Below are 58655 nucleotides of genomic sequence, written 5' to 3' on the forward strand. Positions count from 1 at the left end.
TAAATCAAAATGCTTCAAATTGAATTTCGATTTAATGCTTTCGTGACTACAAGGATTCATCTTCTTTGGTTCTTTCCCAAAGAACCAAAGAAGATGCTTCAAATTGCTTTAAACTATCGTCATTGTAGTGCGTATTTAATGTGGCGCTGCACCCTCATGATGTAGGAGAACACATGTATTAAAAAGTCTAATTAATTAAGTAGAACGTGTTGTCTATATTTATTTAAAGTTGTGCATTTTGATGTGACGTCACATTTCTCACCCCCCCCCCGTCACACGTCACACGTCACAAATGTCTGACCCCCCCCCCCAGGTGTGTGACGTCATATATGGACGGCACCCTAGGCGCGACCCACGACCGGTTCAGACAATCGTCACCGGTGTTGGCCGTGAGAGGGAATCGAACTTGGGTCGCCGGGTTGTTCGTAGTGCAGCGTAGCGCTAACCGCTACACTACCACTCCCCACTTGAAATGCCCACACACACACACAGACACCGACTCGTTTTACGTCTCGTGCAAGTGAGAGTTCGCCTTTTAAGTCGACGTTAAAAACAAATTAGTACACAAATTTGTGTAAGATGGTTCGTAAGTCGGGTGTTCGTAAATCAAGGACTGACTGTTCTCTATATATGTTTTAGTCCCTTCAGCCTATTTATTGGCTTTCCAGTCGAGTATTATTCAGCATCTTCGTCACCATCAATACGAAAATGGAGCAAATGCGATTCGGTGTCCGGATATTTTTTTTTTAATCCCATTTTTGTTAATCGCATAATTTTTGTGAAACGCAAACATTCAATCAAGTTTTAATTTCACGTATATATATTTTTTTAATGTCGGTATAAAGATTTGTTTTATTTAAAGTATGGGATACATTACAACTGCACAGTCATATTTGCGAGACGTTTATACCGTACCGTAAGGCAACCACGGATCGATTAACGACGCGGAGACTTCATTTACACTTAGAGACTAAATTTACGACGCAGAGGCTTCATTTACGACGCAGAGGCTTCATTTACGGTCCAGACTTAATTTACGACGCTGAAACTTTATTTACGACGCATAGATTTCATTTACTATGCAGAGACTTCATTTACGACGCATACTCGTTTTTAAACATCTAAATTAATTTGTGTAAATTTCAGTAAGAATGTCATGTACAGTAGCAATGTACAACTTCGCACGTTTTGCAGTAAGAATGGTGAATACGTTGCTTTTCAAATAAAACCATACCTGTCAACCCCTTATCAGTGCCCTACCCTATTACAGACCAATTCAGACCTTATTGGTCACCCCGTGTCCTTATAAATCTCAACGTTCATCCTACAAAGTCCCATCACAAGGGAGAAACACAAACAAATAAACAAACACAAGCCTTATGGACCTGAAAACTCAATTTCCATGTATACAAATAGGGGTAAACCGTATGGGTTGACAGGTATTTAAAACCATATTCCTTGATGTTATTGTCCATTCATTTATTACTTGAGAGTAGTTTAGATTGTACTAATTCTAACCTATGAAGCCCACCTGACGTGAGGCTTTGTAGTTTAAAACTGAAGACTGCCAAGTCGCTGAGGGCTTCGAGGCCCCAAACATCTTCGAGTTTGTTTAAACGAAGCAGATTCGGGACTAATTCGCCCCTCTGCGTCCCATCAACAGTAGCAGGAGTGTCAGACTTGTTAAACAAACGCTGCCCAATTGGCAAATATTTACGGGCAATCGGACGTTATAGCCCTGGATCAGCAAATAAAGAAAAATGGTCCTACTCATTGCTTCTTTCAGACCCACCTCTCTCTCTCTCTGCCCCCTCTCTCTCTATTTAAGGCCTCGACACAGAGGCATTGGGTCACTGTGTGTCTATGTCGTATGTCTCTCTCTATTTTTTTTACGATCAGAGGAAACAAGAAGATGCTCGGTGTAGTCGGCACTCTGCTTCGTTCATCATTTCGGGTTTTTTTATTGCTTCGCTTTATGTAACCCCTCCCCCCCTTTTAAATGAAAGACCCAACAAAAGATTTCTCGCTCTGTTCTCCCCACCCCTTCCCTCTCTCTCTGCCCCCCTCTATGCCCCCCCCCCTCTCTCTATCCCCTCTCTTCCCACTCCATGTCGCTCTCTCTCCCACTCTCTCTCTCTCGCTCTCTCTCCCGCTCGCGCTCTCTTGCTCACTTTCTCATTTTTTATAACTACGACAAGTGCTGCATCTGCACGCAGCCCTTCCCACAGTCAAACGGCCTCCGACGGGTAGCTTAGATCTGCATGGAGAGCTCTCTACCGTCATCTGCCACCGAACACACGGCCTCCTCTGGCGCCCACTGCTCCTTGAAGGCCGGCACGGCGTGGGTCAGCCGCGCGTGGCGGAACTCCGGCCCACACACCCTGGCTCCAACCAGAGTGCGGAAGATGCCCAGGCTGCTGGCCGGACGTTTCCCCTCCAGGGCCACCTTCCTCGCCCTGTATACGGCGAGCTTGGCGTAGCCGACGAGCACGTTGACCGGCCCCTGAAGATGTTGGGCTTCATCGCCCTTCAGGTATCCAAAGATGAGGACCGTCGGGGAGAAGTGGAGGCTGAACCTGAGGAGGATGTTTCTCAGGACCTTGAACAACGTGGCGGTGAAGCGCACCAGGGAGGCATTGGTGGTGACGGTGCCGTGGGCGATGCTCCAGCTGAGGTCGCCGATGCGGTTGTACGTCGGGCTGGAGTAGGCTTGCCTCCAGCGAGGTCTCTCCGGAGAGATGCAGGGCAGGGCTCTCCTCCAGGCATGGTCCTTGTGGCTCCTCAGGGTGTCCTGTTTGTGAAACCGGACCATGTAGGAGTAGAGCACCTTGCTCTTTACATTTGCGAAGGCCACCTCCGGCAGGTCTTCCAGCCGGCACAGATTGAGATCCGCCTTCGTTTGTCGGCATTGGCGATGCAGTGGCACGACGGAGAGCTCCGGTGGAGGGGGACCGAGAGGGGCCTCGTCATCCCCAACGCCGATGGGGGGCGTTCTCCCCGCTGCCGCTGAGAAGGCCCCCTTGGCTTCGGCCAGGATCCGGGCAGCCACCCGGAGCGACTGCAGCCCCCCTGTCTTTGCGGCCATGTCTGCTGGTCCGAACCACCGGCCCCGTGTTTCAATCTCTCTGTGCGTCTCTGTGTTGTCTCTCTCTCTCTGTTTGTGTGTCTGTCTGTGTGTCTCCGTGTCTGTGTTTTGTCTCTCTCTCTCTCACATTTAGTTCTTCCTGATGACGGTTGCTTGTGTTGCAATCGAAACGTCGTATTCTATTATTTAATTTATTTTTCTTTCTACGTGGCTTTACCCAAAGAACCAAAGAGTAATTCCTGCAGTCACGAAAGCTTCAAATAAAATAATGGTCCTGTTTTAACTTGGGTTGACGTGACTTTTTTGTTCCACGATACAATACCGTACCGTATAGGAAATTTAACGATATGACAATTTTCGCGATATCGGTTTCCCATAACTTTGTGATCGTATTAAAACAAAATCTCTTGTATTATTATTCTTGTGCTTTTGCTGTACTGTACTTCCAGTCCGTATGAAGTTCGCTTAAAAGTTCATGAAATGCAGGTCACTCACCATGTAATACCTGCGTTTCTGCGTCATTATCCTTGCCGCTTAATATAATCAATCACGCTCACAATGAGCCGCATGCCGTGAGTTACACGATAACTAATTAACGTCAGTACAGTCATTAAAATAATCATGAGGGCGTATAACCATTTACGCAAAACCACATCATGCACAACGCACAATAATCGTATATTTATTGCATAGCTTAAATTTTCATCCACAATTACTCAAATGATTAGTTTACGCTGTCTATCGTGTGCGTTTGAGTCGAACTATGGCCCACATCTAACAGAGGGCCCTGGCAGATAAACATCTTGGCAGCTCACCAGCTTTGGTGAAAACGCGAAAGCCTCGCTCTGCTGATGAGACACCCAATATCGAAACCAGGTGGCAGAGTTGTGCTTGAAACCAACGCTGCTTAAATGATGCACTCCCAGATGGGTCGTGAATAACAAATACTCATGTGGAGGGACAAATATTGGAGAGTGGCATCCCACTAAACATCCAACGTTGGGACAACGTTGGGATATGATTGTAACTGTTGGCCTGACGTTGACCCAACGTCCCACAGATCACTGGGTTATTGTCTGCTAATGTATATTGTATTTGTCACCACGACGACGCCAATGACCTGCAATTTGAGGGCATTTAAAGCCCCCTGTTTTGTTCAACAGAGGGCACTGCACTCACGCTCTGTGTTTCAACCACGGATTGCCTAATGCGTGAAAATGATTCAACACTGCTCTTCTCAGTCATCCGATGTCAAACATTGGCAGGCCTCCCCAATCCTCCAGTTATACTTGTAGGAACCTCCTGGTTACACCAGCCCACCGGGGAGTAATTGTGTCCATCCGTCCGTCGTGCATCCAAAAATGGGAGGGGTGGGGGCTGGGTTGAGAGGGGAGGGTGGGGAGGGGCTGTGTGGGGAGGGAGGGGCTGGGTGGGGAGGGGCTGGGTGGGGAGGGAGGGGCTGGGTGGGGAGGGTGGTGAGGGTGGGGTTGAGTGGGCGGTGGGAGGGGTGGGGCTGGGTGGAGAGGGGCTGGTCACCCCGTGGTGCCCTTATAAAACTCAACGTTTAGCCTACTCACGCCAGCTTGTGCCCGCCCTCACAAGTCGAGCATATTTGCGGAATACACCACGCCGCCGTTGACCCTGGCCATTGACCGAGCAACCCAACGTTCCTACCAGCTCCCTCCGCAGCAGAATGTGTTTCATCAACATCAGCTGCTGTCTATCCACTGCTGGACGCAGTCTACGCCACGCTGTCATCCCCCAACGTCCCTGCGATGCCACCACAGTCCATCCCAGTTACGCGTACGATGTTGAGCCAACGTTGAGCCAACGTTGGGATGTGGTGAGATCCGTTGGCCCAACGTTGACTCAACGTTGGCTCCACCAACGTTCCACGTGTCTCTTTGTCTCCCATTATAATTCGGGGCATGCTACTTGATTTACTGAAATTGTAGGTGATGCAACTCAACAATGTTACTGCCAGACTATAATATTTAATCCAGCTAAGTGTCTATTCGTAATGATTGATGAGTTTGAACTGAACTCCCATTTGTTTTACAAATGTACAATAGTAGGGATAGTTAGTAGGCAGCGGAGTTAATTTGGCGAGACCGTGTTAAGGGACATTATAAAGCACCTAAATATTCATAATATCCAATACAGTCAGAGCCGGATTAAGGTTTTTGTAGGCCCTCGGCATTTATGTTTCGTAGGCCTTCAGTGACAACTTCATGCAGTTGGTACTGCTGCCCATATTCTTAGTTCTTTCGGTAAAGTCACGTAGAAGGGAAACAATAAAATAATAAAAATATAAAACAATAAAATTCTCACGACGTTTCGACTGCAACACAAGCAACCATCATCAGGTGTGAAAACCACAACAAGAAATTTTGAAAAAGTGGCGGGTTTTTTTCACGTTACCCTCAACAGCGATTTGACAGTTTGTTCAGATGGACGAGTCCATCTGCCCATGTTACTATTACCGCTGCCAGTTAATCTACGGTGTTTAATTTCTCTCACCTTGTGAAAAAAACCCGATTGACATTGACGTAGAGTGTATACACTGTGCCTATCCTTGCTATATAAATACATGGCGGAATTGGGCGAATTGAACGCCGCATGATTGCACTTAAGCCTGTGCTTTTACATTTCCTCTGAGGCAGTCTGAGATGGGCGAAGTTGTGCTGAGTTGTTGTTTTTTGTGCCCGAGAAACAATAACCTGCCTATTGGCGTCTGGCCAGTGTTACAACCTTAGACAAGGTCTTGTGTACGGTAATTGTTCCGTGATTTCACAATAAAAAAAGAACGGTTGCGTAATGAAGCAGCGGCCAACTAACTAAACAATAAGACTCACATCGCGTGCGGTGGGAACCTGTAATAACTTTGGTTTTAAAACAAACAACACATAGGTATAAAACAAAGGCACAGCCCTGCAATTGCTTGCTCACGCTGCTGCTAGCAAAAGGGCCTGCACTAGAGGGAGCTTATGAGAGACCCTCTAGAGATTCATCTTCTTGGTTCTTTCGGTAAAGTCACGTAGAATGGAAATAAAATAATAAAAATAAAACATAATAAAATACAATTCTCACGACGTTTCGGCCACAACACAAGTAGCCTTCTTCAGGTGAAGGAACAGAACTGTCAGGAAGACAGCACTTCAATGAACACCGCTAAGCTTGGCAGCGTCTTTTAAGCTGGGTGGGAGGAGCAGAGCGCCTTGACGAAGGAGTTTACATATCAACAGAATAATTCAGCATTGAAGTAGCTGTGTTAATGTGTTGGATTAGCAGGGTGTTAATTTCCTCTAGAGGTCATTTGTGCCTTACTCTTCCTCGAGCATGACTTCTATATTCAAGGGGTAAAACCACACTGCGCAGACTAAACCGCACACACGGGTACGGCACAGACTAAAACTCAACACATGCGTCGATAACAACACTTGTTACGACTAATCCCAAATCACTCCAGAAATGTGTTGGTCATTTTTTTACTTGACAAATTTGGGCCGTGGAACCTGGCACACGATGGCCTCCTATCGAGTGATCCTGAACGTCCACTGACGAGCAGACGGTGCTCACTTTACAGTTAATACGGGACACCCAGAGGCGGAGCCACAGGGGGGGGGGGCTGGGGGGGGAGCTCAGTCCCCCCTGAAATTTTGGGAAAGTCGGTAATCGGAATAACCGGATATCCGGCTGCTGCAAAATGCTGCAGGCTGCCACCTTGTGCTGCCCTGCAGGCTGCCACCTTGTGCTGCCCTGCAGGCTGCCACCTTGTGCTGCCCTGCAGGCTGCCACCTTGTGCTGCCCTGCAGGCTGTCACCTTGTGTGCTGCTCTGCAGGCTGATACCTCGTGTGCTGCCCTGCAGGCTGCCACCTCGTGCTGCCCTGCAGGCTGCCACCTCGTGCTGCCCTGCAGGCTGCTTGAGCGGCAGCCTTTCGAACTTATCGAACTTATTAGCCACATCAGCGGCTCCGACCTATTAATAAACTCCGCGTTCAAATCCAATAAAATGTGTTTTATACATTTATGGCGCCCATTGGAAAACATTACACTGGATGTCTCAGAATATTGAAGTCAGCCCCCCCCAAAGTAAAAATCCTGGCTCCGCCCCTGATGACACCGCAGTGATAACCGGGGTGGCCCGCCGGATTCGAACCAAAAACCTCTGCAAACAAGCGAGCAAACGCGTTCTTGCTCGGCCACTTCACTATAAAAAACATCTGCGATTTTTATTTTATCAGGTCAGGTCCACTGATCTACATATCTAATGTTTTTTTCCAGAAGTGACCTGGCCAGAAACGATAGCTCAACGAAGTGGCTTGCCGGGTGGGAAATTATTGCAGCCAAATACTCCAAAACCGGAGGACCCGGAGAAAGTTCCACGCGACCACTTGGAGAGAGACTTTCAAACTTCAAATACACAGCAGCAGGTGTCAGGGTCGCGATGAAACCCACGACCTCCTGTATACTAGGCGAGGTAGTTAACATCTCACCACGAGGAGAGAGAGAGACACACAAACTCCAAATATACAGCAGGCGTCAGGGTCGGGATCGAACCCACAACCTCCTGTAGACCAGGTGAGGTAGTTAACATCTCATCAAGGGGAGAGAGAGACACACGCAAACTTCAAATATACAGCAGGCGTCAGGGTCGGGATCGAACCCACGACCTCCTGTACACCAGGCGAGGTAGTTAACATCTCCTAGCCACCGTGATGATGATGAGAGAGCGACACAAACTCCAAATATACAGCAGCAGGCGTCAGGGTCGGGATTGAACCCACGACCTCCTGCATACCAGGCGAGGTAGTTAACATCTCATCAAGGGGAGAGAGAGAGACACGCAAACTTCAAATTTACAGCAGGTGTCAGGGTCGGGATTGAACCCACGACCTCCTGTAGACCAGGCGAGGTAGGTAACATCTCCTAGCTACCGTGATGATGATGATGAGAGAGAGACACACAAACTCCAAATATACAGCAGGTGTCAGGGTCGGGATTGAACCCACAACCTCCTGTACACCAGGCGAGGTAGTTAACATCTCCTAGCCACCGTGGTGATGATGATGAGAGAGAGACACACAAACTCCCAATATACAGCAGCAGCAGGCGTCAGGGTCGGGATTGAACCCACGACCTCCTGTAGACCGGGCGAGGTAAACTCATCACCAATACACCAGCTCACGTGGTGCCTCTGCGCCACACTGCCCACTGCTGGCGTGGCACTCACCAATACGCAAGCACAAGACGGCCCTTATAGCCACCATAAAAGCCTTGCCATGAAGTTTATCCCAGAAAAAGCCTTCTGGTAAACAATCAAGGCGCGGGGTGATGTCAAATCGCAGAATGCAGCGCACTGCATGAGGTCACTTTTTTGACACCACGAGTGTTGTGCAAGTTCGATGGCTGAGTGTCGCTATTGAGGGCATTAGTCATCAATTGTACCTGTGGGCAATAACAGCTGTCTGTCACATACAGCTGTCACATACAGCTGCCTGCCACATACAGCTGTATTTGACAGACAGCTGTATGTGACATACAGCTGTCTGTCACGTACAGCTGTCATATACAGCTGTCTGTCACATACAGCTGTCATATACAGCTGTCTGTCACATACAGCTGTTATATACAGCTGTCTGTCACATACAGCTGTCATATACAGCTGTCTGTCACATACAGCTGTTATATACAGCTGTCTGTCACGTACAGCTGTCGTATACAGCTGTCTGTCACGTACAGCTGTCATATACAGCTGTCTGTCACATACAGCTGTCATATACAGCTGTCTGTCACATACAGCTGTTATATACAGCTGTCTGTCACATACAGCTGTCATATACAGCTGTCTGTCACATACAGCTGTTATATACAGCTGTCTGTCACGTACAGCTGTCGTATACAGCTGTCTGTCACGTACAGCTGTCACATACAGCTGTCTGTCACATACAGCTGTCACATACAGCTGCCTGTCACATACAGCTGTCACATACAGCTGTCTGTCACATACAGCTGTCATATACAGCTGTCTGTCACATACAGCTGTCACATACAGCTGTCTGTCACATACAGCTGTCACATACAGCTGTCTGTCACATACAGCTGTTATATACAGCTGTCTGTCACATACAGCTGTCATATACAGCTGTCTGTCACATACAGCTGTCATATACAGCTGTCTGTCACGTACAGCTGTCATATACAGCTGTCTGTCACGTACAGCTGTCATATACAGCTGTCTGTCACATACAGCTGTCATATACAGCTGTCTGTCACACACAGCTGTCATATACAGCTGTCTGTCACATACAGCTGTCATATACAGCTGTCACATACAGCTGTCTGTCACATACAGCTGTCACATACAGCTGTCTGTCACATACAGCTGTTATATACAGCTGTCTGTCACATACAGCTGTCATATACAGCTGTCTGTCACATACAGCTGTCATATACAGCTGTCTGTCACATACAGCTGTATATGCAGCTGTCTGTCACGTACAGCTGTCATATACAGCTGTCTGTCACGTACAGCTGTCATATACAGCTGTCTGTCACATACAGCTGTCATATACAGCTGTCTGTCACATACAGCTGTCATATACAGCTGTCACATATAGCTGTCTGTCACATACAGCTGTCTGTCACATACAGCTGTCACATACAGCTGTCTGTCACATACAGCTGTCATATACAGCTGTCTGTCACATAAAGCTGTCACATACAGCTGTCTGTTACATACAGCTGTCATATACAGCTGTCTGTCACATACAGCTGTCACATACAGCTGTCTGTCACGTACAGCTGTCACATACAGTTGTCTGTCACATACAGCTGTCATATACAGCTGTCTGTCAAACCACTGTTGGATGAAGACCTCCCACATGCCATTCGAGCCGGGGGTGGGTGGATGGGTGGGGTTATATGACCATACTTCACCCTGCTGGTCAGCGCGGGGTTTGGAGGGGTGCATAGACGTGGACGCAACGGATTGTGATCAGTGTTTTGACGAGCGCAGGGACTAGCAGATGCTTCGAGCTGGGACCCCCCCCACCCCCCTTTGACAACCACCATGAGATTTGTTTTCAACAACAGTGTCTAAAGAACAACATGTAAATTTTGATTTAAAGCTTTCGTGACTGCAGTAATTCATATTCTTAGTTTTTTCGGTAAAGTCACGTTGAAGGGAAACAACAAAATAATAAAATATATATAAAACAATAAAAATTCTCACGACGTTTCGACCATAACTCCATCGGTCACCTGAAGATGACCGTTTGAGTTATGGTCGAAACGTCGTGATAATTTTTTATTGTTTTATATATATTTTATTATTTTGTTGTTTCCCTTCAACGTGACTTTACCGAAAAAACTAAGAATAACAACATGTATCTAAAACGCGGATTAAATGTATCTTTCATGAAAATTATTTCATTGAATTCAAATCAAACATTTGGGCGCCACACCCGACCGATTGCCGCACCCCCCTGAGCTGACACGTGGTCACTGATTGTCCTGAACTGATAGCGTGGTCACGTGGTCACTGATTGTTCTGATAGCGTGGTCACGTGGTCACTGATTGTTCTGAGCTGATAGCGTGGTCACGTGGCCACTGATTGTTCTGAGCTGATAGCGTGGTCACGCCGTCACTGACTGTCCTGAACTGATAGCGTGGTCACGTGGTCACTGATTGTTCTGAGCTGATAGCATGGTCACGTGGTCACTGATTGTCTGATAGCGTGGTCACGTGGTCACTGATTGTTCTGAGCTGATAGCGTGATCACGTGGTCACTGATTGTCCTGAGCTGATAGCGTGGTCACGTGGTCACTGATTGTTCTGAGCTGATAGCGTGGTCACGCCGTCACTGATTGTCCTGAACTGATAGCGTGGTCACGTGGTCACTGATTGTTCTGAACTGATAGCGTGGTCACGTGGTCACGTGGTCACTGATTGTTCTGAACTGATAGCGTGGTCACGTGGTCACTGATTGTTCTGAACTGATAGCGTGGTCACGTGGTCACTAATTGTTCTGATAGCGTGGTCACGTGGTCACTGATTGTTCTGAGCTGATAGCGTGGTCACGTGGTCACTGATTGTTCTGAGCTGATAGCGTGGTCACGTGGTCACTGATTGTTCTGATAGCGTGGTCACGTGGTCACTGATTGTTCTGAGCTGATAGCGTGGTCACGTGGTCACTGATTGTCCTGAGCTGATAGCGTGGTCACGTGGTCACTGATTGTCCTAAGCTGATAGCGTGGTCACGTGGTCACTGATTGTTCTGAGCTGATAACGTGGTCACGCCGTCACTGATTGTTCTGAACTGATAGCGTGGTCACGTGGTCACTGATTGTTCTGAGCTGATAGCGTGGTCACGCCGTCACTGATTGTTCTGAACTGATAGCGTGGTCACGTTGTCACTGATTGTCCTGAACTGATTGCGTGGTCACGTGGTCACTGATTGTTCTGAGCTGATTGCGTGGTCACGTGGTCACTGATTGTCCTGAACTGATTGCGTGGTCACGTGGTCACTGATTGTTTTGAGCTGATAGCGTGGTCACGTGGTCACTGATTGTTCTGAGCTGATAGCGTGGTCACGTGGTCACGCCGTCACTGACCATGTTAGAGAGGGAGGGGGGGGAGAGAGGGGGGGTAGAGAGAGGGGGTAGAGAGGGGGGGGTAGAGAGGGGGGGGGGGTAGAGAGGGGGGGGTTGAGAGAGGGGGGGTAAAGAGAGATAGGGGGGTAGAGAGAGGGGGGGGGGTTGAGAGAGAGGGGGGGGGGTTGAGAGAGAGGGGGGGGGGTTGAGAGAGAGGGGGGGGGGTTGAGAGAGAGGGGGGGGATAGAGAGGGGGGGTAGAGAGAGGGGGGTAGAGAGGGGGGGGGTAGAGAGAGGGGGGTAGAGAGAGGGGGGGTAGAGAGAGAGGGGGGGTAGAGAGAGAGGGGGGTAGAGAGAGAGGGGGGGTAGAGAGAGAGGGGGGGTAGAGAGAGAGGGGGGGTAGAGAGAGAGGGGGGGTAGAAAGAGGGGGGGTAGAAAGAGGGGGGGTAGAGAGAGGGGGGGGTAGAGAGAGGGGGGGTAGAGAGGGGGGGTAGAGAGGGGGGGTAGAGAGGGGGAGTGGAGAGGGGGGGTTGAGAGAGGGGGGGTAGAGGGGGGGGGGTAGAGAGAGGGGGGGTAGGGGTAAGACGGAGGAGCAGAAGGTGCTTCTCCATGTTGATGTCTGCGTCTACTGAAGAAACTAGCACAGATTGATTTTGTTGCACAATGTTGAAAATACTAAAAAAAATATTTCATTTAAACAGGAGGGGGGTGGGGAGGGGGAGGAGAGCACATAAAGCAAAGCAATGGAGAGAAAAAAACAAACAAAAACACAACCTAAATGATGAACTTAGCAAAGTGCCGACTAAACCAAGCATCTTCTTGTTTCCTCTGATCGTAACAAAAGAGAGAGAGAGAGAGGCGAGGCTCAGTGGGAGGGAAGGGAAGGACGAGAGAGAGAGGGAGAGGGAGGGAGAGGCGGGGTTCTCGCTTGCTCTGCTTAAAGCGGAGAAAGGAAGTCGAACGTTTGAATAAAAAAATAAAGATATATATATAAAATAAAGGGAGGCAGTGGCCGTCAAAGAGAGCGAGAGAGAAGGAGCGGTCGGCAGTCGGTGGTAGTGGTGGTTGTTGAGAATTATTCCCCATCCTTGACCGGGCCATTGTGTGCGTGAAGACGACATCACAACAACAACATCATCAGCATCATCATCAGCATCACAACCTTCCTGGTGTGACTCCCTAACCGCATGGGTTTGCAACTAATACACTCATAAGCACGGTAAGGTCGTTGGATTTCTCGCCTTTACACACACTGGTTGTGGTTTTTTTTGTTGTTAAACGATTGTAGGTGGGTTAATGATACGGTGCTTTTTTGCGTAGCTTCAATAGATTTGTAACTTTATTTGAGTTGTTGCAGAGTTTTGCGTGTGCGTGTGATTTATTTTGGACTCGGGGTCACGTTTGGTTTATAAGTGTGTGGTTGGACAAAGGCGAGCTTATACAAGAACCGCTATGTGTGTGTGTTGTGTGTTAGCGCAGAATACAAGTCCTGCTTTGTGTACACAACACAGTCCTTGTAGAAGACGGATCACACACGCACATATACACACACATATACAGAGACAGACACACATATATACAGACACATACACAGACACATACACAGCACACACACATACACAGACACACACAGACACACATACACACAGACACACATGTATACACACACATACAGAGACAGACACACATATATATACAGACACACATACACACACGCAGACACACAGACACATACACAGATACACAGAGACACAGACACACATATATACACACAGACACATACACAGACACACACACACATAGCTGACACACACATAGCTGACACAAAGATAAAAAAGATCCCCCGTATAGCCTTAACAGACTGTAGGGGCAAGTGCTGTTAGCGAACATACACAGACACACACACAGACACACACACAGACACACATACAGACACACATACACATACACACAGACACATACACAGACACACATACACAGACACACAGACACACACACAGACACATACACAGACAGACACATACACATAGCTGACACACACATAGCTGACACATACACAGACACACACACATAGCTGACACACACACATAACTGACACACACATAGCTGACACACACACATAGCTGACACATACACAGACACACACACATAGCTGACACACACACATAGCTGACACATACACAGACACACACACATAGCTGACACTCACACATAGCTGACACACACACATACACAGACACACACACATAGTTGACACTCACACATAGCTGACACACACACATAGCTGACACATACACAGACACACACACATAGCTGACACAGACACATACACAGACACACACATAGCTGACACATACACAGACACATACACAGACGCACACACATAGCTGACACATACACAGACACATACACAGACACACACACATAGCTGGCACATACACAGACACATACACAGACACACACACATAGCTGGCACATACACAGACACACACACATACACAGACGCACACACATAGCTGACACATACACAGACACATACACAGACACACACACAGAGCTGACACATACACAGACACACATACACAGACGCACACACATAGCTGACACAGACACATACACATAGCTGACACATACACAGACACACACACACATACACAGACACACACATAGCTGACACAATAGCCCAAGAAAGCGATCGATAAGGGAGACAAACAGCGGGACAGCAGACCGCTGGGTTTTGTCTGATGGACATCATCAGCAGCACCGCTGTTGATTAATACAACAACAATAACCCATAGCTAACACAATACTGTATATACTTAATGGTGATGTAAACCCGTGGCCGCAAGTAATAATGTCTGATGCATAGCTGATAGACACATACATAGCTGATAGACACACACATAGCTTATAGATATACATAGCTGATAAGACACACACATAGCTGATAAGACACACACATAGCTGATAAGACACACACATAGCTGATAGACACACACATAGCTGGTAGACACATACATAGCTGATAAGACACACACATAGCACGGTACAGTGGCTTGTACACATTGCATAGCTAACGCAGAATACGAAATGTGATGTAGATTCATAGCTGACAAAGCCAGGCGAGCTGTTGGTGATTTATAGACGAGAGAGAAAGACAAATGGCTGTGTTAACAGCATTGTGGCTTACGTATAATAAAATAAAACCACACGCACAGTTAAAATTATTCGTGTGGACACGAAAAGTCACAATGCTGGTAGCCACAGGGACAATCAGCTGATGTGTGTAAGCTGTAGTGTTGCTTGTTACAGTACACAACACAGATTAATGTACTACTCTGTGATGTGGAAAGCACAGATTAGGAATAATCGATTTTTTTTATATTGGCATAGCCACATAAATGTTAATACTGTGTAGGAACCTCCTGGTTACTACACCACCAGCCCACAGGGGATTATTGTGTCCGTCCGTCCGTCGTGCATCCAAAAATGGGAGGGGTGGGGCTGGGTGGGGCTGGGTGGGGAGGGTGGGGAGGGTGGGACTTGGTGGGGAGGGTGGGGCTGGGTGGGGGGTGGGAGGGGTGGGGCTGGGTGGGGAGGGGAGGGTGGAGAGGGGCTGGGTGGGGAGGTTGGGGCTGGGTGGGGGGTGGGAGGGGTGGGGCTGGGTGGGGAGGGTGGGTAGGGGCTGGATGAGGAGGGTGGGGCTGGGTGGGGAGGGTGGGGAGGGGCTGGGTGGGGGGTAGGTGGGGAGGGGCTGGTCACCCCGTGGTGCCCTTATAAAACTCAACGTTTAACCTACTCACGCCGGCTTGTGCTCGCCCTCACAGTCGGGCATATTTGCGGAATACACCACGTGGTGCCGTTGACCCTGGCCATTGCCCGAGCAAATCAACGTTCCTACCAGCTCCCTCCGCAGGAGAATGTGTTTATTCAATGCAGCTGGTATGACATAAAATGTACTGTGCATACTGCACCGTATAGTTCTGCAGGCATAGGTGATTAGACGTTGCAGTATATACTGGACATCTGTGTACAAAGAGCTTCATAGCTCATCGGATTTCCCCCGACCGTAGCTGGTACAGCTATGCACAGCATTTGATTATTATTATGGGTACGTTGCCGATCGTGTCGACATCGCCGATAGATGTTCTACATAGACGTGAATAGGAATAGAGAGACAGCTGATTTGGGATACCCACAACAGCTGATCAGGATAACCCGTTGAAGCCAGCACGTCCAGGAAACTACTGCAGCTGATGGACGCAGCTACTACGAGAAACAAAGTGTTAGACACTGATAAGCTCGTGTACTACTTCATGGCATAACATGCTACAGCTGATCACGAGATGCGACGGACAAGCAAGCGCTCGCAAACTATTTGTATACCGCTGCTGATATATAAAGAGAGGGCTAAAAGACAGTGCAATGTTGAGACACTGATACCAAGGCCGTAATTATAATACACCCCCCCCCCCCCCCCCATATTCAAATATGCTCAAAATGTCCCCTCCCCCAACATATTGCTATAAAAATATAAAAAAAAGTTATAATAATTGCTACGCTATGTAAATAAAAACAACAATTTGCTAAACCTTGGCCACAATATCTGGACTTGTCTTCATATAAATCAACGCTTAGATATCTGTTTATATGATTGTGGTTATGGTTGTACTTTACTCATCCTTAATCTCTGCCATTACATGCAATGAAACAAGAAACGGTAAAAAAGTTAAAACAGAGCAATGTAATACAATACCACTATTAGATATTATTGTTAAAAATAAAAGTCCATCCCATGTGTTAGTGAAATTTTAAATATTTTAGGCAGGAAATGAGTTTTCAAATGTAGATATTTTTCTGGGTTGGGACCTACCCAGACACCGCGGAAGATTTGTTCCCCCCCAATGTTGATTCCATGGCTACGGCCTTGACTGCTACAATGTTATTTCACAGCTGCCGAAGGAGACACGCTGTGTCTGCTGTGGACCAGAAAGACACACGGATCGATGCAAGCTTGTAGTAGATTCTCCCAGTAGAGACAAGATTGTTCATAATCAAGGTTTTTTTGGGGTTAGATCACGTTATTTATAAATGTGTCGCAAACCCTCCACCACCCGACACGGCCAATCATTAAAAAAAAAGTGTCACGTTGACAAAAGACAAAATAGTTCACTACTTTAGTAGTTCACTACTTTTTAGTGAACTACATTAGTAGTTAACTATTTGAAGAGTGAATCCACAACATTTACTATTTTTGAGTGTGACGTTATGGGGAGGAGACAAGGTTGGTATGTGGTTGGACCATCGACCCATGTTTGCTGGGTGGTATTGACAGACATCGCTGCTTCTATCAGAGGTTTTTTTGGGGGGTTAAATCGCGTAAAAATATAAATGTTGTGTCGTCAAAACCTGCCACCACCCGACACAGCCAACTAGTAAGGGTTGTCACCTAAACAGAACGTGCCAATTCGTCACTAGTGCAGCACCAGTGTATGGTGCAGTAGTGTATAGTGTAGTGTATAGTAGTGTATAGTTTAGTGTATAGTAGTGTATAGTGTAGTGTATAGTTTAGTGTATAGTGTAGTGTATAGTAGTGTATAGTGTAGTGTATGGTAGTGTATAGTAGTGTATAGTGTAGTGTATAGTTTAGTGTATAGTAGTGTATAGTAGTGTAATGTGGCGCTGCACTCTGATGTTGTAGGAGAAAACATTTATTAAAGTAGTCCCCCCCCACCCCCTCGTCACAAATGTCTGACCCCCCCCCCAGGTGCGTGACGTCATTTATGGACGGCCCCTAATGTACGTTAGAGATATAGTGGACTCGGCTTCACATTCGTTGGTTGACAGTGTTGGCGGCGGTGCACAAAGACAAAGGTCCCCCGTGTAGCCTTCACGAACGTTTGAGGCAAGTGCTGTTAGCAAGTAGCACCTAATAAGACCGGAACGGTGCACGAGGGGGCGGCTGGCCCTGCACCACGGCCGACCTCCAGCGGCGATGTTTATGCACCGTGAAGCACAAAAAAACACGTCTATGCGCTATGAGGAAGGGCCATAGCCCGAAACGTCGCATGTTACATATTTGTTTTCTTGCCAAGGCCACACACACGCGGGTGGCGAGAGACGTGGGGAGCATAGACGTGCGTGTACGCAGTACAACGATACAATTTTTGGCCTGCAGTGGCCGGTGGTTTTTGAACGGGCCGGTGCCTGCCACCGCAGCAGCAGCATTGTGCCTTTCTTCCCCCGGCGCGTGCGAATTTCCGCATCGCAGAGTCGTGTGGTCGTTCAAGTGGCAAGGAAGACGTCGCTACAACAACCGCCGCCGCCGCCTGTGTCATCTCCAGCGACATCATCATGGTTATCCGGGTCTTCATCGCGTCTTCCTCTGGCTCTATGGCAGTAAGAGACTCCCCCCCCCCGACCCCCCAGGTTGTTGATGTGCTTGTTGTGAAACTCCTCTCATCCGAATGACTATCCCGGATCCTCTTGTCCCGCGACGTTATCTGCAGATTTACTCCGCTTATCCGCGACAAACGCTTGTGGATAATGGGGCCGAATTTGCCACTGAAATCCGCTCATCCGTGCAAACATTTCCAGATAATAGGCACAGGGATAACACAATTGCTGACTGTGTACATGCCTACGAGATAATGAGTTTGCGTGCTTTTAGAGCATATATAGAGTATTCTGATGTTCTAATACAAGTCTATAACATCAGAGCTAATGTTTTACAGATAATTTGGCGAACGTGCTGAATTTAAATATTTACGCGATCTGACCCCCAAAAAAAAACCTCTTATGGATGATATTGGGTGCGAAAGCCTTTGTGTTAAACGTGCTGAATTTACTCCCCAATATGGATGTTGCTTCCATGAACTGAGCCCTTTGTCAATCCACTGCTGGATTAAGCCCCCCCCCCCCCCCCCCGCATGCCCTGTCAGTCGTGGGGGTTGCTTGACCATACTTCACCACGCTGGTCAGCGTGTGTTGGTCACGTAATAGGCCCAAGTCTGGCTTGTGTATCACTCGCCAGAAATGTCAGCTGTGGCTGGGAATCGAACTCGGGCCACCTGTTTTATAAGTGAGTGTGCCAACCCCCATGCAACCACTCATCCCCCTGTGAATGTACATTGTGGTTCTTTACGGTATTTAATCGCACGCACATTCCTGCTCTCTTCTAGTGGTATGCCGATTAGCGCACGGTTGGCTACGTACGGTGCGAAAGAAGTTCAAAATAAACACACACATACAGATATTAGCCGATTTGCAATGTCAATTCCGGCTCCCGGCTTTCAAATGCATGTTCTCATTGACAAAGCTTCAAACGTTGTATCGCGCAGTCAGTGCAACAAGTATATCCACGAATAAAACACACATACAATACAGCAGTTTAAGTTACCGTTTATAGGGCTCATTCACCAACTCTGTTTTTACACTCTTTCATTTAACTCACTCTGTCTGCTGTTGTTGTATCCTCAAATCTTGCAACTCAATTTTTACCCACTTCCCAATGTGGTATCGACTGCACACTTGGTATACTTGTGTCATACTGATGACAATACTATATTCTCTCATTAAAAAGAAAAAAAAATATTTTAAAACATGATTTTGTATATGTTATGTTTCGGCTTGGGTCTAATTGTCCACGCTCAGCTGACGTTGGCTGTAAATCACCACGGTCCCCTTACGTTGTGGCAAGCTTCGGGGCCACTTCCTGGAGTCGTGGAGTTTTTGCCATTACGAGTACGGTACATTTCATTAAAGCGTGTTTTTTTTTAAAGTATTTTTAAATATTACTTATTACATTGGTGCGATGGGCGCCACAGTTATAGACCGTTGCGCCGTTTGGCCACGTCATGCCAAGAGTCATTAACATGCAGATTCCCAGAATGAATGAATGGGTTGTAATTACTGTCCGTGGTCTACACAACCCCACCCCCACCAATTCATTAAGGCCATCAATTGCATCAACGCCATCATCGGCACCCAACAGTGAATGGCGTTGTACGCTCATGTGAGAGACGCATAGAACACCTGTGCTGTGTAGGGACTACAGCCTCTCATGGACGCATAGACTCATAGAGGTAGACTTGGCTCAAGACTTTACTCTTTTCCTCTGCCTATTACAACTGTTTCTATATATTTATTGGGGGGGGGGGGGGGGGTGACCATACTTCACCACGCTGGTCAAGGACGAAGGCAGGCCCGAGACCAGTTCAGATTTATCACTCGCTGGCCTGGAATCGAACTCAGGTGGGCAGGTTCATAGGGCAGTGCGCTGACCGCAGCGCCAACGCCACACCCATCGCTCCTTCCCCGGCACCTCCGATTAGCGCGGTTGGCGTGGTTGGCTATGTATGGTGCGAAAGAAGTTCAACATGCATGCAAACTCTGAATGTGGGTGCGTCTATGTTAGCTATAATGTGTGTGCAAATGTATTGTAACCATGTGCATACATGCATCTCTGTCACATGTCACTGTAACATCCTGTGAGAACAACGCGTGGTTTATCTGCGTGCGTTTTTCCCCTTTGTCAGGAAGATTCTGATTTTTTTTTTTTAAAAAGGGGGAACATTTAGGCACAGCTGTTTCCGTAATACATGTGCAGCTCATTGTCGGTCCACTGCTGGATGAAGGCCTGCCCATTCCATACGGGCCGTAGGGGTTATTTGACCGTACTTCGCCACGCTGGTCAGTGCAGGCCGGTTGATGGCGGGGCGTGTAGATGTAGGAGCATAGAAGTACGGTACAATGGATGTTGCTGTACTGCCCTATGCTGTCCACCACATGGCCCTGCAGCAGTGTATCAACAGCCTTCTGTGCAGGGTGGTTAGCCATCAAAGCGATATCCAGGCTTAACTCTGCTGAGCTTCTTATATCTGATATTGGTCACTTTCTGGATAATTTGTTTATGACCCAGCCATTATAATTTCTTTAATACTGTATTGTAAACAGTTATGGTTATACGCCTTGGGATTTTATTGGTACTCGAATGTGTAAATAAACAGCAGCTCTTTTTCAGTTTCGACCTGGCTGTCACAAATGTCACCGCAAGGAAGTATGGGCTTATTGCGCGGACATTATAGCAGCCAAATACTCTAACCGCACGTTGATTCTAAAAGTGGAGGGAAAAACCGGAGGACCCGGAGAGAAAAAAAATCCACACGACCACAGCAAGAGAGAGAGAGACACGCAAACTCCAAATATACAGCAGCGGGCATCAGGGTCGTGATCGAACCCACGACCTCCTGTATACCAGGCGAGGTAGTTAACATCTCTTCTGCTTCGTATGGCCGATGTTGGTGTCGAGCAACAACTGTGATTTTACTTTGAGGTGGTTGAGCCAGATGATTGCGTCAGGCGTAACGGAGCGGTCCATCGCAGCTGTGACGAGGCCTCCTTCACGTTTGTGAATTTGGGCATTGAGTCGGGAGCGGCGGCGCAGCGGTGAGCACGCCGCGCTACGGGCCCAGCGACCTGAGTTCGAGTCCCACTCACGGCCGCTAACAGCAGTGACGATTATCTGAACCGGTCCTGTACCTCCTCTAGGTCGCCTCTGCTTCAAGTGAGTACCCGGTGCGATGTGTAAATGTCACAACTTGGGGAGACAAAGGCGGCCGGGTGTGGTGCTGGCCTCCCACCGCCTCGTGTGCCGTGTCGGCCTTCGTAGGTGCTCGCTCGCAGCACTCGCCCCAACGGTCTGTTGAGGCGATACGGGGGACCGTCACCTTTGAGCCATTACGTGTTCCATGGTGTGTTTTGGGCGACCACAGTTGCACAGGGTGCATATTCGGCGCGCCTCCGCGCGCACACGGAAGGCCCTAAGACGCCCAAAGCTTCGGCAACATTTTGCGGCTAAAACAACACAAGTTTGCGCAGGCATTTGGCTGTCGAGCCAGTGAGACATCGCGTCCTTTTGTGCGGCAAAAGACGAACGTTCAAAAGTAGTTCCGCGCAGATGCCCGAGCAGAGGGAGGGAGGGAGCGAGCGAGGGAGGGAGGGAGCGAGGGAGGGAGGGAGCGAGCGAGGGAGGGAGGGAGGGAGCGAGGGAGGGAGCGAGGGAGGGAGGGAGCGAGCGAGGGAGCGAGCGCGGCAGAGAGAAGAGTGTACGTACTTGTGTTTGCTGGGAGCCATGTGTTTCTAATTTCATTGCCATGGGAATAAGAAGGCAACCGTGCATTCTCAGCATTTCGGCACAGCAACCGTGTCCCAGCCCTGCGCACACTGGCCCGCGTAAAGATTTATTCTAGATATTATTTCATTCCATAACAAGTGTTTCTAAGCGATGGCAGTTTGCACGCGCGCGAATAAAGATGTAACGGTTTGTCGATTTGAATCGATGAATCGGCCAAACATTGAAATCGACTACTGTTCTGTGGTCGATTACTCGGGGGCCCCCCTTAAAAAATGGTGGGAGCTCCCCACGCCTACCCCCCCCCTCCCCACCACGACCACCCACAAAAAGCAATTCTAAAGAAATTAGTTTGTCAATCTAGATGATGAGCATGGTTTGGCATGAGGCCGTGCAAGGAGTTAAATGGGGGGCCCCCTGTCCAAATGTGTCAGGCCACGGTGCCAGGCCCCCTCCGACCCATGTTTGGCCCGGTGCAATTCCACCGCCTGCACACTAGAGAGCTACACCCCCCACCCCCCACTGCTGTTCGGTGGTGGAATCTTGCACGAGCAGCCAGGGATGGCCAAACATTCCAATGTAGGAACTGGCCAAACATGCCATTGGCTGAAAAATGTCCGCAGACCCTTTCCTGCGTAAAACAAATCGCATTGCACTGTGGTGTGATTGTAAATCAATTATAGCGTCTTTCCATCAGTTTATTTGGGGTCAACTATACTGTACTTCTCTCAATCCACTGCTGCATGAAGGTCTTAAAATGATCATCTTATTAGCATCATTTTTCAAGCTCCTCGCCACCACTACCATCATCATCGGCCGCGATTTATCCACTGCAGTGCAGCAATCCGTCTTGACTCCCTGCTGCACGCCAGCTGACTTCATCACCCCCGTCTCTGTGGTGTGCGTCCTCGCGGGCGCCATGCGCTTCTTTGCCCGCCACTGCCGTGAGGTCTCGGATGACCGGCAGTCGTCGCTTCCAGCGACGTCTTCTGCCCAATCCCGATCCCACTTCTTGACCCTTTCCCCATTCCGAGGCATCTGCAAGTTGGAGAGGGGGTGTGTCCCGTTCGCCGCTGAATCTCGGAACGCGCGAGCGGCTCGGAGTTAATTTTATTTGGAAGGGCGCAGTAGCGCGCGCTGTTTCTAAAGAAGTTTTACTCGCTGCAGAGAACCGTAGGTGACACCACCGCACTCTACCAAACTTTGCTACACGCCCTCCCGCGTGGCCTTGTGGGAGCCTCGGTACCGATAAAGTTACTTTAGTTTTGAAATAAGGAAGCCACTTTTAAATCAAGATTGTTAACCCATTTCTTTACAACTGCTTTTTGTGCTTAGTTTGTTGTCCTTCCCCCACACCTACAATTAGCACGGTCGACTACGTACGGTGCGAAAGAAGTTCTACATACGTACGTTCCATGGCAATCGTGCTGTAGCCCACTGCCTGCACCACATGGCACTGTACCGCACCACAACAACAACAAATGTACGGAGCGGAAATAAGCAATTTCCCCCATCCCCAAGCGTTATGCAAATTTTGACGGTGGTTGGTACACACGCACAGCCAGTGACTGTGACTCACGTTGGGTGAAACAATCTCGCCCTGTCGCCTGGGCCGCCCCTTGACCTCGCTCCATCGCCTCGTCCGGGGCTGTAGTTTATCGTGGAGATTTCAGCCCCGGTGAACTTTGCAGCACGTTGATTAAAGTTGTGCCCACCTGACCTCGCTTGTGTTGAAGCCCCCAAGGCTGCCCTCAACATTTCGCAAACCGGCGTTGGCTGCGTCCAGGAAAGGGGTTTCGGGGGGGGCGCCCGAGGATTAACGTGGAAAAGACAAAAGACGCCGGTTTTAATTATCGGAGAGATTTGAGCCCAAATAATAATCATTTAAAAAAAACGTTACCGCACAAAAGAGGAAAACTGGGCACGACCTTTGCACGGCAACGAAGTGGCTCTACGCCGCTGGAAACTTTTCGCCTTTACTGGCGACGCGCTGCCGCTTGTCCAGAACGACAGTAGCTCGCGATTTTACTGCGGCGGCAGTCGCCACCGCCGCCGCTACCGCCGCCGCCGCCTTGGAGTGCGCGCGGAGCGTTCGAGTTGCTGAACGCAGCTCCCGCCTACGACGCGTCGGACGCCGCCGTGCCGAAGGAACTCGCGGCGCAGCCACGAAGTCGCGTTGGAGAGACGCACAGCGGCACGACCGCCAAGAGGCCCCCCCTTCCCCCCCGCCGCCGCGGTCGTTGCGGCCTTCCGTCGTTGGAACGCGCGGAACACGTGGCCGTTTGATTAGTTTTGGCTTATTCTTGGTTCTTTCGGTAAAGTCGCCACGTAGAAGGGAAACAATAAAATAATAAGAATATAAAACAATAAAATTCTCACGACGTTTCGACTGCAACACAAGAAGCAGTCGTCATCAGGTGTGAAAACCACTGCAAGAAACGTCGTGAGAATTTTATTGTTTTATATTTTTATTATTTTATTGTTTCTTTTCTACGTGACTTTACTGAAAGAACCAAGAATATGAATCCCTGCAGTCACAAAAGCTTTAAATCGAAATTTAGTTTTGGCTTGTCGGGTGGCCGAGGGCGGTCTTCATGACACACATTTGGCCAGATCGTTACAGGACCTGTTGGAATAAAAAAAAAAACCTATGAATCGTCATATTGGCTGCGATAACGTACGTGTTGAGTAAATGACAAACTAGTATCAATTATTACCGTTGCATTTGGAATGCATAATGTTTCGGCAGTTTCACTCGTTAAACATCTTTTTTTTGTGGCACACTGCTTCTATACATTGACTAAATGCCAGGGCATTCAATTCCTCCGAACGCCACTCCAACAAAACTTCCGATGAACTCTTTAGAGTTTTCACGCCAAGAACATCCCAGGAATCGGGTCCTGTTGGTTCCTTCCTCGAAACTCGCGTCTTTGTTCGGTCGGTACATCCCGGCGAAAGACGCGACGTGACTTTTTTCTCTGCCTTGTTTTTCACCTCTTGCTGCTCTCCGCCAGCGAGGTTTTGTCACCGAATTTTTGGCCGGTCCGAAAACGTTTTTCACGGCCCACGGCTTCGCCTCCCTTGCACCTGCCTAGCTCTGCTTTGATTGGCTGCCGCTTGAACGGACCGATCCTTGAAGTTCTACCCAGTGAGCTTTGCAGCACGTGAACGTTAATTAAAGCTATGCCCACCATACGTTACTTGATTCGAGCCTAAGAGGTGCCCGCACGTTTCGGTGCCAGCGCTCCGTGATGCTACGTGAGCCCAGCCTTGGTTTGACTGGCTTTGTTTTATGAGCGGTTTTCAAATTTAGCCTGGAACTCTAGTCCCGAGCACCCCCTATTTTCCCTTATTCACCAAACCGAGCTGCACCGGCGTGGTGAAGTATGGCCATGGGGGGGGGGATGAGATATTTGACCATACTTCACGCTTTTCAGTGTGGGTTGGGTGAAAGCACGGTTGGCTATGTACGGTGCGAAAGAATCTCAAAGTACAAACGAAGTTGGGAAGCGCCATCCAAAGCCCTAGCCAGGTTGGACAACCCTGCTTAGTTCGCCTCTAAGTTTCTGCGTGCTCTGGGTGCACGCCGGGTGACTTCGTCACTGGCATGGATGCAGTGCAGCAGTGTGGAGTTGAAGGCAACTCTGGCAGTGGTATGGCTGATGACTTGTGAACTGTGAATCACCCACCGCTGCTTAGCAGTGCTACTATGCTCCCTGCCCCGTATGGACTTGTTGAGCCTTGTGCAAACAACTCTTACGCACACACACACACACACGAGTGTGAGTGCATACACACAGAGGCCTGGCAGAGGGGGAATGTGGGGCCTCTGTACATAATGTTGGCCGAGTGGTCCCGTCTCTTATTAGCCTCGAGTTGCTACCTCTGAGATACAAAAAAGGGGTATTTTAGCGAGAAGAAGTATGTCTCCCAAACATCGCAAGGGGCGGTAACTGCATGGAAATAGGTTGCACTGAGTGCAACCTATTTCCATGTCCTGGAAAGACTTGCAGATTTTCCCAGGACCATACAATGACGACAATTCTGGGAAAACCAGGCTAGGTGGCAACCTAAAAAGTGCATGTGTGCATTTGATGGGGAGCGGTAGTGTAGCGGGTAGTTTAGCGGTTAGCGCGCTGCGCTACAAACTCGGTGGCCCGGGTTCGATTCCCGCTTACGGCCAACACCAATGACGATTATCTGAACCGTTCCTGGGCCTCCCCGAGGTCGACTCAGCCTCAAACGAGTACCTGGTGCGGTGTGTAAACATCACCACTGGGGAGACAAAGGTGGTTGGGCGTGGTGCTGGCCACCCACTCACTCGTGTACCGTGCCGGCCTTAATAGATTCTCGCTAACAGCATTTGCCACAAAACTCTGTTCAGGGCTATTCGGAGGATCTTTGATATTTGTCTTTGCATTAGGTGGAGCCAACACTGACAGCCGTCCTTCAGGCTGGCTCAAGGATGGCTGCCAGTGTAATATTATTTGCGCGGAGTTTGATGATCACACCGTGTTCAGTAACCCATCGAGAATTTGCGCGATTTAAATCTTGGATCACGTTTTTTTAGAGCAGTGGTTCTTATAACCTTTACCGCAGACCTGGTTCTCAATCGTAACAAAAAAAAAGTCTAATGTTAATAAATACATAGGGCTTGATAAAAACCAAGTTGTTACTTCGTGTGCGTCTCGATGAAAAAATCTGGCCATGCCTCGCTTGCCCCCCAGAAAGGGCATCACGCACCCCCAGATCGGGAACCACTGCTCTTGGCAACTACAGAGGGGCGGTCAGTGGAAAAGAAAAATAATAACATCCTCGCCAAGAAAATTTAACAATTTCAATTAACTGAAACTAGATTCGAAGCTTTCGTGACTGCAGGAAATACTCTTTGGCTCTTTCGGTAAAGTCACGTAGAAAATCAAATAACAATAGAATACGACGTTTCGGTTGCAACACAAGCAACCATCCTCAGGTAAGAATGAATGATAAAACACAGACACGGGAACAGTATAGGCAGACACATGCAGAGAGAGAGACGCACACAAAGACATACAGAGAGAGTCTGTGTCTCGCGCTGTGTCTTTGTGTGTGCCCCCCACCTTGGCTGCCACTCTGCACCTCCGATTAGCTCGGTTGGCTATGTACGGTGCAAAAGAGGTTCAACACACGCACGAACATACACTGTCATTAGTCGCGTTTCCCGGGTCACCTTCCTGTCGAGCCGCATGTCACTTCCCTAGCCCGCGTACTTCCCCTAACAGGCAATGCAGTACGACGTCTCTCGTGTAAGTTCTCCAATTCACATGTTCCCCTTTATGTCCCTGCACTGCACGATCGAATCGTTTATTCACAAACTCGCACGCAAGTGGGTGGGAGCAGCCGACATGCCGCGGCTGCATACGTCGTTGAAGAAATACGTGATGGGAAAAAAAAGCTATGGGGGAATGGTGGTAAGGGCTTACAACCCATTGCCAAAGGGAGGGAAGGGAAGGGGGGGGGTCACGTGGTGCTGTTCTATACAATCAAATGCAAACATCAATGGGCGTAGCCACAACGCAGACATCTGTATTAATAACAAATTAAAATAAAGCATTCGAACTATAAAGTGCCAGTCTCCTCGTAGAGACGTCTTGCGTGGTAGGGCACGGTCGTGCGGCCGCGAGCACAAGCGATAAGTTATTTTTTTTATTTTGGGGGGGGGGGATGGGGGAGCAATGGGTGTAGAATGCGGTCGTGGTTAGATAGAAGAAGTGACAATCAGTGGCTCTGCAGGTCTTCCCAAATGTTTTATTTAGTGCGCATTGCATGCATGTGAAGTGCAAATACTAAATATAGGGCCCAGGTAAAAGATGGTACTACATTGTATAATTAACCTGCCGATTAGCTCCTCCGATTAGCACGGTTGGCTACGTACGGTGCAAAAGAAGTTCAACATTACATACTCCCCGCTATGTGGAGTCTCCCATCGTCAAACGGATTAAAGTGGTCTCAAGAATGCATGCACACAGACCGCTCACATCTCGTCTGTAACAGCCGGCGTGGAGATGTACAGTATTTACGTTTTTGTTTCCAGCTCGTAAACATTCTAGGCACGGCATGCAGGTAAACACTTGATCGTTATCACCCATATATAATTTTAAAAAAATCCAGGCCGATGTTGGCATTATGCCCAAGATTGTATCATCTGTCGGTTTGGAAAAAAAGTTATCCGATGAAAATTTTTTTTATTATTATTTTGGTTTGTTTTTAAAATCCGAATTTCATTCCCATTGCGTTTTTTGCTTCACGCCGTTGGCACGAAGGGGGGGTTGTCACATCGGAGCCCTCGGCAAGTGAGCGGCCCATCGCTCTGTGCTAGAGGGCGGCCTGCAGAAGCAGACGTCGAAGAGCTGCTCCTGAGATCCTTTCAGTTGACCTCTCATCAACAAACATCAGTGGCTGCTGCACTCCCCAAACACTCCCGCTGCGGAGAGTAATCGCAGTCCGTCACGCGATAGCCACATTCGATGTTAGTAATTCTCAGCCGTGGGACGTTTTAGAAATTAAGTGACGAAACCCAATTTAACGTGAAACATTGTACCCGTGGCACCACGCCACGGGAAGAAGAGTAGAGGTGGGGGAGGGAGGGGAGATGGCTGAGAAGAGGGAACGGATGCTGGGACTGGAAGTCCCCGAGATGGACGAAGGGGGGAGGGCACGGCTCAAGATGAGTAGCAGCAGCAACGGAGAAGAAGGAGCCGTGTCGGTGCTGGAAGGGGAGGAGGTACGACCGGGCCAAGATGTCGGGTAATGATGAGGAGAGGGTGACGATGGTGGTGGTGATGATGATAGGGGAGGGAAGAGCGCGAGAAGAAGAGTGGAAGGAAGGAGCGAGAGTCGCAAGAGTGAGCTGCACGGAGAATCAGCAGCGTCTGTTTTCACAGCGGGCGGGGCGGCAGGGGGAGAGGGGAGGAGTTCAGAGTGGGAGGTGGCCACACAGAAGTCACGTGACTGATGGGAGGCTTGAGCCGGTTTAGATACATCTCCATATATATATAAAAGGCAAAGTTGTGATTGTGTGTGTCTGTTCAAAATGTTTAGTGTACTTCCCGACATGCAACAAACTTGAAATTTGCCATGTGGGTACTTTCCAGACTGTACACCATGCAAAAATTATAAAAATACACTTTTTTGGGGGGGGGTGGGGGGGGGGAGCTCAATAATGCATATGTTTTTTACACGGCAAGTGAGCTGTGACGTCAAACCTGTCATGTGACCTGCACATGTGGAAGCGTCACGCATTGTAGTGTAGTGGTTAGCGCTACGCCGCGCTACGAACCCGGCGATCCGAGTTCGATTCCCGCTCACGGCGATTATATGACGATTATTTAAACCGGTCCTGGGCCTCCCCTAGGTCGACTCAGCCTCAAACGAGTAACTGCTGTGGTGTGTGAACATCGCCACTGGGGAGACAAAGGCGGCCGGGCGTGGTGAATCCCAAGTCCTGGGCGAAGCCGGGTAGTTAAGCTAGTACAGTATATAGATGGGTCTTTTGTGTCCAGTCTTTCATTGGTGGCTGGGCTGAGACCATGACCTCGCTACCACCGAGAAGCAAATTCAATCACTGGCACCAAACGCCTGGATTCAAACCCAGGATCTCAGTGCTAGCGGCTCATTGCTCCGACCCCTAAGCCACCTTCACCAACCTCACCACCTTGCAGTCAAATTGGGGGGGGTGGGGGGGGTGGTGCACAGCCTTTTAATTCCAAGCACATGCATGATCCTCTCTGCTGGATCACAGCCTTGTTAATTCCTCGAGGGATTATTTCACCGGGGGGGGGGGGGGGCATGGAGAGAGACATTCTACAGAAAATTAAGTCTGGGTGCGAAGGTTTGCTTTTAAACCTATGCCCGGAAATTCCACGTTAGGGTGAGGTTACGTTTACTACGTTTTGACTTCAAGCTTTCGTGACTGCAGGAATTCGTATTATTTGGGTCATTCGGTAAAGTCACGTAGATAGGTTCAAAGAAAATAACAAAACAACGAGGACGTTTGGATGACGGTCGCAACGTCGTAGTTTTTTTTTGTGATTTTTCTTTGAACCTATCTAGGTCACTTTGCCGAAAGACCCAAAGAATATTTTACTATACTCTTTGGTTCTACTCGGTAAAGCCGCGTAGGTAAAAACATAAAGCAACGAAAATCACGACGTTTCGGCCACAACACAGAGGACAGTCCGGTCCCTTCACCTGATGAAGGCCACTTGTGTTGTGGCCGAAACGTCGTGATTTTTGTTGTTTTATTTTTTACCTACGTAACTTTACCGAATTAGAACCAAGGAGTATGGATCCTTGCAGTCACGAAAGCTTCAAATCTAGAATATTTTACTACGTTTGTCGAGTCAGCTGGCCAGCGTTGGTCGACTGGAAAGTGCAGTCTTCGGTGTCACTAACCCAACTATCAATAACATTTAATAATCACAGTTAAGAGAAGAAACACCATGTGTATACTACTAAAAAGAATACACGTACTTTTTTTTTTAAACTTAAAATCTCATCAACACCTCGGCATTTTGCGCTAACTCCTGGGCCATGTCGGCGAGCGAACTTCTAGATACGCGGTGTGCCCCCCGCCGTAATCTTCTTGCCATGTTTGGACTTCCCCGTTGCAGCACAGGGCCTCGAACGATGCGCTCACCGCGTCCTCTTGGCCCCTGTCGACGTGGAGGCTGCGGTGGAGTTCAGGGGAGCTGACCTCGCATGGTCACGGCCGGGCGTTGTTGGCCTTCTGCCGGCTAGTCGGGCAGAGCCCGTTGCCTTGCTTGCAGATTTTTCCAATCGAGTCATCCTATTTGAGTAGCATACCATTTTAATAATGCACAACAACAAAAAAACTCGTGGTTGAGAAAAATATTTCCATCGCCTGATTTTATTGAAAGTTCACGTTGCCACACACACCGGTACACGTTTCCTAAATGCCACCCAGCAGTATGCATTTTGCACAATCACAGTTCGTGCATCGGCAGGTAATGTTTGGTTGGGGGAAAGTGTGGGCATCCCCCACCTCTTGCCACGCTTTTAGCTTGTGTGGAAGAGTAGGCCAAGCACCCACCAAAGGGGGCTACTCTTGAGCTCCCTCTCGTAGTGGGGGCTCTTCCACAGGCGGTGGCGTGAGCAGGCCATTGCAGGAGCTGCGCATTAACCACGACACGCGGCCATATACTGTACAGTACTGGGTGAGTCAGTGTTACCCGGTGTGGACTCTGTGCTGTGAATGCTGCCCGGATCAGCTGGCCGAGTTGGCACAGCGAAGGATAGAGGGTTTGGGAGCGCACACGTGTTGTGGGTGGGTGTGTGGGTGGGCTGTCCGCGGGGAGCGGTGGCGGAGCGGTTCGCGCGGCTGCACTACGAACCCAGCAGCCCGAGGTCCAATCCCAGTGTTAGCCACAGCTCACGGCCAACACCAGCGACGATTGTCTGAACCCACTCTGGGCCTCCCGCTAGGTTGACTCAGCCTCTTAGCGGGTGCCTGGTGCGGTTGTGTAAGCATTGCCACGGGGCCACCCACCCCCTCGCCGTTCCGGCCTTCGAAGGTGCTGCTCGCTAACAGCACTTGCCCCAACGGTCTGTGAAAAGGCTATACGGGGGATCTTTGTCTTTGCGCTGTGAGTAACGACCGCAGCCATTGGTCTACGTTTGCACTCCCTGCTCACCAACGGCCTTCGCCATTGGCCTCCCAGGCCCTGTCTGCACCGTGGGCCAGCTGACAGGCAAATTGATTCGGTGATAGCGTTCCAGAAAAATAATTCTACTGCAATAATAAATGAAATTCTGTCTACGCGATTTTTTTTGTTACGGATTAAAAAAGAATGTCGACAGACAAAAAACAAACAAACGCACGTGGACGCGTTACTTTGCTGCAAAGGTAGTCACCGGATGTGTCCCAAACTGACTCGCCGTGGCAAGGGATGGCCTGCGGTGGAATGGGTTTCACTCTGGACTCTGCAACCTACAGTTCGCCACCAGTTGCATTTCTATCTGGGAAGTTACGTGGAAGAGTAGGCCAAGAACACACCTGCTGCTTGAAAGGGGCTCCAAGCAGCTGGTGTGTTCCATCCGCCAGCAGTGGCGCGCTAGCAGGCAAATTCAGGGCTGCGGCACGTTATCCTGTTTTGATTGCCGCTGCAATCTGAAGACGCGGTGCGGATGAGCGGAGACGCGCCCGCACACGGGGAGGAGTTTTCTAATGGGAATGGTCCAAAAGCCGCTGTCATTTTGCAGGGGTCGCTCGTTATTACATCCCCGCGGGGGAGAAACGCAACGTATGTCCTGTCCTCTACGTTGAACTTCTTTCGCACCGTACGTAGCCAACTGTGCGAATCGGAGGCGTGGGAAGAAGGACAACAAAAACGAACGGGGGGGGGGGGACGCACGGCACTCTGCTGGTTAGCTCCCCAATAAGGAGCGGCTTTGGATTTCACAGTGTCCCGGCCAAATAATGCGTGGAAAGGAAGTTTTAAACATTCCCCAAGGGCCGGAGATGGATTGCTCGCGATTATTAAAGCCTCCCCCGTGGAGGCCCAACCGGCCTTTTGTGCGGGAACAACCGTGGGGTGGGTCGCCCCTTTCCTCTCTTCTCAGCCACCGGGGGGGCCTCAGCCACGCAGTGCGAGCTGGGGCTGCACTTCTTCTCACGAGCTAATTGGGTTCCATCCCGGTGGTTATTGGTTACGTTACAGATGCGCAGTGGTGCCCCGGTATTGGCTTGAGTTAACAGATCTCTATGAGAGTGAGTGGAGTTCTCTAGCTCACAGGTCTCTATGAGAGTGAGTGGAGGTTTCTGTAGCTCACAGGTCTCTATGAGAGTGAGTGGAGGTTTCTGTAGCTCACAGGTCTCTATGAGAGTGAGTGGAGGTCTCTGTAGCTCACAGATCTCTATGAGAGTGAGTGGAGGTCTCTGTAGCTCACAGGTCTCTATGAGAGTGAGTGGAGGTCTCTGTAGCTCACAGGTCTCTATGAGAGTGAGTGGAGGTCTCTGTGCTCACAGATCTCTATGAGAGTGAGTGGAGGTCTCTGTAACTCACAGGTCTCTGAGAGTGAGTGTAGGTTTCTGTAGCTCACAGGTCTCTATGAGAGTAAGTGTAGGTTTCTGTAGCTCACAGGTCTCTATGAGAGTGAGTGGAGGTCTCTGTAGCTCACAGGTCTCTATGAGAGTGAGTGGAGGTCTCTGTAACTCACAGATCTCTATGAGGGTGAGTGGAGGTCTCTGTAGCTCACAGAGCTCTATGAGAGTAAGTGGAGGTCTCTCTAGCTCACAGGTCTCTATGAGAGTGAGTTGAGGTCTCTGTAGCTCACAGGTCTCTATGAGAGTGAGTTGAGGTCTCTAGCTCACAGGTCTCTATGAGAGTGAGTTGAGGTCTCTGTAGCTCACAGGTCTCTATGAGAGTGAGTGGAGGTCTCTGTAACTCACAGATCTCTATGAGAGTGAGTGGAGGACTCTGTAGCTCACAGGTCTCTATGTGAGTGAGTGACGGTCTCTGTAGCTCACAGGTCTCTATGAGAGTGAGTGGAGGTCTCTGTAACTCACAGATCTCTATGAGAGTGAGTTGAGGTCTCTGTAGCTCACAGATCTCTATGAGAGTGAGTGGAGGTCTCTGCAGCTCACAGGTCTCTATGAGAGTGAGTGAAGGTCTCTGTAGCTCACAGGTCTCTATGAGAGTGAGTGGAGGTCTCTGTAGCTCATAGGTCTCTATGAGAGTGAGTGGAGGTCTCTGTAGCTCACAGGTCTCTATGAGGGTGAGTGGAGGTCTCTGTAGCTCACAGGTCTCTATGAGAGTGAGTGGAGGTCTCTGTAGCTCACAGGTCTCTATGAGAGTGAGTGGAGGTCTCTGTACCTCACAGGTCTCTATGAGAGTGAGTGGAAGTCTCTGTAGCTCACAGGTCTCTATGTGAGTGAGTGGAGGTCTCTGTAACTCACAGATCTCTATGAGAGTGAGTGGAGGTCTCTCTAGCTCACAGATCTCTATGAGAGTGAGTGGAGGTCTCTGTAACTCACAGGTCGCTGAGAGTGAGTGGAGGTCTCTGTAGCTCACAGGTCTCTATGAGAGTGAGTGGAGGTCTCTATAGCTCACAGGTCTCTATGAGAGTGAGTGGAGGTCTCTGTAGCTCACAGGTCTCTATGAGAGTGAGTGGAGGTTTCTGTAGCTCACATATCTATATGTGAGTGAGTGGAGGTTTCTGTAACTCACAGATCTCTATGAGAGTGAGTGGAGGTCTCTAGCTCACAGGTTTCTATGAGGGTGAGTGGAGGTCTCTCTAGCTCACAGATCTCTATGAGAGTGAGTGGAGGTCTCTGTGCTCACAGGTCTCTATGAGAGTGAGTGGAGGTCTCTCTAGCTCACAGATCTCTATGAGAGTGAGTGGAGGTCTCTGTAGCTCACAGGTCTCTATGTGAGTGAGTGGCGGTCTCTGTCGCTCACAGGTCTCTATGAGAGTGAGTGGAGGTCTCTGTAGCTCACAGGTCTCTATGAGAGTGAGTGGAGGTCTCTAGCTCACAGGTCTCTATGAGAGTGAGTGGAGGTCTCTCTAGCTCACAGATCTCTATGAGAGTGAGTGGAGGTCTCTGTAGCTCACAGGTCTCTATGTGAGTGAGTGGCGGTCTCTGTCGCTCACAGGTCTCTATGAGAGTGAGTGGAGGTCTCTGTAGCTCACAGGTCTCTATGAGAGTGAGTGGAGGTCTCTGTACCTCACAGGTCTCTATGAGAGTGAGTGGAGGTCTCTGTAGCTCACAGGTCTCTATGTGAGTGAGTGGCGGTCTCTGTAGCTCACAGATCTGTACAGGGCCACAGCAGCTGCAGTGTGAATGTCCTAGCGAATGGATCCCCGCGGTTATTGGTTGGTTCACAGGGGCACAGTGACTTGTTTCTTGTTGCTATCATCCATCACTTGTCCTGCCCTACGCACAACTGTCAAAACTCCATTTAACAAACGTTGAATGTTTTGAGACTGCTGAAAATAACGAGTTGAACATACGTAAAATGAGAACGCCGAGGGAGCGTCCAAAGACGTCCGATGTGCAGTTTGGAACGTGCGAAAAAAAAGCCGCGGTAAACTAGAGTTATTACCGCGCTGTAATTAAATTAAAATATACGCGACCAGCGCCTGTAGACTCGTAGTTTTTACGCGCTGTGATGAAGGGCCGTTGCTAGCTATCACGATAGGTCGCCCGATGAATAATTTGTTTTTTTCTGTTTGGGCCCTCTATGTTGTTGACCGGCGTGGTGTTTTGTACATTGTACTCTCTCTAGCGCATGGCAAGTTTGTGGAACTCGCGCGTCCAATTTGAAGTCTGCGAGGCATGCGATCACTTTGGGAGTCGCGCGACTGATACTGCCCAGTCCCGCCGGAGAGCGAGAGGATTCGGATGCAGTTGGCTCGCGATACGGTGGCTCCATTGTCTGGTTCGCGTTGGTCGCAGTCGCACCGTGTGGGTTGTAACAATAGTTTTTTACCCTTTCTGGCAACAAAACAGGAGGTGTTAAGATGGTTAAGCACGAAATAGAAACCTTTTGAAAGGATCTTCTTGGTTCTTTCGGTAAAGTCACGTAGAAGGGAAACAATAAAATAATAAATAAATAAATAGATAGCTTCGCACCGCGGCGCTTTGTGGCGAACATGAAAACAAAACGCGATCTGACAATAGAAGCGTTGTCTTTGAAACTGGTTGGCCTGCACCAGAGACGGCGGCCTTCTTTAGAGCCTTATCTCACCGCCAGTGTCCGACCGGAGAACAATGCCAACAGGTGAACGGCGCAAAGCAAAAAAAAGAAGGTCCCATGTCACGTGCGGTTTGTCTTTAATGTCCCGCTTGTGTCGGGCGGATGAGTGTGTGCAGCGACCAGTTTGCTCCTCTGAAGCGGTTGATGGAGCCCACCGTAAGTTTTCTTGGCAGATCAAATCCGTGCAGAGCAATGGTGGTGGTGGTGTGGGGGGGGGAGTTTCGATGCATTTTTGTAAATTGTACTGTGCGTGCTACTGTTAGCCGCGTGTATATATATCTAGACACGTGTATGTATATATATACATACACGTGTCTATATATCTAGACACGTGTATGTATACATTTCCACACGGTAGGCCACTTTGTTGAGCTCTCATTTGCGGCGAGGTCGCTTCTGAAAAATAAGTTAATAGCTTTAGTGGGCTTTGCAGAGTAATTTTTTTTTAAAGTTTAGTTTTTATTTGTATTTTTCTCAGTGATTCGCTTAACTTTCCTATCCTTTGCATCGCTACCGTGTTATTGTACTGTTTGTTGTTGTGACGGTCTGACCCACCCATACTGGACATCTGTTAAAAAGAGCTTCGTAGCTCATCGGATTCCTCCAGTGTCAATAAAAATTCTGACCTACATCGGCCGCAGCAGCTGCTCACCCCCCCCACACCCCCCTGCCCCGCTACGCAGGCAGCGAGAAAAAAGAAAATCCGAGGAACCGAAGGTTGAGCAAAGTTTTACGCGAGTTGGTCGGGTGGCTCGGAGGTCGGAGGTCAGAGCGCCGAGTTGGCACCGCTTCGAATTCAGGTTTCAGTCGTCCGTGATTATCCCGTTACCCTTTCCGAGATGCCTGCAAGTTGCAGGGTTTGCCGAATCTCGGAACGCGCGAGCGTTTCAGCGTTCATTTTATTCAGAGAAGCCTAGCGCCGCCGTTTCTTTGAAAGACGTTGTACTCACCGCAGACAACCGTAGCGACACGACCGCACTCTATGATAGTTGGCGCACGGCCTTTTACTTCCGATTCCGTTCCGATGACGAACATGAATGGACTAGCACAGAGACCCAAGGTATCACATAGACCGAGTCCACTCGCGTCATCGGAATGGAATCGGAAGACAGACTGAAGAACGTCCACGTACACGTACGTTAGGGAAAGGGTTCAACCGGGTTCTCGTGTGTAGCGAGTTGATGGTCTCGGCCCGCTCGCCGATGACTCGCGTAGGGGCACGTCACAGACTTAGAGACGAATGGACTCGCACAGAGATCCGTAGACTCGCACAGGGAACCCAAAGCTATCGCGTAGACTGAGTTGTGATTAAATTGGGGTTCGTCGTGCGGTCACCGGTGACCGCACGACGAACCCCAACGCGTGAATTTGGGCTCTGCGCTTAATTTGCCAAAGTCCAGCTCCTGAGAATTGCACATATCAGTGCTGCCGTCTCGTGGCAAACATTACTCGCTTGCGGCAGGGCAGGTGGAAAACTCCCGCCACGTTTCTGCGTGGACCAGGGGCCACTTGCAATGGACCTCGGAGGCAGCTCTGTGACATCCACTTTGGCGGGCCGTTCTCGAACGCCGGGGGGCGTTTGCGCTACTCTGCGAGAGCTCCGAGTGGATTCGCCATCCCGTGGCGCGACAGCGGTCTCACACAATCTCGATACGACTTGGGGGACACTTCGCTGATCTTTGATTTTTGACGTAAAACAAGTGGCGAAAAAATTAAGACTTAGGCTTTAGCCTTCCTGGCAATGAAACAGGGGGTGTTAAGATGTTCAAACACCCAATAGATACACCTATTGCAAGCCATCAAGTTTGCATTAACCACACATACTTTGTGGCAAAACATGCAAACATACCATGTTGTGATAATGTATAATTGTCTTGGAACTGATTGGCCTACACCAGAGACGGCAGGCTTATTTAATGGCCTAGTCTCACCACCATCGTGAGTCCAAAGAACTCCAAAAGGTGGACAGTGCAAAGGCACTGCAGTGTCCAGAGTATTCATTATCTCGGGTTGAGCAGCCATATCAATGGGACCTTTTTGCCAGTATCAAAATAATGAAAAAGGTCAGAATAGGCTTCACCCTTTCCGACAGTAAAACAGAAGGTGGTTAAGATGTTCAAACATCCCAATAGATGCAACCTATTGCAAGGCATACCATCTGAATTAAACAATCCTGTGGCAATACGTGCAAACACACATGCTCTGATAATACTGCCAGAGAGGGGGTTAAAGCCAATTAATATTTTTTTCTCACGTAATTTTTTTTTATCCTGGCCCAAAAAAGCGTCGCGTAGAGAAAAGCGAGCGACGTTGCCCTGCCCCCCTCCCCCCCCGCGCTGGCGTCTTCTTTCGTACGGCTGCCCGATGTGGACGCTGAGACGGCGACTAGAACCTCGCGTTCCGGTGGTCGAGCGCAGACAACGGCGTCAGGGGTAGCGGAGTTGCGTATCGTCGCCACGGTGATGTCTCTCCATCCTGTTCGTGGATCCCCCCCCCCCCTGGCAGGGGGCGGAGCCAGGATTTTCAGGCCGGGGTGACGTTCAACAAATGTTAATTTCAAGAATGCTTAAGAGAGAGTCGGGCTGTTGAACTCAGACGCCATCGGTTTGGCGACACGCTCTGACGATGCAGTTGGCACGGAGTCCTCCAGACCGAGTGTCGTACACTTACACGCAGAATGTCACCCCTGTCACCCCCCCCCCCCTGGCTCCGCCCCTGCCCCCCGGGGCATTACGTCGTTACGCGCTGTACCACGGTGTCTGTCCTGGATGACCCACAGACTCGAACGACTGCAGTGCGGCTCCCCCCCGCCCCCCACAACCCCCCCCCCCGCCGCCACCGTCACGTGACTCCACGTTTCCCGACTTGCCAGCCGGCGCCTGCTGCCACCGGCGACAAAGACCCCCAAGCCTGCCGCCGTCCCGTCGCGAGCCGGCCTGCCGTTGGCGGGGGACGCTGCTGCCTGCGTGCCTGGCCGCCAGCGTTCTGTTGTTTATTGTTATAGCGACCGGGCGCGTACGAGCGCGAATTAGCATTCCAGCGGAAGGGGCGTGACTGCGGTGAAGGGCGGCTCAATGTCGGCTGTGGATTGAAGCAGGGCCGGAAGGGCGGCGGGCGGGGCGGGGGGGTGGTTCGTTATTTTTTTGTTCGTTCGTTCGTTCAAGGGGCTCCGCGGCACGCTTTGTCCCCGCGCGTCCTCGCTCACCGTGATCCCGCGCCCGCGGGACCAGGGTTGGGCTGCCCTTGCTGGCGCTGATTGGCAGGGCGTTCGGTGTCTGATAATTTAAAGGATTTCTGTCCCCATTCCCACCCACCCACCCCACCCACCCACCCACCCCCTCCCCACCTTTTGTTCTGGGATTCAGCGGTGAAGGGGACCCCACCCTGCAACTTGCACGGAGCGGGTGGATAAATCAATAACGTCACCATTGGCGCGGTTGGCCACGTGCGGCGCAAGAGAAGGCCGACGTAGATACTCGCACCTCCGATTAGCCACGGTTGGCTCAACGCGGCGCGAAAGAAGTTCAACACGCTTGCACACATTAAAGAGCCGCAGATTGCCGACCCCTGATCTAGCGGAGGTCCAACGCTACACGGACAATTTAGGAATTGGACCACCAGCAGAGTTTATATTGGCGCCACCACTCCCACACCACACTCCTCCCCCCCCCACTCCCTTCCCACATGGCCCACACGTGTGAAATTCCAATTCCCGAAAGAGGAATGTGTGTGCGAGCGTGTGTGAAAACAGGTGCGGATGCACCGTCCCTTCCGTGACGGCGTGCTTCTGAGCGAGGGGTAATGTGGGGGTGGTGGCTGTGGGTGTCGTGGGGGTCCCGACACCCCCTCCCTCGCTCCCTCCCTCAACCAACACGTCCATAACAGAGGTTTTTGGGTTAGATCATGTGAATGCAAATGTGTTGTTAAACCCGTTGTGAAACGACGCATTTATATTTACGTGATATAACCCAAAAAAATGTCTAGTTACGCCGAAAGAGACCCCCCCCCCCGTTCCCCCCACGACACTTTGGTGGACGAAAAAAAAAGCTGCCGTTGCTGAGTCTGCGCGTTTCTCCCTTCCGCCAGGCGACGTATTCGCCGATTGCCCTGCGACCGCAGCGACGCACGGACGGTCGACAGCCAACAGTTGCGTAGATTTCATCACCCTAAATTTCCCAAACCCTTTGTGTAGTCTACTCAGGAACCCCCCCCCCCCCCTCTTGCCCCCCACCCCAGTCCTCCACGGCCCCCACTGCCCCCTCCCACCGGCTTCCAGCAGAGAATTCCGGCCTTGGCGCAGGCTCATCGCAACTAGTTTCGGAAAGCGGCCCGCGACACCCTTGCCGCCACCTTCCTCAGCGGCTTGAGCCAACGGCCCTTCCTTGTCCCGCCGGCCTCGGGAGCTACCGCAGGCCTCGGGAGCTACCGCAGGCCTACGGGCCAGTCGTCGTGAAGCCAAGAGCAAAGGGATGAGGTGCAGGGGTGCAGCCCCTGCAAGCGCTTGCGGCCCACGGCGCCTCCCCCGCCAGAGAGGAGGGGGGGGGGGAGCCCTTTGGGAGGCCTTCGGGACGCCGTCTGGGGGCACGGTATTTTGACCGGCTCTTGCCCGGTGGCCGAGACCGTCTTGGAAGAGGCGGCGGGGGAGTTGCCAACGCTTCACCCCGCCACCACACGCGACCAGCCGATCGACGGCTGGGGTGGGCAAAAAGGCCGTTGGAGGTGGTCGGTGTTGATTTAAGACAATCGCCCCCGTTGCTTCAACTGTCTTGCCCGGGGGGTCAAATTGAACCGGCGACCTCTGCGCTGACGACATTGTGAGACGCCCAGCGTGTCTCTCAGCGCTTTGGCCGATCGCCATTTCCTGCTTCTGTAGCGGTCAGAAGGCGCAGCGCACTCCATCACGGAATGCGTGCCCATAAATGACCACACCGGGGGACAGCTAAACAGCCGTGCCGTGGGCGGCTTAATTGCGTTGAGGTCCTTTGACGTACAGCGCAGTGTCGCCAGAATGCGAAATAACTCGCTGAAATGCGGTATTGACCGCCGTGTAAATTTTAATATGCCAGGGCTAGGGAAAATATGGTTTATGGGGCAGATCGCAGGCAAGGGCAATTTCGTTTTTTTACGACTGCAGCAGCTACTGCTGCTGGTGGTGCTGGTGATTGTCCGATATCGCGTCTGCTGACAGGGACCCGTGAATTCTGGTGACGTTGTGCGTCGTGTGTTTCTACTTTCAACAGTGCCCATGCTTTAAAAAAAAAAACATATCTCGCCAAACAAGGGTACGAAACATTGCGTCTGCGGTCGGGAGGTTTTATGCAGCGATAAATCAAAAATCGGCGAGCGACCCCTTTTTTACGGAACGGTTATTTTTAAACTGATTTTGGGGGAAAACCACAATTGTGGTAATTGTAAAATAACAGAAAATAAAATTGCAAAAACTGGAGGCGCCGCTGCTGCAGCCACGACAGTGGTGCATTGGTTATGGCAGCGTGCTGGACTTGCAAGCCAGAGAGGGCGTGGGTTCGATTCCATCTCTGCGCACGGCAGTTGAAACGCCGTTGCAAGTTTCCTTTGCAGTCCACCACCGCCTCTGTCCACCCGGAATCAGGATCTGTATTTTTACAGGAGGAGGAATCCGATGAGCTATAAAGCTCTTTCACAGATGTCCAGTAGGGGCACGGGGTCAGAACGTTACAACAACGAACAGTACCAACACACGATAGGAATACAATGTATAGGAAAAGTGAACAAAATCACTTTAACAAAAAAATATATCCAAATAAAACTCAATTATTTTTTACCTTACCAGGTAAAGCCGACTGAGCTATTAACTTTATTTTCCAGAAGTGACCTGGCCACAAACGATAGCTCAACAGAGTGGCTTGTCGCGTGGAACTGTTCAGCTGTTGGTCTAGGATCGGCAGGCTGCGCGAGCTTGGGGGTAAAGTGTGGGTACTCCCACGACAGCCGAGACATTGGCCAGTGTGGAAGAGGAGGCCAAAAACTCTCCTCCAGTGCTGGGGAGCTCTGGCGCGTACCGCCTCTGCCGAGCGCGGAGGCTTTTTTTTGCCCCAGCAGCAGCAGCAGCAGCGGCAGCAACGCGGGGGCGGACAATCGCAGGCCTGCGCTTTTGCCACCTCTCGCAACCGGGCAGACCGATAAGGCTGCGTGGTGGAACCGTGTGCCAGTCGGAGTGCTGCGGGTGAACTGCTTCCCATACATGGGTAACTGCCCCTTACGGGACTTTGCCCATATTTGGGCTTCTGCTGGGCTACGTTTCCTAAAGGGGCGGTTGGCTTTTGGAGCGCGAGCGGCGCGCTCGTGCTCGTCTGTGCGCGCGAAGCCTGCCGAGCGATGGTGTCCCAGTTAGCGCGCGCGGCCACCCGAGGTCCGGTTCGCACTCGCGGCCACCAGCACCGGCGACGGTCATCTGGACCGGTCCTGGGCCTCCCCCTAGGTCGACTCGGCCTCAAATGAGCACCGGGTGCGGTGCGTGAACATGGCCACGCGGGGACGACAAGGGTGGGTCGGACGCGGTGCTGGCCCCACCCCACCCCCTCGTGTGCCGTGCCATCTTTCGTAGGCGCTTCTCGCTAACAGAACTTGCCCCAAAAAAGGCTATACGGGGGGTGGGGGGGGGGGCTCTTTGTCTTGTGTAGTCTGCCCCCCCCCCCCCCCCCCCCGCGCGCGAGGACTGTACGCTGTTGTTGTTGGCTGCGGTGGTAGATTCAGTCAGCATTTTCAGTCGGCATTTTTTCTTGTACTATTCGGACCAAGAGCTTCCCTACAGTCGAGACGGACAAGCGGCATTAGCCCGGTGGGCGAAGCGTGCGCGCAGGCTGGAAACGAGGCTAAATAATACCACCGGCGAATGCTGATTTAGTGTCGGTCGGAGTTTCGGTCGAAACGAAGATCAACTGTGGAGTCTTTTGGTGGTGGCTTTCATTCGGTCACTTTCTTAGTCTGGTCAACCAATGCAGTCCAGAGCTTCGTCGGAGACATTTAACCTGGTAGACGTGCCAACGTTTAACCAACGTCGGAATGTGGTTTGAAACGTTGGGCCCATTTTTGAATGTGGGATTAAATGGTTTGCCCAACGTTTTATGCTCACTGGGCAGTTATTAAATGTTGATGTGAGGGGGGTGTCCAATATTTCACACCCCCCATTATAAGCAAAATATCTTCACCCCCCATCATATAAATGTGGAATTTCCACCACCAGCTCAGGATGGCTGTAAACGCGAGATAAGCACCAATCCCTCGATCCTCATTCGTGCGGCAGGAAATGACTTTTTGTGCCTTTTGTTTCGGTATGCCGAACTCTTATCTGCGGTCCTATTATCCACAACTCCTCTTATCCGCAATTATATCCGCAATTATATTGCGGATAAGGGGAGTTGCGCGGCAAATTCATCCCATTATCCCGGGGGAGGGGATATCCGGAAATTTTTGCCCTGTGGATGAACGGAGTAAAAATTGCAGATCATAGGATGAGCCACAATATCGCTCCCCCATGTCACCGCGGATAAGAGTATCCCACACAACACACATGTTCAGTACAGCCCGACTTATGAACATCCGCATTTCCGAACGGGCTTCCATAAGATATTTATTTTTTAACCATCCGACTTGCGAACCTAGCCTCAGAACTATTTACTGCGTTGCGTGCAAATGTACGACGTATCTTATTATTTACGAGTTTCACAATGCTTCCCTTTTTTTGTTGAGCCCTCGCACATTTTATAGCAGGCAGTCCGTGGATTTACCGTATGTCGATTTAAATGCAGCACATTATTTTGTTCCGACTTACGAACGGCTCTCGGGAACGGAACCCGTTCGTAAGTCGGGGACTCTCTGTGCACTGAGGTCGTTGATGTTCCGTAAATCCGGGTTGTGGCTCCGGGCCCTGGCTACCGCGTGTTTGACTTACGACCTGCCCGCTCGCTCGCTCGCTCTTCCACCAGATCAAGAAGCAGCAGCAGGACGTGCTGGGCTTCCTGCAGGTGAACAAGATCGAGTTTGAGGAGTGCGACATAGTCGTGAGCGACGAGAACAAGCGCTACATGCGCGAGCACGTGCCGCGCGACCACTGCCCCACCAGCGGCGTGCCGCTGCCTCCGCAGATCTTCAACGGCGAGTCCTACCTCGGGGTGAGCGCGTGTGTGCGTGTGCGCGTATCCAGAATCTGGACACGTTCGCATCGGTGAGCTCCTCCGGCAAGCAAGGTTGCATTGGCCGGGTCGTGTAGCCCGCATGCCCAGCCACCGGATGCCCAAGCAGCTTCTGTTTGGCTGGATAGAGGGGGCTAAACGGGCACGACACGGGCTGGAGAAGAGATGGACTTATGCGGTACGGGAAAATATGGAGCGGAGTCGACTTGCCGATCACTGATACCAGCGGTGTCAAGATCGGCCTCTGCGGAGGAGGCTCGTGAAAGATGCTCCTGGGCAGTTGGAGGCAGTCGCCCTCCAACAACAACGGAGGGTGGAGGAGCGACGCTCACAACAACGAGCGGAGCGCCGGGTGGCTAAAGCACAGCAAGTTGGCACAGTAGGGGGCACAGGTGGTGCATCAGCCAGTCATCTCAGTCATCTCCGTCAGTCGACCCGTGGCACCTGGGTCTGCCCCGTGACCTCCTGCCAGCGGGCGTTCGACACTTCACGTGGCCTCAAGGTGCACATGGCCTGGCACAAGCGTCGTGGTGATGTCACCGCCACTTAGTGGCGAATGGCGGTTGTTGTTGTTGAGTAGGTGGGTGGGTGAGTAGGTGGATGGATGGGTGAGTGGGCGGGTGAGTGGGTGGATGGGTGGGTGAGTGGGAGGGTGAGTAGGTGGACGGATGGGTGAGTGGGTGGGTGGCTGTGCACTTGGCGGCCACTTGTAAACCCAGCACTGCGGACGCAGCAGCGAGGGGTTGGTGGATCGCCGCATGGATGTTGCGAAACTGCCTTCCCGTGAGTGTCGAGAACGAGCCCCTTTTTACCGTGTCTCTGCCAGGAGAAGGCGGTACAGCAGGAACGTGGACTACTACACCCGTGTTCTGTCTGTACGGGGATCGAGTGTTTCCCCCTCGCACACTGCGTGGGTTTTCTCCGGGTGCTCCGGGTCTCCTCCCACGTGTACAAATTGTCCGATTAACACCTCAATATGTAGAGGGTCGCTGCTGCTGCTGCCTTCCCACTCCCCATCTGTGGTTCCTCCACGCGTCTCTCCCGAGTCTCTGTCTGGATACTCTGCGACGACGACGGCTAACGGCGCAGCGTAAACGCGACAGACATTATAATAGCAACCATTTCTTATTATTATTATTATTGTAACGAGCGAGCGGAAGACTGGGCGCGGTTCTGCTTCGGACGTTATAAATCAAAACAAAACAAACAGACCCCCCCCGCCAGGGCTCCAGGCTGTTGTGTGCTTTCCCGTTCGTCCCCCCACCACCACCACCCCCCCACCACTCCCCCCCCCACCACCCCCCCAACACCTCTCGAGAGATTTGCTCCGGCGCTGTCCGTTTCAGGACTACGAGTCGTTCTTCGACGCCAAGGAGAACAACGCCGTGTTCACGTTCCTCGGCCTCACTCCCCCGCCCGGTTCAAAGGTCAGCGAGCGTGCGGGCACACAAACCAAACCCGCACCACCGCCACCGCGCGAGTCGTCGTCCTCCTCATTCTCGTCGTCGTCCTCATTGTAATCGTCATTGTCGTCGTCGTCATTGTCATCGTCATTGTCGTCGTCATTGTCGCCGTCATTGTCGTCGTCATTGTCGTCGTCATTGTCGCCGTCATTGTCGTCGTCATTGTCGTCGTCATTGTCGTCGTCATTGTCGTCATTGTCGCCGTCATTGTCGCCGTCATTGTCGCCGTCATTGTCGTCGTCATTGTCGTCGTCGTCATTGTCATTGTAATCGTCATTGTCGTCGTCGTCATTGTCATCGTCATTGTCGTCATTGTCGTCATTGTCGTCATCATCGTCATTGTCGTCATCATCGTCATTGTCATCGTCGTCATTGTCATTTTCATCGTCATTGTCATCGTCATTGTCATCGTCATTGTCGTCATTGTCGTCATCGTCGTCATCGTCATCATTGTCGTCGTCGTCATTGTCATCATTGTCGTCATCGTCGTCATTGTCATCATCGTCATTGTCATTGTCGTCAGGTCGCCATTGTCGTCGTCGTCGCCATTGTCGTCGTCATCGTTGTGGTCGTCATCAATTTTGAACGGGCTGTGTTACTCCAAATCTCTCGTGGAGGAGGTGAGCCAGCCAGGTTGGCGGGGGCGGTCAGAGAGCACATCCGGTCCCACTAAGATCTGGGGGTGGGGAGGGGGGGGGGTGCAGGGGGGCGTGGGCATCATCCAGCAGTGGATTGATCTCGGCTGGTGCCGGCGGCGGTGGCGGTGGGTGGTGGTGGTGGTGTTTTTTCAGGAGGCAGAGGCTCTGGCTCGGCAGTAACCGTGGACGGGTCTGGTACCCGCCGGGAGCTGCTTCACATTCCCTCGCGGCTTCCGGCGGAAGATTCCTCGGGGCAATCCTCCGGCATTCCGCACAGAAGAAACCCAGACGGAATTCCTGACGGAACAAGAAAATCCCCACCCTTCTTTTTGATCCTTAGTAAGGATATCGTTGTTTTGTTGTTGTTGTTGTTGCCGTCGTCGTCATTGTCGTCGTCGTCGTTGTTGTTGCAAGTTTACCCGTGCTGATATTTAACGAGCAAATGACAAAACGTTTTGTACGCGCGCACGCGTTCACCTGTAATGCACGCACACACGCGCACACGTGCACGCGCGTGAGCTTCACAGTGCCGATCCACGGTGACGCTCGCACACACTCGGACGCCTGTCACCGCGGCTGCTCCTTCGCCAAGAGACAAAACGCCTCCCGTGTCGCCATACAGAAGATTGAGCAAACCGCTGTTCGCAAGGTAGCGAGTCGCGAGCGCCTCTCGAGGCCGGCACGGCACGCGAGCTGGTGGCATTGTGGCCAGCGCCACGCCCGGCCGCATCAGTCTCCCCACCGCCGCTCGTGTTTACACACCGCACCAAAGTAAGGGATTGACGTAGGGGGGAGGCCCAGGACCGGTTCAGATAATCACCACTGGGGTCAGCCGTGGCCAGAAATCGAACTCGGGATGCCAAGTCCATATCGCAGTGCCCTATCCGTGGAGCTACCACTCCACCCACATGGCCATGCGCAGGACGCTCGTATTGCCTACGCAGACTACTGGGGCAATTCCTGTTAGGGACTACAAAGATAAAAGACAAAGATCCCCCGTGTATAGCCTTCACAGGCGAGTGCTGTTAGCGAATATCATCGATGAAGGCCGGCACGGCACGCGAGGGAGTAGGTGGCCAGCACCACGCCCGGCCGCCTTTGTCTCCTTAGTGACGATGTTTGCACACCGCACCCCAGGTACTCAACGAACCGAGTGGGGAGGCCCAGCGCCGGTTGAGATAATCATCACTCGTGTTGGCCATGAGCGGGAATCGAACTCGTGTCACCGGGTTCGTAGCGCAGCGCGCTAACCACTGCGTCGACCAGGGGTGACATTCAACAAATGTTAATTTCAAGAATGATTAAGAGTCAGGCTGTTGAACTAGACGCCATCGGTTGGCGACACGCTCTGACGATGCAGTTGCATGGAGTCCGCCAGACCGAGTGTCGTACACTTATACGTAGAATGTCACCCCCGTCACCCACCCCTGGCGTCGACACACACACACGCACGCACATTGTGAAATGTTCACCAGTGTCAGTTTAACACGCAGGCTTTCGCGACCAATAACCACCATCGTCAGGCAACAGCCGCATTTGTGTTTCACCGATGCATTGACACTTGTGTTGTTTGTTCAAGGCTGTCGGCGCCATCGGTTAGTCAACGGCGAAGTCGCGAGTCTCGGCAGCCCAGTCCAAATTCGTTCATCAGCCCCCGCACGACCACAGCTATATCCGAGATACGCAACACCAACGCAGCAATGAACGGTGGTGTACAGATACGAGACGAAGATTCCCCCCCCCCCCCCGTATAGCCTTGACATACTGTCGGGCGGGGCACGTGCTGTTAGCGAGCAGCTCCTATGAAGGCCGACACCACGCACCCTCGCCCCCACCGCCTTTGTTTGCCGAGTGGCGATGTTTGCAGATTGCACCAGGTACGCATTGGAGGCCGAGCCAACCCATGGAGGGGGCCCAAGACCGGTTCAGATAATCGTCAATCTCAGATACAGGACTGCGCACGCACGGCTAAAGCAACACGGAGTGAGATGGGGAAGCTCAATGATTTAAAGAGTAAAAAAAAAACATTAAACTGCACCTCGTTTGGTTAAATTCCATTTCCGAGAATTCGGATTGTGTAGTTTGACCGTCATGCCACGGACATTACTCCCGGTGCCAAATCGCGTGGGCGAGTGCTGCCCGCCACTGGGCGAGGAGCAGGGGTCACCTGAAGGGATCTCGGAACTAGTTCTGCGGTGTCCGCTTCCCTGGGCCCGTTCGTCTGATATCGAGTTTGCACTGCCCTGAGAGGAGTTGCTAATGGACGCGGCATCGCGCGACGTGGATGCCGACGGAAGTATTTTGAAGTCCATCCTTTGAGATGCCAATTCTCTCCACGATCTTAATGTCCTGGGCTTCTCCGGTCCTCGCCGATCGATGCCTCCGTTTCGATCTGTAAAACTGCTTCCGTGTAAATTGCAAAGGGGGGGGGGAGGGGGGGCCGGTTTGAGGAGGTTGACCCTGGGGGGGTCACAAATGAAATCCGGTCCACATTTTTGCGCAGGCCGTACGAGTCTCACGGGAGACTCCGAATCCTTGACACGCCGTGCACCACCCCGCCCCCCTCCCCCCCCGGGGCATTGGAACCGTGCGTTGGGGGAACAAAACCGTGCGATGGATCGAAATTCGAGGGGAACCCGGAGTCTCGGCTTAACTCCCAAAAAATATTTGCACAAAAAAAACATTCCACACACTATTAAAGCGAACAGCTGTTAGATGGATTCCTCTTTTGGATGGGGGGGTCGGGAGGTTTGTTTCTTCTTCACAAATTCTCTTTGCTCGTTTGGGTTTTTTTTGGGGGGGGGGGGAGTCCAAATCCCCCCCAAATGAGGTCATTTCCACCTCCTCTCAAGGCCCCCCTCCCTCCCAGACTCCGCTTTAAGCGTTGCGCAGACCGCTCGCTCGCTCTGACCCTGAAGGACCCACCCCAGGATCTGGCTCGCTAACGCCACGTCGTGGTCCCGTGTGGACCTCCAAGACGACTTAATGCGTTCCTTGTGTGTGTGTGTGTACCGTATTATACAATACCCGAGTCTGTGGTTGTTTGATCACGTGAGGAATCGGCGTTTGCCGAGAGGCGTAACGGTTTGGCGAGCTGTGCACAAGTCGTGAATTAAACGTGGCCATAGTGAAATGTTTATGGGTGAGCGTGGGGCGGGGGAGGGCTTTAATGTTTCTGTTACGCTGCCGTTTAAATTTCGCTCTCGTTGGCAATTCGCGAAAACTTGCGAGCACGCGGCTGCAAAAACGACGCCGTGCTGGCAACGCACACAAAGGCGAAGATCCCCCTGCCCCCCTCTTGGGGCAAGTGCTGTTAGCGAGCACCTGAGAAGGCTGGCACGGCACACGACGGGGTGGGTGGCCAACACCACGCCCGGCCGCCTTTGTCTCCCCAGTGGCGATGTTTACTACACACCGCACCAGGTACTCATTTGAGGTTGAGTTGACCTCGGGGAAGCCCAGGACCGGTTCAGATAATCGCCACTGGTGTTGGCCATGAGCGGGAATCGAACTCGGCTTGCCGGGTTCGTAGAACAGTGCGCGAACCACTCCACTACTGCTCACCAACACACGCGCGCACCACGCACCACACACGCACCACACGCGCGCACCACACACGCACCACACACGCACCACACGCGCGCACCACACAGACACGCGCGCGGCATGTGCATACGTTAACTAACAACGTTACGTTTTAAGTACGAAGCAAAGCATATTATTACCAGCGTGGTGATACTCGTAGCGAACGCAGATAAAGCGTCGTGGAAGCAATCGCAAATTCGCCGCGGTTGATGGTAACCACGGCGGTAACCGCCAAACTGAGGCGTCTCGAAATTACAATCCAGAGTCGAGAATTCGGGCAGCGAAAACCTCAACGCAGCGTCTTGAACATCGACTTGGCGAACTTATCATTCCTCGTGTCTCCTATTACTCTTGTTGTTATTCCTGCCCGCTAGACGTTATATCGGTCGTGAGCGGCGTTGTCTTATATTGCCTAACAAATAACTGTGATTTCTGTTTGTGTGCAAGATTAATTTGTGTTGGTATTATTAGTATTACTGTTTGCGTGCAGTCGACTTTGTTCGTGGAGGAAAGGGACTCCAGTAAGAGGAGGATGCAAATCGCTTTGCCCCCAGCTCCGAATATTTCAAGTTCATTTTGTTTGACCCCCAGCTGAGAACCCTGAAAAAGAGACCAGGTTAGCCTGCCTGGTAAGCAGGAGGGGATAGAGGTGATTGTTAATGATCGCTGCGTACGATCCCAATCGAGCAATTTGCGGTGTCATCTTCAGAAGAATTTTTGGCAAATGTGCACCCTGACGCCGGCACATAGCAGCGAGTGCCGCTCACTCCTGCGAATTACGTCTGAGAATCTTTTCCTTTTTTAACATCCAAAAGCGATGGCAAAAGGGGGGAGCGTCATTTTCGGATTGGATGGTTATCACACTCGACTCTGCATACCGAGCGGAGGTCACCGGGGTTCGATCTTCCGACACCGCGGTTGATGAAACAACGGTGCAAGTTTTTTGTCTTCAAATCCTCACCATCCACTGCCCGTGGTCCTCCCGGCAGAGGGTGCCACGGTGGCTAGGAGATGTTAACTACCTCGCCTGGTATACAGGAGGTCGTGGGTTAGATCCCGACCCTGACGCCTGCTGCCGCTGTATATTTGGAGTTTGCGTGCCTCTCTCCCCGTGGTCGCGTGGATTTTTCTCCGGGTCCTCCGCTTTTTTTCCCCCTCCACGTTCAGAATCGACATCACGCGTCGAGATAATTCGGCTGCTAAAATTTCCACGCGAAGACGATGCGCCGCTTCGCTGAGCTATCATTTGTGGCCAGGTCGCTCCCGGGAAAGAGCTACATAGCTCAGTGGGCCTTATCTGGCATAATAATAATAATAACACAAAAATGGGTAACAAAAAATAAAATGTATACAACCCCAGTTGGTCGATTGGCAAGGTCACTTTTGGTGGGATAGCGCGTGGGGCACTACTCCCCACCTCTGTCGAGACCACCAGCTGTGGGAGCGTTGTCCACCCGGCGCGGTGATTGGGGCGGCATGCGCGTGCCAGGGAGCCGTGGCGAATCGGTGCCTTCCTGCTGTTTTGCGAGCAGCGCGCCTTTGTTGTTGTTCGACCTGCTCCCACCTCTTCCAAAGACGCCCTGGCCAGTGCGCAAGGACTGTCCGACGAAGTGCCATCTCGAAGAGGGGGCTTCGTAGAGCTCCCTCTGGTGGTGGAGAGGGCCGCCCCCCCTTCCGCCAGCAGTAGCTTGGAGCAGGTATTTGCAGGGCTGCACCTTTGACCTTTTATGGGGGGGGGGGGGGTTTCAAATATCTAAACTTTTTCTGCGTATGTGGAGTTTGGTGAGGTGGTGTCGTTTATCCCTCGCTAGTTTAGCGCAGGAAGCCGTTGCTTCGTCCACTTGTCCCCCCCCCCCCCCCAATTAGATACACGGTTGGCTACGTACGGTGCGAAAGAAGTTCAACGTGCGCGCTTGGTCTTCCTTCGTCGAAAGCGTGATAGACGTGAGGCGGTCGGAGGAAGTCCGCAGAAACGCTTGGCGGCAACACTCTCTCGTCACTCGCAGGAGAGGGGAAGAAATTATGAACGTATATGGGACGATCGTTTTCGATGGAAAAAGAGCTGTAACATGATAACAAATATTCTTAGTTTTTTCGGTAAAGTCACGTTGAAGAGAAACAACAAAATAATAAAATATATAAAAAACAATAAAAAAATTCTCACGACGTCGTGAGAAAAAACAATAAAAAAATTCTCACGACGTCGTGAGAATTTTTTTATTGTTTTATATATATTTTATTATTTTGTTGTTTCTCTTCAACGTGACTTTACCGAAAAAACTAAGAATATGAATTACTGCAGTCACGAAAGCTTTAAATCAAAATGATAACGAATGTAATGGTAATAGCATCGGAAAGTCAAAGAGTCTCCCACTTAAGTCTGAAAGCTTTCGTGACTGCAGGAATTCGTGTCCTTTGGGGCCTTTCGGTAAATTCACGTAGATGGGTTCAAAGAAAGTAACAAACAAAAAACTCCCGACGTTTCGATCGCAACGCAAGCGGTCGCCTTCGGGGAAGACGAACGCTTGTGTCGCGATCGAAACGTGGTAGTTTTTTTGTTACAGTAAAACCTTGGATTGCGAGTAACTTGGTCTGCGAGTGTTTTGCAAGACGAGCAAAAATTTTAAATAAGTATTAATTTGATAAACGAGCGAGGTTCTTGCAATACGAGCAGTGTACGTATACGCTTTTGTACTGCCGAGCGTCACGTGATCACAACTGATATACGAGTGCATTGATATACGAGTGCTTTGGATTACAAACACGTTTCCGGAACGAATTACGTTCGCAATGCAAGGTTTTACTGTGATTTGCTTTGAACCTATCTACGTGACTTGACGGAAAGACCCCCCCCCAAAAAAATCCTCCCACTTGTTCGCCGTCATTGTCGACGCGTGCCCCGGAACCTTCTCCAGGTGATCACCAGAGCCCCCAGGGAGGCCGGCACGTTTCTCGTGGTGTTGTCGCAAAGTGTTAAAACAACAACAACAACAACAAAATTGACGCGCCCAGTGTATATGTATCGTGAGATTTCGTTTTGGCCGCCCCCACTAGGGCAACGTTCGGACCGCCAAATCCCTACAGCCGTCACTTTCCTCCGTGAAAGCGTCGCGGCGTCGATTCCCAGTGGCCCGTCGCCTTCGCTTAACCGCCTTAATTTTTCGTGCCAATTTGTGTTTTTTTTTAATGCAAAGAAAAAAACCGAAAGACACCCGCTTCCTCCAATGTCAAGATGTCAAGTTTCAATGGCTCGCGCCGGCCACCTTTAACCGCCGCGTAGGGGTTCATCGACAAAAAAAACCTGCCGTGCGCTTTTGCCCAGGAGCCTTGTCGCGACTATCGGCAGCGCATCGGTAGCGAGGAGGGGTTGTTGTTTTTTTGGGCCCTCTCACGCCGTTGCGCCGCGCGGCTCTCCGAGAAAAAAACGTCGCCGGTCCGCGCCGTTCGTGGTCCCGCGCGACGTCTCGCCCGACGTTTCGCACCGCGTCCCTCGTGCGAGGCTTTCCCGCGGTTCCGCGAAGGTGCAGCGCCCGGCACGCGGTCGCGAAACGTCGGGACGGTCACCCCCCCCCGAACGACGTCGCGAGCGGAACGACGAATCCTCCTCATCGTCGACGCGCATTCGCCACGGAGGTGTTCCCCCCCCCCCACACGCATTATTTAAAATTCGTATTCCTGCCGCGGTTTGGTGTGTTGTTGTTTTTGTTATGGTTGTGTATACATTGAATGCACAAACGAGCTTTTTTTTTAGTTTGTCTTATGCTTTTGTACTTTTGTCACGTTGGCGTTTTTATATATATGCAGCGCGATCATAAGCTCTTATCGGTGAAACATGCCGTGTTTTGTGTTTTTTTTATTTCGACGGGGGGAGGGGGAGGAGGGGGAGTTTTGATCCCTTAAAGTATCAAACAAAGAGGAGAAAGTAGAACTCGACAGGTTTTCTTTGAGTTCATTAAATTCCATCCGCGTTGAGCGAACATCGAACCACCCCCTTGCCCCCCTCTGCCTCCCCCCCACCCTCTGCCCCCCCCCTGCCCCCCACATCGAGCACCGGAGAGCGAACCAGTCTCCTCGTTGTTGCCGGAGTGCCTGTACCGAATAAACTTTTTGCCAAGCGGTGTGCACGACGCCTTCGCGGAATCTCATCTCGCGTGGACGTGTCACGGCGACGCATCATTTCAAAGGTCGCTTTGCATCGATTGTAGCCTCGGAAATCTTTTTCATCTGTCCTTGGAGGAATCCGATGAGCTACAAAGCTCTTTTTTCCCCACACGCGGTCCAGTAGGGGGCGGCTCGGAACGTCACGACAACAAACAGTACACAAATACGATCGGAGTGCAAGGTATGGGAAAGGTGAACAAATCACACAAATATACAGAGGTCGTTTTATTCTTCATTTATGTCGTCAATCACAACATTGCACATCAGATGATAGTGGTTGAGAGTAAAAGAGTGAGGTTCTCTAAAGTGGTGATGTGGTCATGGTGAAGGGAGAACAGGCGGGTGGGGTAGGGGTGTTGATGGGGGTAGGTGTGGTGATGGGGATAGTGATAGGGGTAGGGTAGTGGTAGGGGTGGTGATGGGGATAGTGATAGGGGTAGGGTAGTGATAGGGGTAGGAGTGGTGATGGGGATAGTGATAGGGGTAGGGTGGTGATGGGGGTAGTGATAGGGGTAGCGATGGTGATGGGCGTAGGTGTGGTGATGGGGATAGTGATGGGGGTAAGTGTGGTGATGAGGGTCGTGGAAGGATTTGGGTCTGCCTGGTCGTAGCTGATGAGCAGGGGAGTAGCAGCAGCAGCAGTAGGATGGGTGACGGGAGGAGAGAGACCTGATGGTTCAATGAGCCACTCTGTCTACAGGAAAGCTACCCATACGGATGCTTATCTGAAACCGGATTCCCACCACCATCCATCACAGAAGAATTCTCTCATCAAGACTCTATCATAGAGCCCAATGCATATCCGACCAGGAACACATAGGCAGTGAACTCAAGCACCTACACCAAGCTCTTAAGGCTAATGGTTACTCCGACTATACAATCCGCAAAGCTATCACTCAAACCATGAAGAAGGACCCTCTTGAGGAGCCTTTCAAAACCATCTCTTTACCCTACATTGCGGGGATCACAAAAAAGATCTCCAAAATCTTGAATAAACACAAGAGCCAGGTCCGTTTCAACACAATACATAAACCTTCTTCTTTGGTTCTTTCGGTAAAGTCACGTAGAATGAGAATAAAATAATAAATTGATAAAATAAAATAACACAAAAAAATACAATACATAAAATCCGTGATCTGGTTCCGTCTGTAAAATATGTGATTCCGGACATACAGTACCCTGGTGTCTACAAACTAAGTTGCCTCTGTGGTAGTAGTTACATTGGAGAAACCAAACGCCATGTCTCGGACCGCATTCGTGAACACAAAGCAGACCTTAAACACGGTAGGACCAACACCTCGGCCGTGGCAGATCATTGTTATAATTCAGTAGGCTCACATGACATTGACTTCTCCAAGACAGAGGTTCTTTGTAAGCCATCTGGCTACCATGAGAGATTCGTTCATGAGGCTATCCACATATACAAGCAAGGAGACAATTTCAACCGAGAAGATGGATTCTGGCTTAGCAATCATTGGAAAGATTTGATAAACCATTTCAGGTCTTAATTGATTGTTCACGCTTACAGTGGCTTTCAGACAGCATACATTAATTTTTCGTCTCCCCCCTCCTCTTTTCAAAACATAGATGGACTAGTCCTTCTAAATAAACTGTCAAATCGCTGCGCGTGGCGCTGACGTTTTTTATAAATAAATAAATACACCGTTTAAAACTAAATAAATTTATGCAAACCGACACACCTGATGACGACCGTTTGTGTTATGGTCGAAACGTGAGAATTTTTATTGTTTTATATATCTTTTATTGCTTCCCTTCAACGTGACTTTACCGAAAGAGCTAAGAATAAGTATATGGGGATTGTTGATGTTTTCAGGGTGGTAACAAGGGAAGCTCTGGTGAGCGAAGACGCCGATTGTTTTATGTGCGCGGTGGGAGTTGTGTTGTTCCAATGAACGGTCACAGGAGGGGGAGGGACACACAGAAAAAGTGTTCCCAGAGTTGATCCAGCGAGATTGTGGGACCCCACGTGTACATTTAGAATTGCTGCTTATTTGTGTTTAGTTGTCTTTCCCCCGCACCTCCGATTAGCACGGTTGGCTACGTACGGTGCAAAATAAGTTCAACATACCGCCACAACTACTGCCACCACCCAACTCCCACAATCTCCTGCACCACCGCCACCTACCACACAACCTGCACAACCACCACCACCTACCACAATCTGCATGGCACAACAACCACCACCACCTACCACACATAACCTGCATGGCACAACAACCACCACCACCTACCACACACAACCTCCATGGCACAACAACCACCACCACCTACCACACAACCTGGATGGCACCACAACCACCTACCACACACAACCTGCATGACACCACAACCACCACCACCTACCACAACCTGCATGGCACCACAACCACCACTACCTACCACAACCTGCATGGCACAACAACCACCACCACCACCTACCACACACAACCTGCATGGCACCATGTGATCACTCGGTACTGGAGTCGTGCACGCGCGCGTCACTCCTGCATTTGGCGTGACCTTTACAAACCTGTCAACCCCTTATCAGTGCCCTACCTTATTACAGACCAATTCAGACCTTATCGGTCACACCGTGCCCCTTATAAATCTCAACGTTCATCCTATACACTACACTATACACTACTATACACTACACTATACACTACTATACACTACACTATACACTACTATACACGACACTATACACTACACACTACTATACACTACACACTACACTACTATACACTACACTACTATACACTACACTATACACTACTATACTATTATACACTATACACTACTATACACTACACTATACACTACTATACACTACACTATACTCTACTATACACTACACTATACACTACTATACACTACACTACTATACACTACACTATACACTACTATACTATTATAGACTATACACTACTATACACTACACCATACACTACTATACACTACACTATACTCTACTATACACTACACTATACGCTACTATACACTACACTACTATACACACCTGTCAACCCCTTATCAGTGCCCTACCTTATTACAGACCAACTCAGACCTTATTGGTCACCCCGTGCCCCTTATAAATCTCAACGTTCATCCTACAACGTCCTATCACAAGGGATGGGAAACACAAACTAATTGACAAAAACATTATTTTTTTGCCCCCTATTGAAACGGCTGTACGCCGCGTGGACCTGAAAACTCAAATAATAATAGGGGGTTTTGCCCTTTTTTTCTGGTAACAAAACTGAAACCTTTTTACAAGGAATCATGTTTACATTTTGACCACAATATTTGTGGTCAAAATGCAAACAAGAAAACCACACACTGATAATATATGATGCATTGTCCTACGCCTTTTGGTGTCCTCTGGTCTAGCACCAAGTGAGACGAGGCTCACAAGAAAGCCGTCTCTGGTGTGGACCAATCAGTTTCAAGGACAATGCATCATATATTATCAGAGTGTGTTTTTTTGTTTGTTTGCATTTTGACCACAAGTAGTGTGGTTAATGCACACATGATTCCTCGTAAAAAAAAAGGTTTCAGTTTTGTTGCCAGAAAAAAGGGGCAAAAACCTCCAATTATTTCGATTTAAGGCTTGCGTGACTGCAGGGATTCATCTTCTTGGTTCTTTCGGTAAAGTCACGTAGAATGGAAATAAAATAATAAAAATAAAAACATAATAAAAAATAAAATTCTCACGACGTTTCGGCCACAACACAAGTAGCCTTCTTCAGGTGAAGGAGCAGAACTGTCGGGACGACAGCGCTTCAATGAACGCTGCTAAGATTCGCAGCGTCTTTTAAGCTAGGTGGGAGAGGTAAAGCGCCTTGACAAAGGAGTTTACATATCAAACAGGAGAATTTAGCATTGAAATAGCGGTGTTAAAGTGTTGGATCAGCAGGGTGTTAAAGTCAGGAATTAGCATGTAACTGGGAGATTAGCATGATGTTAATGTGAGGGATTAGCATGCGACTGGTTACGGAAATAGCTATGTCAAAGTCAAAGTTTACATCTCAACAGAGGCATTTAGTATATGGACGCTAAAGGACTGCAACTACCCAACTATCATACAATAAACCGATGTGAAAAAAACTAAGTATAAACTACATCAATATAATAAATGTACTCAATATATTCGTCAATAAGTTGAGCTATAAACATAAAGCAACTGGGTATACACTACACTATATAATGAATACCATATAGTAAAGTAATAAAAAAACTAAAATATTAACTACATCAATGTTATCAATAAACTCTATAAACTCTCCATCAGCTGAGCGCTTCAATGAACGCTGCTAAGATTCGCAGCGTCTTTTAAGCTAGGTGGGAGAGGTAAAGCGCCTTGACAAATAAGTTTACATATCAAACAGGAGAAGTTAGCATTGAAATCGCTGTGATAAAGTGTTGGATCAGCAGGGTATTGAAGTCAGGAATTAGCATGTAACTGGGAGATTAGCATGATGTTAATGTGAGGGATTAGCATGTGACTGGTCACGGAAATAGCTATGTCAAAGTCAAAAGTTTACATCTCAGCAAAGGCATTTAGTATATGGATGCTTTAGGACTGCAACTACCCAACTATCATACAATAAACCGATGTGAAAAAACTAAGTATAAACTACATCAATATAATAAATGTACTCAATATATTCGTCAATAAGTTGAGCTATAAACTTAAAGTAACCGGGTCCTATACACTACACTATATAATGAATACCGTATAGTGAACTAATAAAAAAGTAAAATATAAACTACATCAATGTTATCAATAAACTCTATATACTCTCCAATCAGCTGAGCTACTAAAAATAATTCGTTATACATCACAATGCCATATGGCGAAAAAAATGTGTGGCGGTTTTTTCCTCCTTTCCAATGTTAGCACCACGGACAGCGACGAGCCTCGTTCAGACGGTCGAACGATGCAAACTCAAATCTCGCCGTTCAAAACCCCACGGGGTAAAACCGTGATTTGCTCGACACGGTACGACTCTTAACACAGAGCAGCAGATGCCCAAGGGAAGTTCATCATTGCAGCGCGCCGATG

At 50.2% G+C, this 58655-nt stretch overlaps 1 protein-coding gene across 1 annotated transcript; it reads left to right on the forward strand.

The window, feature by feature from the left end:
* The first annotated feature begins 12588 nt into the window (after nucleotides 1-12588).
* Nucleotides 12589-53551, forward strand: LOC116955468 (adapter SH3BGRL-like). The gene is made up of 5 exons (XM_032976562.2): nucleotides 12589-12899; nucleotides 17952-18079; nucleotides 43537-43722; nucleotides 45090-45170; nucleotides 45998-53551. The coding sequence occupies exons 2-5, from the start codon at nucleotides 18035-18037 to the stop codon at nucleotides 46022-46024; spliced, it is 339 nt and encodes a 112-aa protein (XP_032832453.1). The 5' UTR covers nucleotides 12589-12899; nucleotides 17952-18034; the 3' UTR covers nucleotides 46025-53551.
* The last annotated feature ends 5104 nt before the right edge of the window (nucleotides 53552-58655 follow it).

The sequence above is a fragment of the Petromyzon marinus genome, chromosome 60 (assembly GCF_048934315.1).
Source record: "Petromyzon marinus isolate PM22_M1 ecotype Great Lakes invasive population chromosome 60, UKy_Petmar_22M1.pri1.0, whole genome shotgun sequence".
In the NCBI taxonomy this organism is placed as follows: domain Eukaryota; kingdom Metazoa; phylum Chordata; class Hyperoartia; order Petromyzontiformes; family Petromyzontidae; genus Petromyzon; species Petromyzon marinus.

Excerpts from the sequence above, each read along its gene's own strand:
- LOC116955468 (XM_032976562.2), top strand. The coding sequence starts at position 18,035 with ATGGTTATCCGGGTCTTCATCGCGTCTTCCTCTGGCTCTATGGCA. Across the intron at positions 18,080-43,536 it reads CTTCCTCTGGCTCTATGGCA|ATCAAGAAGCAGCAGCAGGA; the intron begins GTAAGAGACTCC and ends CTCTTCCACCAG. Across the intron at positions 45,171-45,997 it reads CTCCCCCGCCCGGTTCAAAG|GAGGCAGAGGCTCTGGCTCG; the intron begins GTCAGCGAGCGT and ends GTGTTTTTTCAG.